At 40.0% G+C, this 72,089-nt stretch overlaps 1 protein-coding gene across 2 annotated transcripts; it reads left to right on the top strand.

Moving 5' to 3' along the window:
* Nucleotides 1-29,116: 29,116 nt before the first annotated feature.
* Nucleotides 29,117-58,799, top strand: Btbd3 (BTB domain containing 3). Of its 2 annotated transcripts, none has more exons than XM_045156475.1 (5): nt 29,117-29,228; nt 50,401-50,686; nt 51,169-51,259; nt 51,803-51,921; nt 54,886-58,799. In XM_045156475.1, the coding sequence occupies exons 2-5, from the start codon at nt 50,544-50,546 to the stop codon at nt 55,916-55,918; spliced, it is 1,386 nt and encodes a 461-aa protein (XP_045012410.1). In that variant the 5' UTR covers nt 29,117-29,228; nt 50,401-50,543; the 3' UTR covers nt 55,919-58,799. The 2 variants fall into 2 exon arrangements, with proteins under 2 accessions (XP_045012410.1, XP_045012409.1); XM_045156474.1 differs by lacking the exon at nt 29,117-29,228 and adding an exon at nt 37,284-37,563.
* The last annotated feature ends 13,290 nt before the right edge of the window (nt 58,800-72,089 follow it).

Consider the following 72,089-nt stretch of genomic DNA (forward strand, 5'->3'; position numbering starts at 1 on the left):
GTTCTACTAATTTCTCATTCATCTCTTCATCCCTGCCATTTTTTTTAATATATTTTTTAAATTTTTTATTTATTTATTTGAGAGCGTCAGACACAGAGAGAAAGACAGAGGGAGAGAGAGAGAATGGGCGCGCCAGGGCTTCCAGCCTCTGCAAACGAACTCCAGACGCGTGCGCCCCCTTGTGCATCTGGCTAACGTGGGACCTGGGGAACCGAGCCTCGAACCAGGGTCCTTAGGCTTCACAGGCAAGCGCTTAACCGCTAAGCCGTCTCTCCAGCCCATCCTTGCCATTTTTGACCTAAGAATTTTTCTCTAACTTGCCATCAGTGGGTGCCTTTGTCTAGACATCTCACCACTTACATGTGTTCTCTAAATTTCAAGTCAGTTAGCCTGCAGAAATGTGATGCAAACTTTTTTAAAATATGAAGTTAATTTGAAAGCTAAAAAAATCATAGGTTGGCCATAATGTACAGAAATGTGCCTGCATTTCAATTAGCACTTCCAGTTCAGGGCTATATACCAGGTTTATTTAGGCAGGTACTGACTGACCGGGTGTAATCCCAGTTACCATTTGGGATAATTTTGGTCTCAGTTATGCTGTGCTCCTCTTGGGTCCCTCTTTGGTGCACTGTGGGTTCAAATAGGCTTGTTGGGTCGCTGGGCCACTGCTCTGTTTGCAGGAGCTGGGCACTGGTAGTGGGGGAGGGGAGGCTATTGATGGTGGCTCTACTTCTCTCTCTGGACCCCGTGATCCTCTACCTCATGATCTGCTCCTCCGTTGTTCACTGCCCATTCTCCCTTCACAGTTCCTGAGTTTGTGAAGAGCTCCAGTGTGAGTGGGAAACCCCCTCACCTGGCTTTGCCTGTGGCTCAAGCCCACCCTGGCTGCTGTGGCCCAGGGGACCTGGTGCTGCTGCTGCTGGAGCTGCTTCTGCCTGAGGGTGTGGACTCTGGATGCTCTGGATCTCTCCTACTTCTCTGCTGCCATTTTAATTTCTTATACACCTCACTTTTTAGTAAAAATGTGTATTTTGCTGTTTTTCTTTTGGGGGGGGCTTTTTCTCCCCTAGGCTGCTTTGGTGTGGGTCCTACTCCACCATCCTAACTGGAAGTCTCCTCCCTGCATTTCAGTATGTCACAGAGTTATCAAGATGGAAAGCCTCCAGAAAATGGAGGGAAATGTGAACACTTTAGGTTGGGTGTGTTCCTCCCTCCATGATTAGCGTGTTGTGCTCAATATACCGTGTACCTCAGCATAGTCACTACCTACAGAGAAGGATGCTGTGCAAAGTCTTTGCTCATTATCTTCTCTAGGCCTAGCCTTGCTTTTGTGTACTAGGTAGTTAGGATAACCCATCAGGGAAACTCACCTCCAAATTTGATGGCTTAAAACAAAAAGCAACTACTATAAGAACTGGCAATTTAGTTAGTCTAAGCTAGGCAGATCTTCAGTTCTGCTACATGGTTGTTTCTTAGCTATCTATAATGCTTTGGCTGGGGTGACTGAGCTGGCCGATCTCTGCTCTAGGTGTTCTCCTTTGTCTCTCTTGCCTCTGGGGTAATAGGGGTAATAGTCTAGCTGAGCTTTCCATGGTAATGTTAAAGGAAAGAGGACAAGTGTGAGAGAGCCCAGCCTTACAGGAACTTTTCATGCATCAGGAAATACTCTTTCATACCCATTGACAAAAACAAGTCCTGTGACTGGTGCCAGAGTTGAAATGGGAAGCACAGGGAAGAACCTATCTGTCGGGCACTTCCAGGCACAGGCTGGAGCCTTCTGGAGAGGGGCCTGAGCTGCCAGGCATGGCTAAGGGCCCCCAGGCCACAGGAGGCCACTACCTCTCCAAGCCCAGCACACCTGAATTTAAGCTTTGCCCATAGTCCTGTGACCTTTGGCCAGTTGCCTAGGAAACTTTTTATCACCCAGCACCTTCACAGCCCATCACCCTGAGACCCTAGATCACCTGACTCCCCCACCCCACCATTGCCTATGTACTGAAATGAATGTCCCCATATGCTAATTAGGCACCAGGAATGAACCTGGTACATCCAATCCCTTTAGGACCCTTCCCCCTGCCCTCAGATGCTTATAAACCCATTTCCCTGACAATAAACTGAGAGAGCTGTTCAACTATCTCCTGGGGGTGATTCTTTCCTCACATGCTCACCCACCCAGGTTGCCGGGGTGACTTTGGGTGACTGCAGTTTCTGGGAGCAAGGACACAGGAACCCACACCTGGCTGGAGGCTCGGAGGCAAGGGTGAAGAGCAGGGCTATTTGTTCACACTATCATGCCAGTTCATCTTACACAAGTCACCTAATCTTTCTAAGCCTCCATTCTGTTGTCAATAATTAGGGAATGATTATAACCAAGGAGGCACTTCCAATTTTTTTAATGATTTAAATTATGAGAAATAGATTATAAAACATTAGTGCTTCCAAAGTGTTGAAGAGATACATACATGAGATGACATTATTTGTAATTTTATTCTTATTATATTTACATGGCTGGCTCTATGAGAAGTGTGAGCTGGATTTTCAGTACCTCTGGCATCACAAGTGGTTTCCTTGAACTAGACCTCCCAGAAACTTCCATTAAAGTAGAGCACCCATTTTTAAGAAGCATACAATGAACGAATGAGGTTGTCAAGGAAATGGTTAGATAATCCTTATTCTTTTGTGCAGTAAACCAAGCTGAACTAATAACTGTTCAAGTTTTCTATCAGTTATTACAAAGTTTTAGAAATGTATATTAGAAACACCTAGTCCAGAGGTTAAAAAAAATTACATCTAAGATGAACTTTTGATATATCAGAATGAAAATATATTGGTAACTGAAGTGGACTCTACAGAGCCTTCAGAGGAGATGTTCTGAATCTAGAAGGGATGGGTAAAGTTGCTTGGTCCCTCAGGTGTGTGGGAAGGGACCATTCTAGACTGAAGCTTGTATAAACAAAATGTCTGAGAGATGCATATTTAGACATTGCTTATTAGTGTAGGAATATATAATAGATTCATAACTATGAGAAAAAAAGAAGTTATGCAGGGGGCGGGGGAAGGTGTTGCAGTCAGGTTTGCATTGCTGGCACAAAACACCCAACCAAGAGCAGCCTGTGAGGAAAAATAAAGTTTATATTAGCTTACAGACTTGAGGGGAAGCTCCATTATGGCAGGGAAAACAATGGCATGAGCAAGGGTGGACATCACCTCCTGGCCAACATCAGGTGGACAACAGCAACAGGAGAGTGTGCCAAATACTGGCAAAGGGACCCATAAGCGTGCCCCCAACAATACACTGTCTCCAGGAGGTGTTAATTCCCAAATCTCCATCAGCTGGGAACCTACCATTCAGGACACACCTAAGTTTATGGGGGACACCTGAATGAAACCAACACAGAAGGGGAGTACAAGGTTTTAACTAGGTGACATGTTCAGTTTTGTGTGTTATAATGAGGAGTAGAGACTGGAATTGGTAATGGTCATGGATGGCAAGACAATAGGATGATATTGCAAAAGTTGAGGTGACAGATGCCCTGTCATTTTCTTGAGCTCTATTGTAGGAGAGCTTATGAGAAAAGGGTGGACATGACAGACCTTCACTAGTACTAATGTGATTTTGTGATCAACTTGATAGATAAAAGAGGTTTCTCCATCCATATTACAAGCATGAGAAAGATCTCTGGGTTTTTCATTATATGCATCAATCATCAGATTAGTGCTTGCTGAGAGTGTACTTTGTACAGACCAAGGCACTAGTCTCTATAGAGTATCTATTAAGATGTTGATATACAGGCCACTGACAATTAGTAAACAAATATCAACAGTAAGTTTAAAAGTTAACAATAAAGGTTGTATCAAGGAACACACAAAGAATTATAAGATGATTGAGAAAAGTATCACCAAAACTTTCTCATCAGAAATTAATAACCTTTCTCACTAGGTGTCTGGAAGAAATCATTCTAAGCCTAGATTGTTCTTACCTCTATTCATTGCCATAATAGACTCTATTTTCTTAGTGGGATGCAGGAAAATGTCATTTTTATTTGCTCTCTACTCTTTGTGAAATAATAAGACACAAAACAAGAGTTCTTCTAATGTTTTCTCACAAAAATGCCTGAGAATTCACAATAGCACCACAAGGTGAAAATTGAGCATCCAAGACATGAGTGTATGGGACACACTTCAAATTCAAACCAAAATATTCTACTTCTGGCTCAAAAAAATTCATGATCACATCAATGTGCCAAATATACTTGGTCCGACTTGAAAAGTCTGCATAATCCAAATAGTCCCAAGATGGTTCAAAAAGTTCGTCTGTCTAGAATCTTGTGAGATCCAAGGCAACCTCTTAGCTGTGAACCATAGACTATGAAAAAGAAAGTTTCATACTTTCAATATACAAGTGGCACAGAGACAACATTCCCACTCCAAATGGAAAATACAGGAGGACAGAAAAGAAAGACTGGACTAAAGTGAGCCCAAAACTATCATGGAGAATGTTAAATGCTGTAGTGTTGTGTTAATAATTCAGAGCATGTGATAGCACCATGGGCTTAAGCATTATTGCACTCATGGCCCTGGAATTTGCAGCAATATGGCCTCTTTCTTGGGTTGGCTCTATTCGGTGCCTATAGCTTCTCCTGGCAGACATTCCATACTCCTGGAATCTCCAAAATCCTGGGATCTCCACTACCACATAGGCTTCACTATCTCTGATCCACACATCTGTCCTGTAGGGAATACAGTCCTTCTTCACATTGCCTGGCATGAACATTTTTTTCAACCTTGGTAAAAGTCTCTGGGAGTCAGTAGTTCTTGAATTCTGATGTGGGCAAAATCAGCAGTACCAGGTATGCAAAGGAAAGTTCTGCTGACAGCTACAGAGGTAGCCACACCCTCTTTTACAATAGTCTCTTAATTTCCTGAGTGGCTGAACCCAGAAAAGTACTCCCTTATGTGGCCATTTTGTAGAAGGATACACCACTGACTCTGTCATCTTAGACACTGTATTTTACAGTTGAAACCTTTCAAAACATTACATTTTTACTCCCTGAAGCCTTCAATGAGTGGAGACTTACCCTCATTTCACCTTTTTTCTAGTCCCAGTAAAAGTCATCTGATTCTATTTAATAACACTATCCTCTTCAACAACTAGTTATTTTATCCCCAGGAGTCTTGCTTGAAACCTTAAATATGCATATTTTCCTTTTCTTACCAAACTTCATGTTTTAAAAATTCTTCTATTTTCTTCTTTTCTGGTCTCTTACTATTCATATGGCTAAAGCAGACAGGAATAGCCATGCCATAGCCTGCATCCTCCGCTGTCTTGAAATTTCCTTCATTACGCAAGTTGCTTCATTACTTTTGAATTCAGTCTCATTCAGTATTTCTGGACATGGACAGACTATCACCAGATTTGTTACCAGAATATAATAAGAATGGCCTCTAGTCCAATCACTAACAGAGTTCTTATTCTTGTTTGAAAAATCTGTGAGCACACACTTTATTGTTTGAGCGTTCTGGACTTCCAAATGCTCACCAGAGTCCTTGCTGAGGTCTGCTTACTGTGTCCTCTACAATAAATTAGTCTGACTTTCTAAAAATCTCCCACATTCCTTCTATAAATCAGTCCCAAAGACTAAAGCAAGACATAAAGAAAATTACAGCAATGATAATACTCTTCATTCCAGTTTTCTGTACTAGTTACATATCTTGACAGATGCTTTTTGGATAGAAAGCAGTAAGGACCATAAGTTTATTGCTCATCTGAAACATGTATTTTCAGCATTTAGTCAGAGTTAAGTTCATTTGGAAGCAAATGCTTTACAATTAGCATTGGAGAATATAATCTTTCTCAGAGAATGCTGATATTTGTCTACAAATCTTGATTGTGAATTGAAGTAGATTACTTACAGCCCTTTTCCTCAGAGAAAGTGAACTGGCGTTTGAGTGGCTTAAAGGACCGAATTTCATGGTTGTAAAGAAGATTTTGCTGATTGAGTCCACTAAGCATTTCTGTTAGAACCATGGAAAATTCAGTGAAAATCTCTGCAACCTTTAAGTCCTGAATTGACTCAGAATGTTTCAATATTAGGTCATCTGTTTGGGCAGGTAGTTAGAAAGAATTTATTAGAACAATGTTAAAGGGAAAAAGTTCATTTCCTGAAGTAAAATCTCAAAAGATAATGGTACACACATTTGCTGCCCCTTCGAAGTATAAATGATACATCATTCAGATTACATCAGGAGTTTTCATTTCTTTCCTATAGTAATATAACTTTTTTATGGAAATTCAAGATTTGTTTTCTGCAATAATGACTATGTAGGCAATACCAAGAGAATGAAGAAGGTGAACTGAACCCTGTGAAATTTGCCCTTTTGCAAAGGAAATCTTTATTTTTCTGTGGTAGTAACACCTTTCTATAGTTGCCATCTGGGGCAGAAAACTTCTGAAGACTTCAGAAAAATTAAAATTTTGAAAAATTCTGGTACTAAAATTTTCTCAGTTCTAAAAAAGTATACCATGCTAGCCAAATCTCATGAATAGCCAAATACTATTTCATAACAAAACAAGGTTATTGCTAATCTATGAAGTTATTATGGTAAAGCTGGGATGCTTAACTCTGATTTTGAAATAAAATTAATTTATTGATTTTTTAAAAACTCATTTTAACTTGGGTTATGTTTTTTTCTCCCCTTTGTTCATTTTCAGTTATGTTATGTTTATATTGTTAATATGAAGCCATTCTTTAATCAATATCTGCTAGTACCCATTTTGCTTTCTGAGAAATTCAATTTTGGAAGCACAATAAGTACACAAAAATATTCAAGTAGTTTATTATGAACATCTAAACAACTATGGCCAAGTAGTTCAGTTATAAGAACAATAAATAGAACCTAAAACATACATTCTCTTCTAGTGAACACTCTATTCTCTATTCTGTAAAGATGGACATAACATATCTTTTTCTTAAGTTGTTCTGTGTGTATGTGTGTGTGTCATGAGTTTAGCAAACATGCATATGATGTATGTACATGTATGTGCATATATGCTGCCCTGTGTGTACATATTTAGCACACTAAGACAATGCTGTGTGTCCTGCTGTATTGTTCTTCCATCTTATTTTCTTGTAGCAGAGTCTTGCACTAAACTCAGAGCTCTCCATTTTGCAGTTATATTGACTGACCAGCAAACCCCAGCTATCATGTCTCTGCTCACCTCAGCATTGGGGTTACTGGCATGTCTCAGCTGTTTATGAGGGTGCTGGCGATTGAATTCAGGTCCTTATGCTTGTGTACAAGCATTCTTATCCATTGACCCATCTCTCCAGGTCCTGACAATAATATTTATTCCTGCAAAACAATGTCGCTAAACCAGATGTTTTTTAATTTTATGCTTCATAATGAATAAATTTGCAACGTTCTCCTATTTACTGCCCCAATACAAGTTCAGCAATTTAATAGAAAATGCAAAAATTACAGATCAGGTTTGCAAGGGGAAGGAAGATTAAAAATACACACTTAAATATTTTTATTTGTGAGGATAGAGAGATTGAGAGAGAAAGAGAGAGAGAGAGAAGACCAGAGCCTCTTGCTGCTGCAAATGAACTCCCTATGCACCACTTTGTGAATCTGGTTTTACATGGGCATTGGTGAATCAAACCTAGACTCACAGGCTTTGCAAGGAAGCTCTTTTCACTGCTGAACTATCTCCAAGCCCCAAACACACTTTTATTTTTTATTTTTTATTTTTGAGGTATGGTTTTGCTCTAGACCAGGCTGACTTGGAATTCATTATGTAGTCATAGTCTTAGGGTGGCCACAATCGTACAGTGATCCTCCTACCTCTGCCTCCCAAGTGCTGGGATCAAAGGCATGTGCCACCACACCCAACTCCAAACACATATTTTTGATGTGGCTTCTGAGCACTGAATTCTCATTTATTGCAGTTACATATTATGGCCAGTAGTATTATCAAGTTTAGAAATGTACATACTTATGGTTTATGATTCCACAAGTCAATTTCTAGGCATCTCACTGCAGCTATGTTCATAAGAGTAAAGCAAAAACAACTGAAATGTTTACTAAGGAGAAATTAGTCATATGAATGTTAGAATACCTAGTCATGGATCTTCCCCTCACTAACTGCAAGGTGATGACATGAAAGTAATGTATCATGCATGAATCAAAAAGTAGTATTCAAAATATTTTATTATGGTTCAATTTGTGTTAAAGTGTGTAGATTGAGATTAAATAAACATGACATAAAAGTGTAAAACTGAGACAATAACAGGAAGAAAGAAGATATCAAGTATATGCAGATAAGATGTGAGTCTGAAAATGACCTTGAAGCTATTTATTCTTATGTAAATGATTTTGATGTAAATCAATAAATTTAATTAGATTTGGGTAGCTTGAGGATTATTTAGCTTAAAAGGTTTTCAAATATTTTTACTTCTGTCCTAAAATTTGTTTAGATTTGGATGAGTAAATTTGACTTTTAAGAAAATATAATCTTTTCTTCTTATCATTGGTTGATATATTTCTACATTTATATTTGTCCATTCTATGCTTGTCAGTGCTATGTTTCAGTGTTTTAAAGAAAATACATTATATATCATGTTTATTTATACCTAGATTATTTTTCACATTAATAATATGAATGGAGATATCCTCTTACTCAGATTTTAAAGCAGGAAACCACTGATTTTCTATTTATAATCATATTATTTCTGACAACACTAAGTTCTCTTTTCTATAAGACACACAAATTTATAACTAAGACAGGCACACATATTTATGTGTACATATTTATGTACACTTTTCTATATGTATGGTATACTTAATTCAAATGTCAAATTAAATGTCCAGTCAAACCAATATGATGTGATAAAAATATGGTTCCTTAACAGCTGACATCTGTGTCTTTGTTGAAGAGTTAGAAAAATAGTATCTCTGCGTTTTAGTTGTCTCAATTTAAAAATGGGAATATTGATACTTATTCTTTCAATTTATATGGTTGAGTTAAAAATTATCAAGTGAGGTAATGGGCATGAACAATAGAAGCTATAGGAATGTTTGTTCTTGGAGGAGCAAAAGCAAATGTGGTTTCCACTTTAATCTTTAAATGATTTTGCACTATTAAGAAATAGCTCCTTTTGAAACTGATAGTAATTGCGTTTTGGATCAATTTTTTTAAAGCAGGTTTGTCAGTTATATAGTACTTTTTAATGCACCCAGATTGTTGCTTTTTTTTTTTTTTTCAGAAAACATCAAATTACATGACAACTTGTACATGGTGCATTCAATTTCTCACACCTAGAATGCATGAAAAGCAAAAGGTCTACATAGAATGCAGGAACTCAAATTTAATGGCATCAAATGATACATAATTTGATTTGTTCAACCACATTTCCCCAAAATTAATCACTGAGTGTCAATATCTTTTCATCCTTCATGGCTCACTATGTCAAAAGAAAACTGCCTTTTTGCCATAGCATTACTAATCAGTAATATTTGGTTCTTTCGATTTAGCATTTTAATCCAGAGATCAGCATCTGGAAACATTTTAAAAGGTCAGACTGCTACACCCTTATTCAATTTAGTAAAATTTCAAAAACATAATGAGCTTCCTTTCTGACCCTCCTAATATGCTTCGAACCACCTTTAGAAATCAATGGAAACTTTGTTACAGTAGAAAGAGAGAGTAGAGATTAGGAGAAGAACTTGGGCTGCATAATTTGCAACATACATTTATTCCACTGATGTTTCCCTAGGTCAGTATGATCACCTCAGAACTTTGGGAATGGCTAATTATTTGTAGGGTAAAAGATTATAAGATATTCAGTAGTGTGCTAGTCAAGTTTGCATCCTTATAATACATGACTGAAATGATCAACATAGTAAGAGAAAAGGTTTATTTGGGGCTTATAGTTTAAAAGTCCTAATGCATGGAGGCCATTGCTCTGTGTGTGAGGAAGCACATTATAGTGCAAGCATGTGGCATCTCTCTCACTCACAGCAGGAAGAAAAGGAAGTGAGGAGATGGCTGTGATCCCATTGTTTCATTCAAGGGCATATTCCAAATGACCTGAAGACATCATACTAGGCCCCACCTCCCAAAGTTTCACTTCTGACCAGTAGTGCTACTTCAGAGATGAAGAATTTAGTACATGGACATTTTGGGACATCAAAGATCCAAACTATAGCCAGTAGCTTTCCTGGTTCCTGAGCACCTGATGCCAGGAGCACTTCTACCTCATGTGTGACACCCACATGAAAAATCTCTCTCACAACTTCCAGATAAGATGGTAGCATAGGTACCACACCAAAGCAGGCTAGGGGGTAAAAATCCAAAAAAAAAAAAAAAAAAAAAAAAAAACACCCAGCAAAATACACACTTTTACTAAAAAGTGAGGTGTATAGGAAATAGAAAGAGAAGTGGAGAAGTAGGAGAGATCCAAGGCATCCAGAGACCCTGTGGGCCAGCAGAAGCTGCTCCTGCAGGGTGTGTGCCAGCCAGCTACCAGGCTCGGCTTCAGCCACAGGAAAAGCCATGTGAGAGGATTTTCCACTCACACCAGAGCACTCCACAAACTCAAGAAACATGAAGGGAGAACGGCAGCAAACAACAGAGGAACAGATCACAAGGTAAACTACAGCAGCATCGGCTCCCTCCCCTTCCCCACCACCAGTGCCCAACCCTCGGAACAGTGCAGTGGTCCAGGGATCCAGCCACGACTACTTGAACTGGCAGAGCACCAAAGAGGGTCCCAATCAAGAGTACACCTGAGACCAAAATTATCCCAAAAGGTAACTGGGATTACACCAGGTCACTATCTGACTAATAAACCAGGTATATATGCCTGAACCAGAAGTTCTAATTGCACCTTCCATATCAGGATAAATTATATGTTAAATTGGATGGATGGTCAAATTTGTCATTCTTAAATAAGCTATATTTGAGGCTTGTTATTTGTTGCTTCTTGAATTATAGTGGCTTTGTTTACTTTTCTATTATACATTAGGAAAGGGTCTCACCTGGTCACAAGCTGACTTGGAACCCTGTACAGACCATAAATCTTCACCACGTTGTTGTCAGGATAAAGGGAGTAGGTGAGGCACCATGTAGCCTAAGGGACAGACAGAGGATCTGGTTGTCATAATACCTACTATTGGGTAAATACTCTGTACTGTTTATCACTGTAAGTATACATTGTTTAGTTAAATTTTAGAATCTGCCTGTATTTTGCTCCACTTAACCTACTTGAATACTCTCATAGCAGGCACAACCAACACCTAGAGTCAGTTTTGTAGATACTCTGAGAGTCTTCAGAGCCACACATAGAGCCTTAAGCTCCTACCCTGAAGATATGTAACATCAGATTGATTGAAACAGCTCATAATACACAGCTAACTGGAAAATCCAATCATTAAATAATCCAAGATGCAAAAATATATACATTACAACACAAGAAACACTAAAAATCAAGACAATAAAAATCCACCAAAAAGTATTAATGCATCAGAAATGACCTCCAATGAGAATGAGTTAGAGGAAATGCCTGAGAAACATTTCAAAAGAATGATGATAAATATGTTCAAAGAACTCAAAGAAGAAATCAAAGGAAGCAAAGAAGACACAGGATGCCAATTTAATGAAATAAAGAGGTCAATAATAGACATAAATAAGAAAATAGAAATAATAAAGAAAACTCAGTCAGAATTACTAGCAATGAAGAACACAGTTAATGAAATTAAAAACTCTGTAGAAAATCTCACCAGTAGAATGGATGAAGGAGAGGACAGAATATCTAAGCTAGAAGACCAGGTGGCAGATCTAATACAGTCCAACAAACAGAAAGACAAACTTATAGAAAAATATGAGTGGGAATTTCAAGATATTTGGGACACTATAAAAAGATCAAATATAAGAATTCAGGGCATAGTAGAAGGAGAAGAAGTTGACTCCAAAGGCATAGTAGGCGTCTTCAACAAAATGATAGAAGAAAATTTCACCCAAACTGGGAAAGAGGTGCTAAGGCAGATACAGGAAGCCTTTAGAACCCCAGCCAGACAAAACCTGGAAAGAACCTCTTCTCACCATATTATAATCAAACTTCCAAACACACACACCAAAGAAAAAATATTGAAAGCAGTTAGAGAGAAAAATCAAATTACCTACAAAGGCAAGCCTATCAGGATTACAGCAGATTACTCAACACAAACTTTAAAAGCCAGAAGGGCGTGGAGTGATGTATTTCAAGATGCAAAAGATAACAACTGTCAACCAAGGTTACTTTATCCTGCAAAGCTATCCATTCAAATAGACAGAGAAATAGGGACATTCCATGACAAAAGCAGGCTAAAGGACTATTTGAAGACAAAACCAGCTTTACAGAAAATACTTGAAAGAATCCTCCATGCTGAGGAAAAAGAAAAGCACACATATAAGGAACTGGGAAAAAACAAACAATACTCAAACACCAGTTAACACTAGTGAGCAAAGGTAAAACCAGAAGAACTACAAAAAAAAAAAAATGACAAAAATGAATACACACCTTTCAATAACATCTCTTAATATCAACGGCCTCAATGCTCCTACCAAAAGACACAGGTTTGCAGAGTGGGTTAAAAAGTAGGATCCTTCAATTTCTTGCCTTCAAGAAACCCACCTTTCTACAAAGGATGGGCACTATCTTAGGGTGAAAGGTTGGAAAACAGTGTTTCAAGCAAATGGACCTAGAAAACAAGCAGGGGTTGCTATCCTAATATCTGACAAGGTAGATTTCAGTCCAACATTAGTTAAGAAAGATAAGGAAGGCCACTTTATATTGATTAAAGGCACCCTCCAACAGGAGGACATTACAATCCTAAACATATATGCACCTAACATGGAGGCCCCCAAATTCATCAACCAAATGCTATTGGAACTAAGGTCACAGATAACACCAAACACAGTGGTAGTGGGTGAATTCAACACCCCACTCTCATCGATTGACAGGTCATCCCGGGAAAAAAATAAACAAAGAGGCATCTGGAATAAATAAGGTTATAGAAGGAATGGACCTAACAGATATATACAGGACATCTCATCCAAATGCTACAGAGTATACATTCCTTTCAGCAGCACATGGAACTTTCTCTAAAATAGACCATATATTAGGACACAAAGCAAATCTTAACAAATACAGGAAAATTGAAACAATTCCTTTAATTCTATCTGACTACAATGGGATCAAACTGCAAATCAATAGCAAGAAAGGCCATAGAGCATACACAAAATAATGGAAATTAAACAACACATTACTAAATGATGAATGGGTCAATGAAGAAATCAAGAGGGAAATCAAAAAATTTATAGAGTCAAATGATAATGAGAAAACAACATACCAAAATCTCTGGGACACAATGAAGGCAGTCATAGGAGGTAAATTTATAGATTTAAGTGCCTATATTAAGAAATTAGAAAGGTCACAAGTAAATGACCTAATGCTCACGTTAAAGCTTTGGAAAAAGAAGAACAAGGCAAACCAAACACAGCAGATGGGAAGAAATAATAAAGTTAGGGGCAGAAATTAATGAAATAGAAACTAAAAAAAAAAAAAAAAAATCCAAAGAATCAATGAAACAAAGAGTTGGTTCTTTGAAAGGATAAACAAGATTGATAAAGCCTTAGCAAGTCTGACCAAAAGAAAGAGAGAAGAGACAAAAATTAATAAAATTAGAGATTAAAAAGGTAACATCCCAAAAGAAGCCAGAAAAAATTAAAAAATCATAGGGACATACTATGAAAGAATATATTCCACAAAGTATGAAAATCTGAAAGAAATGGATGATTTACTTGATTTATATGACCTACCTAAATTAAATCAACATGAGATTTATTACTTAAATAGACCTATATCAAGCATGCCGATCCAAACAGTTATCAAAAATCTCCCAACTAAAAAGAGCCCAGGCCCAGATGGATTCACTGCTGAATTTTACCAAATCTTCAGGGAAGAGCTAACACCATTGCTTCTTAAGGTTTTCCATAAAATAGAAACAGAAGGAATCCTACCGAACTCCTTCTATGAAGCAAGCATCACCCTGATACCAAAACCAGGCAAAGATAGAACAAAAAAAGAAAATCACAGATCAATCTCCCTCATGAACATACATGCAAATATTCTCAAGAAAATATTGGCAAATAATACAAGAATATATGAGAATGATCATTCACCCTGACCAAGTAGGCTTTATCCCAGATATGCAGGGATGGTTCAATATACAAAAATCTATAAATGTAATACATTATATAAATGGATTGAAGGACAAAAATCACATGATCATCTCATTAGATGCAGAGAAAGCTTTTGACAAAATCCAACATCCCTTCATAATAAAAGACCTACAGAGAGTGGGGATGGAAGGAACATATCTCAATATAATAAAGGCTATTTATGACAAGCCTACAGCCAACATATTATTAAATAGGGAAAAACTGGAAGCTATCCCCCTAAAATCAGGTATAATCAAGGGTGTCCACTGTCCACACTTTTATTTAATATAGTGCTGGAAGTCATAGCCATAGCAATAAGGCAAGAGACACACATAAAAAGGGATACAAATTGGAAAGGAAGAGATCAAGTTATCATTATTTGCAGATGACATGATTCTATATATAAAGGACCCTAAAGACTCTACTAGCAAACTGTTAGAGCTGATAAAAACCTACATCCTGTAGCAGAATACAAAATAAATACACAGAAATCCTTCCTATATGCTAACAAAAAACACACAGAGGGTGAAATCAGAGAATAACTCCCATTCACAATTGCATCAAAGAAAATACAGTACCTTGGAAGAAATGAAACCAAGGCAGTAAAGGATCTCTACAATGAAATCTTTAAAACACTCAAGAGAGAAATTGCCGAAGACACTAGGAAGTGGAAAAACATCCCTTGTTCCTGGATTGGAAGAATCAATATTGTGAAAATGGCAATCTTACCAAAAGAAATCTACACATTTAATGCAATCCCCATCAAAATTCCAAAGGCATTCTTCACAGAAATAGAAAAAACAATCCAAAATTTCATTTGAAGTCACAAAAAAACTCAAATGTCTAAAATACTACTAAGCAACAAAAAGAAGGCTGGTGGTATCACCATACCTGATTTTATCCTATACTACAGAGCCATAGTAACAAAAAAAGCATGGTACTGGCACAAAAGCAGACATAAAGATAAATGGAACAGAATAGAGGTCCCAGATGTAAGTCCAGGTAGCTATAGCCACCTGATATTCGATAAAAATACCCAAAATACTCATTGGAGAAAAGACAGCCTCTTCAGCAAATGGTGTTGGGAAAACTGGATATGTATCTGTAGAAGGATGAAAATAGATTCTTTGCTCTCTCCATGCACAAGAATTAGGTCCGAATGGATTAAAGACCTTAACATCCAACTGGAAAACTGAAATTGCTAGAGGAAAAAGTAGGGGAAACCCTTCAACATATTGGTCTTGGCAATAACTTTCTGAATACAAGTCCAGTTGCTCAGGCAATAAAACCACAGATTAACCACAAGGACCTTATGAAATTACAAAGATTTAGTACTGTAAAGGACACTGTGAATAAAGCAGAATGGTCAAAAATCTTTGCCAGCTATATATCTGATTGAGGATTAATATCTAGGATATACAAAGAATTCAAAAGTTAAATAATAAGAAATCAAACAAGTCAATTAAAAAAATGGGCTATGGAGCTAAATAGAAAGCTCTCAAAAGAGGAAATATAGATGATGTAAAGCATCTAAAAAAATGTTCTACATCCCTAGTCATCAGGGAACTGCAGATTAAAACTACATTGAGATTCCATCTCATTCCTGTCAGATTGGCTACCATCATGAAAACAAATGATCATAAATGCTGGTGGGGATGTGGAAAAAGAGGTAGCCTTCTACACTGTTGGAAGGAATGCAATCTGGTCCAGCCATTGTGGAAATCAGTGTGGAGGTTCCTAAAACAGCTAAAGATTGATCTACCATATGACCCAGCTATAGCACTCCTATGCATATATCCTAAGGACTCATCCCATTTCCTTAGAAGTATGTGCTCAACCATATTTATTACTGCTCAATTTATAATACCTGGGAAATGGAACCAGCCTAGATGTTCCTCAATTGATGAGTGGATAATGAAGATATGGCACATTCATACAATGGAGTTCTACTCAATGGTAAAGAAAAATGAAGTTATGAAATTTGTATAAAATGGATGCATCTGGCAGGGATTATACTAAGTGAGGTAACTCATGCCCAGGAAGCCAAGCACCACATGTTCTCTCTCATGTGTGGATCCTAGCTACAGATGATTGGGCTTTTGTGTGAGAAGGAAAAAACTCAGTATCAGAGGTCAGAAAGCTAAAAAAGATATAAAGGGAAGAGAAAGAAAGGGAGGAGGGTACTTAATAGGTTGGTATTGTATATATGTATGTAGAAGAATAGATTAATGTGGGTGAAAAGGCCCAAAGTGAGGTCAGGGGAGGAGATTGAGTAAAGGAAAGGTGGAGGGAGAGCTAATCAAAATCTAAGAGGAGATAAATATATCATATGGAATCCTCCAGTTTTGGACAATGGAACCCTCAAGAGCCATAGATGGTTGCTATAAAATTTTCAGTTCCAGGGATGGGATACCTTCCAGTGAGTTGTTGGCCAGGAAGGTCCTTGGTGCCCCCAAAACATTATAGGCCATTGCCAAGGCCCTTGGTTTCCTACCAAGAATAGATGGTAAGACCCTATTGCTGAAGACTCCACCTACTTGGGCTGCAAGGCCACTGAGAAATCCTGCTAGAACTCAGTTGATAACCTCCTCCATGTAGACTAGCTGACAGAAAGCTGGAAGAAGCCATTTTACATGCAGTTCAATGGGAGAAAGAGATACCAACAGTGAAGATACTCACTGTTGACACTGTTAACAGTGGACACTGCAAACCTTATAATTGGCCAGCCAGGCCATATGAGCCAATGGGTGCAATAGTGTCATGTCTGTCATGGTGGAAACCAACTGCCCTCTAATTGCACTGGAGGCCCACTCCAAGGTAGGGAATGCATCTCTGATATTGATAACTTAAAACAGGGGTAATCATTAGCCCTAGGGGTGTAACATCTGCTGATGTCTGGATAAGTGTATATACTATGCTTATCAAACTGCCCAGTAAGCACTTCTCTTAATATCCATACCCTTATATTAATGCTACTCTCACTTTGGGTAGAGAATCTTCCCTTTTCAGATGGCAGTGACCTTGGGACCCCTCAGAAGGTATCATAGTGCTGGAAAGGAGTGACTGGAGTACTAAGTAACATCTCGATCACACCTTCCAATGCTCAGGGTCTAATGCGGAAGAGGTGGCAGAAAGAATGTGAGAGCCAAAGGAAGGGTAGGACTCCTTACAACGTGCTCCCTCCAGACATAAAGGCCTTGATATCCATGACCTCATAGTGCCTGACACTACCAAACCAAGACCATCATAAGATGAGGGAACAGTCATGACATCAAAATAAGAGAGACTTATTGAGATGTGGAGGAGATATGATGGAGAATGGAATTTCAAAGGGGAAAAGGGGGAGAGGGAGGGTATTATCATGGGATATTTTTTATAATCATGGAAAATGTTTTTAAAAATTGAGAAAAAATTAAATTAAATTAAATTAAAAAAAATCTCTCTCATCATAGCCAAATATAAACTTAGGGTAGGAGGAAGGTGATGTTTGGTGTACCTTTTCCTCTAGAGAAGAACCATTGCCCCATACAAATCTCTGCAGGAGCCTTTATCTTCAGGTTTCTTTTGAGACATCTACACCTTCATAGAATCATCTCTAACCTTTCTGGAAATACTTAGGATGTAAAGTTCCTTGCTTAAAGTCTATGTCTGTAGTGGGGTATTTTGCCTTGCTGCCCCAAGGCATGATGGGGTCCTATCTAGTGAGCTTATTTGTTGGAGGGCTGAAGGTGCTGAATTTACAGAGAAACAGGGGAAGTAGCAGAAGACAACCTTGGGTAAGAATGAACACCGTGTTCAGATGTGTCTAGGAAGGACTTCAACATGCTTCCGTGTCTCCATGTGCCTGGTACATCCTGGTGTCGCTCAAGTGAAAACACTAGACTTCCAATCACTAGAGAATGAGCTTCCTTAACTTTTCTTCTTGCCAGAGAACCACATTTGTCACATTCAGCTCATCAGAGGAACTGAATGTTTGTTTAGTTTTCTTGCTTTCTTTTCTTTTCTTTCTTTCTACTTCTTCTTTTCTTTTCTTCTTCTTTTTTTAAAAAAATAACCCACAGTCTTTGCTGGATGGGAACTGGTGCCCAAGGATTCCATCTCTACTGTGGCATGATGAGCTGGAGTTGATGGGAGTGACCCCACCTTCCTTGGACATTCACATCAGAGTATCCCTGCTGCATGTTCTACAGTGGTTCACATTGTCCACAGGGTGCTGCCCACAGTGGTAACTTGGCTGCCTCCCCTTCATTGTTTCACTTCCTGCTTTAACCACCAGTGCTTCCTTGGACCACTGCCAAGTAAACCACTTTCACTTGAAGTATATTTCAGAATTTGCTTTGAGGAAAACCAATGCAAGCAAATCTGCTGATATGTAATAGTTTGCTATCGCCTTGGGTCCCTGTATTCTACACACCTGTGGCAGTATCCTTGGGATGCTTGGAATCCACAGAGCTTCTTTTAGTCCAAGTTATTATCTGACCAAGAAGAATAGCTTCTGCAGATAAACAAAAGCTTTACTCTCCTTTATTCTGAGAATTTACACAGCAGTAAACCTTTTAAAAGCAAGCAGAATAACATAAGTAGGTGAGACTTTTCTAGTCTACTTTTTCTCACTTATTCATGTAAGCGCAAAATGTTGCACAGCAATCCAAGGTTCTATGAACTATAATTTACTGGCATAAGGTTATAATCCAGCAGCAAATAATTCACAGTGCTTATTTAAAGGGAAAAAGAAAAAAAAATATTCTACAGGATTCTGGAACACCACAGGTACAGACAAGTAACCCTAGAGAAGGCGACATACTTACTTTCTTTCTTTCTGAACCCATAGCTTAGTCATACTGCTAATAAGTAAAATGCAATGCCTTTACTGGAATGCAGTGCTTAGGTTGAACACTCTACATATTAACCTTACCGGATATTTTTCTCAAAAGTTAACCCACAAAGATTTTATATAATGAATCAAGGTATTAATTATGAAGGCATGCACTGAAAAACACCCATGTGAACTATGAACGTCTGAATGGATGAAAGGGTAGAAATAGTACTCTCAGTGTTATATGCATATGAACACTTAGCTAATCTTTATTGATATTATGTCTAGAACTTTGACACAAAAATACTTCACTTGAAACCTGTTTGGAACTCAAAATAATGCCTAAAATCTTTCCAACCCATGGTATCTGTTCCCTGTTTGTTGAGTTGATTATGTTCTTTTTGATTATTTATCTGCATAGTCAAGTCTCAAAAAGGTTTTAAAGGTGTAAAAATGAATGAATTATAGAAAATAATCCTTTTAGAAAGAGGCTTAAGGGAAGGCTAGAGAGGGCAGGTAGAGCAAATGTGATATGAAAGTAGAAGGGGGAATACTGTGGGTGGGATGATATTAAGTAGGGGAAGCAGGGAGATGGGAGAGAGGAGCAGGTGGAGGTGAGGAATCAACCTGAACTATGATATGAAAATGCCATGAGGAGACAGGTTATATTTTATGTAAATTTAAACACAAAATGAGGGGCTGGGAGGTCACTCTAGTAGGTAGAGCTCATGCTTAGGGTTTTCAAAGACCTGGGTTTGATCCCCAGACCACATAAAACTCAGCATGGTGGCACATACCTATCATCACAGCTCTTAGGAAGTATAGGCAGGAGGATCCGAAGTTCATGATCATCCTTGGATATAAAGAGAAGTCAACTTCTATTATAAGAGATCCTGTCTTATAAAAGAAAGTCTGGTAAAAAGGTTCAGTGGGGAAAATGACTGCTATGCAAACATGTGGACTAGACTTCAGATCACTAGTACTCATGTAAAAAGCCAGGCATGGTGATATGGGCCTATAATTTCAATGCCTAGGAAAAAAAGACAGGGAATCCTATCCCACTGGCTATGTAGCCTAGGTGAATAGATGAGTTCTAGGTTCAGCGAAAGCTCTTGTCTCAAGGTGTGAGTTTGACAGCAACTGAGGAGGACAGCAGACCTTGTTCTCTGGCCTTCATACATATGTGCATGTGCTCTCACACACACATGAATATATATATATACATATGCATGCTCACCACAAACACAGAAGCATTCAAACTAATAAATAAATGAAAATAGTAAATAATTAATAAATAATTATTAAATAAATAATATCAAGAGATAATCATAAAACTTAAAAGGAAAAATCCAGTTTACAGAAGAGATTTGCCATTTCAATAATGAACAAAATTGCAGTGTGAGAGCAATGTAAATGAATAAACCCTGATAGAACAAGTTGAAGGCTTTGGGAGGTTCTCCCACCCTCAGTCTGACCTTGCCCATAGTATTTCCTTTGGCTACTGAGACAGTGGTAATTTCACACAAAGAGGTGAAGATGTCCCTGCATGTTCTTGCCCCACATAACCTCTCACTGTCGGCAGGCTAGCCCAGCTTTGTTCTCAGTCCATTAATGAGCTTCCGTAGAAATGATCTGGAGCCAAGCTCAGCTCTCATTTGAGGCTAACTTTGCAACCTCAGCCTCCTGGCAAACCCATTGATCTAAAATTAGTTGCTTGAGAGAATTCAAGAGAGTTTAGCGAGGCCCTTCACAGAAGCAGAACCACCCTGCAGACAAGACGTAAAGAACATAATCAAAATTGAGAAAAGAATTAAAATGTTACCATGATGTCATAAAATTCCTTAGCAGTAGGATAAATATGACATGGACCATAGTCATCTAGGTCATTTTGACCTAGCACAGCCTGTTTCTATGGAGTCCTTGACTTCATCGTGATAATAAATAAATAGAGAAAGTCTCTCCCTTTTTATTGCATTTTGAACCTGGAATGTGTAACATAAGCGACTGAACATCCTGTGCTGATCTTTATGGCCAATTTGACCATAAATTTTCTTTTTTATTTAAAAAAAATTGAGAACATTAGGATGTGATATTAAAAGCACATATTCTGAGCAACTAGAATTCCTATGTTCTCTCCAATGGCATGCAACATTTTAGCCTGAATTAACTTTTTGTTATTACACTTGGTATGTCTCAACTTGCCTATTGATTTAAAACCACCAAATCTTGGAGTGGTTTGTTACATTCAATCCATGTTAGCTATCCGTGGTATATGACAAACAGATAATCTCTAATTGCTGGAGTGCAAGCAAGATGTACCATATTTATAATGAATGTAGGCCAGTGTATATGACATATATAGGATTTTGGATTTATGACTTAATACACTGAATTAATGTAACCATACTAGAAAGATTTCAAGACTGCCTATCCTCCCTCCCTCTCTTCTCTCCTTCCTTTTTCTTCCTTTCCTCCTATCCCCTCCCCTCTTTTCCCCCTGTTCACCTTCTCCCCATCTCTCTGTCTTTTGAAGTAGGGCCTACTAAGTTATCAAGTGTGGCTTAGGGCGCCCCACTCCTAGACTTCCTCATGGTTGCTTGAGTATTGTGATAATAGGTTTGGGCCACATGCCTAACTTAAAAATGTTGTTTTTTGTTTATTTGCTTGTTGTTTTGTTGTGGTTTTTAGGGTAGGACCTTGCTCTAGCCCAGGCTGACCTGAAATTCACTATGTAGTCTCAGGGTGGCCTTGAACTCAAGGTGATACTCTTACCTCTGCCTCCTAAGTGCTGGGATTAAAGGTGTGTGCTACCACACCCAGCTCTAAAAATGTGTTTTAAATAGGAGATTTGCTAAACAAATTTATAGCAAAAATTTCAAGGAACCATGGGGATCACTTGGAAACTCAAAATTACATGGATTGTTTTTGAAATAAAGATACCAAAGGCTCAGCAGATGTAGAATAAAGTCTTCTCAGAGCAGAAACTCCTGGGAATGTACTGTCATGAATCTTTTTCCAGAATAGTTTTATCACCATTAATCAAAAGACAAAACAAGAGGGGATGAGATGGCTTAGCAGTTAAGGTGCTTATGGACAAAGCCAAAGGACCCAGCTTCAATTCCCCAGGACCCATTTAAGCCAGATGCACAAGGTGGCACATGCATCTGGAATACGTTTGCAGTGGCTGGAGGCCCTGGTGCTTCCATTCTCTTTCTCTGTCTGCCTCTTTCCCCCTCTCACTCCCTCTCTCTGTCAAAAATAAATAAATAAATAAATTTTAAATAGATGGAAAAATCCATTTTCACCCATAAGAACAAACAATATTACATACTTGTATCTCCTATTGGCTACTCAGAGTGACACATGCTTATTATCCCAGCTACTTAAGAGACTTGAGACAGAAGTGTCACTTGAGCACAGGGTTGGAGTCCATTCTGGGCAATAGTGAACTAATTAATTAATAAAATATTTAAAAAGATAAATGTCATGGTTTCTTCCCTCAGTTATACTGGAAACTCTCTTGTTCTTTTAGTAAATTTTTTTTTTCTGCCTGCTCATCTTGTTGTATATAAACTCCTAATTTGAGGCAGTCATTCCTTTGTGTATGCATATATGAGTACTTGTATTTTTTTCCATTACTCTTCAAATTTCAGTTTATCTCAAATGTTCCAAATACTGAACCTAAGAGGAAAGAGGACCCAGTGGCTCAAAAGTGATCAGTAGTTTACAACAAATACTAACCTAGAGTCATCCTTGTTACATTTGAAATAATCACTCAATTAACCAAAGCATCAGAATCACATTAGCAATTATTAACTTTATTAAACGGTATCAGGTCCAGAGGGTGTGCTGTGGAAATCTCTTCTTCTTCAGAAGTTAGGGACACCCAAGTAGATGCACATCAGCCAAGCAGCAGATGAAACCAAAGAGGAATTGGGGAGATGAGCAAGACTGGGAAAATTGCATAGTGGATAATCTTCTTACTCTGAAAGCATGAAAATCTGAGTTCAATTTCTAATACTCATATGAACATGCCATGTGTGGCAATGTATATCTATAATCTCAGCACTGGAGAGGTGATCACAGGATGTTCCCTGGAGCTCATTGGCTAGCCGTTCTAGCCTCTTTGGTAGGCAAAAGGCCACTGAAAGATCACATTGACATCACAAAGGAGTGGGCAGTGTTTCTGAGACCTCAGGTTGTCCTCTGACCTCCACACACACATGCACGTATGTATACAACCCTCCACACACACCCAAACATCAATATACATGTGTGTGTAACATGCATGTATGCACACACGCAAACAACAGCAGCAAAAAGTTTCATGTTTCTCAGGTGAGTCCGATGAGAATCGAAGACTTCCTGGCATCTGTGTTTCACAATATGTTACACACAAGTCACATATGATCTGGATGTATTTGAAATAATGCTAATTAAAATTAAGATGAACTACACATGAGCTGTTAAAAAATCTACAAGATTTTGAAGGTATGGAATGCATTTTCTTTCGTTTTCTTTTGTTTTGAGGCAGGATCTCACTCTAGAACAGGCTGACCTGGAATTCACTATGTTGTCTGAGGGTGGACTCAAACTCATGGCCATCCTCTTACCTCTGCCTCCTGAGTGCTGGGATTAAAGGTGTGCACCACCACGCCGGGCTGAAGTATGAAACATATAGTATGAAACAAGCAAAATATATCAGTAAAGGGGCTGGAGAGATGGCTTAGCAGTTAAGCTCTTGCCTGTGAAGCCTAAGGACCCCGGTTCGAGGCTCGATTCCCCAGGACCCACGTTAGCCAGATGCACAAGGGGGTGCATGCATCTGGAAATCGTCTGCAGTGGCTAGAAGCCCTAGCGCACCCATTCTCTCTCTCTCTCTGCCTCTTTCTCTGTCTGTCACTCTCAAATAAATAAAAATAAGCCAAAAAATTTTTAAAAAAAGAAAAAATATATATATCAGTAAAATATTTTATTTTGGCCTGGTATGGTAGTCATGTCTGAGATCCAACACTTGGAAGGTTGAGGGAGGAGGATAGCTACGACTAAGCCTGCCTGGGCTACTAGGCCAGCACACTAAACTTTAAATGTGACCAGAAAATAAATATTTTAATGTTTACAAGATTCTACAAAACTAGCTCAATGAAGTATGTGTTTATAGTAAAAAAAAAAATAGTATATCACTTCTTGTGTTAGGTTCATTAAAAAAAACCTGTAACCCAATAGAATTTCATGTATTTTTATCATTATATATGTGAAATAATTTATTAGAATTTTATTTTTTATGAGTACACTCAGCTTAATATTTTAAATGCTGCACTGATATAAAGTTTATGTAGGATTAGAGATGCAGGTATAATTAAAATGTGCAAAAGTCATCTTAGTGATTTGTTTGTTTGAGACAGAGTCTTGCTTTATGTAGCAGGTCCCCTTAACTTTCCATACTCCTGTTTTAGCATCCTGGATATTAAGATTATAGACCTGTGCCACCAAGCTTAGTGCCATTCTGTTAAAAATATTATGTTCTGTCCCATTTTGTCAGTGGAATAAAATGTTAAAGGAAGAGGGCTTATAATCAGTTATAAATATTATGTTTGCTGGTCATTTTGCTAAATTTTAGTCTTTTCCTGATCAAATATTCTAGCAGTAAGGAGGGACTACAATGCCATTGTCTGCTAAGTAAAAGGACATCACTCTACTGTGATATGGGTCTGGATGACTTCTTTTCAACAGTATTCATAAAAAGAGGTGGCAGAAGAATGTAAGAGCCAAAGGAAGGGTAGTACTCCTTACAACATGCTCCTCCAGACACAAAATGGCCTGGATATCCATTACCTCACAGTGCCTGACACTACCTATATAAGACCATCATAAGAGGAGGAAAAGATGATGATATCAAAGTAAAAGCGAGATTGATTGAGTGGGGCAGGAGACATGATGGAGAGTGGAGGTTCAAAGGGGAAAGTAGGGGGAGAGGGGGAATTACCATGGGATATTGTTTATAATCATGGAAGTTATTAATTATATAAAAATAAAAATTAAAAAAAATGTAAAAAAGAAAGAAAAACTAAGGAGAGAACAGGACTGAATGTGAATCATGTAGGGCTAATTTAATTTCAAAACATTTAGAGTCAGTACATTGGTTAAATTTGTATGGCACTATTCCAAGGTGTGTAATCCTTTAAAAACTTTGGCCCAGGATGTATTTGAACTTATTTCATGTCTCTAATTATTACTATTATTATATATAAGATGAAATTTTTTTGTTCATGGCTTGAGGCCATTCCCTCTAATTTTATTGAAATTCTTGGCTTTCTAGTACAGATTAACCAAGATTAATTTATTTCCCAGTTGCTCTGGCAAAATTTATAAAGTGGAAATAATAACAAGTTCTCATAATAAAATATCTTGAAGCTTACTAAAATGCTGTGCACTTTCCCATGCCATTTTTTTTTTAATCCTGATGTTGGAGTATTTCATAATGGGATATTTTATTTGTAGCCAAAGAGGAAAGGATATTACCTCAGAACAAAACTGGTCACCAAACTGGTCACCTGTTTAAATTTTCCGACTCACTGACCTGTTACAAGCCTAAGCCCTATCTTTTGTTTATGTTCATGATAGTTTTTATGTATTTCTGTTATAAATTTCCATTCATGTCAGGAGAATTCATCTTACTCATTCTAAACTTAAAATTTTCCCCTAAACAAGAAGATAAAAGAAATGTGAGGTTTTAGTTCTGAGTGAGTTGTGCCTCTCCTGACTCACCCTCTCTTCCAGTGTTTACCCTAGAAGCTCTGAAGTAAAAAGTCAGTGGAACGACAATGTTATTTATTCAATATGTATTAAGTTTGCATGAGACCTGTTTAAAAGACCCTGATGAACTTCACTGGACTTCATTTCACCAAACCAAAATACAAAGTTGGGACCATAGTGAGGTGAGCCATCATTAGGAAAGTGAGCCTCCAGCACTAACCACCTGATTAGTTGCAATTGGCCAAGTCATTCCTTTCCTCTAAGGCATCTGCCACATTCTGGTTAATTTACAGTCAGAGTCATTCTTTTTCTTAGACCATTTGACAAATTCCCTGAGGTCAGAGACATTGCCTAATATAACAAATTGTAATATTTGCAGAATAAATGGTATGTTTTAACCATTTTTGCATATTCCCCATAGCTACTGGCTTCCTCCAAAGGGCTTCAATAAAAATATTGATATTAATTGAGTGCTATATTATTTGACAGCTCCATGAGATTGGCAATGATTTCAGAAGTGAGCTCTTCTGAGGTTTCTACTTCCTGGTAGCAAGTAATGTGAAATGAACTTGAATGGAAATTGTAATAAAATGTTTTGATGTCATTTGGATCTCTGCATGTTTCATATTTTAGTATATACCTTAGATATACTTTTAAATAATGGTTGTTAGGACATTTTTAAAGATGTGTCAGAGCTAAGGACACCAAATTTCCTTTTACCTCTTACATTGCTTTATTTTTATATTTATTAACCAATGGACTGAGACAGTGCTTGCAACATGCAACTATCCACTGTCTCTTTTTTTGGATTTGATGTTCATCCACAAGTAAAAACAGTTGCCATTTATTCAGATCCTATTATGTACCAGACTTTTTATGAAATTTCCTTTAATTTTTAACTTAACCAGCTAAGATTCTAATGATCTATTTTTCAGATAAGAATTAATTCAAATAATATTTTTCATAAGCTTCCAAAGTGTATTAGCTAAAGTTGTTCAAAGAAACTGTACGATAAATTTTATATATACATATAAATTGCACATATATGGCAAAGCACAAAATTTCAATTGGCTTTTATTAGTGATTAATTAACTGAACAGAACTGAAAAGTATCAGTCTATGAAGTAAGAAAGTGCTCCTGTGAGTTAAACAGAGCAGATCATTTTTGCTGGCAGAAAAATGTACAAAGAATAAACTAATAGGCAGCTGATTATTTCAGATTACTTTCCATACAGGAGTGGGACACGATCTTGTTGGATTAATATGATTTGGCTATTATTTCTCACTTCTATCCTAATTTTTCAAGAGGCTAGATCTTATAAGTAAAACAACAATCACATTTTTATTTGGTGGAGTGGAACTTTAGTGTGGATGAGTCCATTTTGGACTTCCTTTTGTTTTAATACATACACATCTGTGTCCTAGATGCATATACACAATATATCCACAAAGAACGTGAGGAAGAGGAGACAAGACACACACACACACAGAGAGAAAGAGAGAGAGAGAGAGAGAGAGAGAGAGAGAGAGAGAGAAAGGGAGGGAGGGAGGGAGGGAGAGAGAGAAAGAGAGGGAGACAGGGAGAGAGAAAGAGAAAGAGAAAGAGAAATAGAGAGAGGTTATTTTAAAGAATGTCAGCATGGAGTCTTAGTCAACCTGGAGTCCCAGGGAAGAGTCACCTAATTCTGGCTGCTGGCAGAATTCTTGTTGCTTGGGGGAAGCCAGGTTTTTTCTGTTAAGACTTTCAGCTGATGAAAAGTGGACAAGACCCACAGAGTGCAGAGATTAATGTGCTTTACTCAAAGGTATTGATGTCAATGTTAATGTCATCCAAAACACACCTTCACTGAACCATCTGGAATAACTTCAAGTCACCCATAAAACTAACTGTTACACAGGTAAATATTATGATCCCATGCTATAGATGGGCATGGTAATGCTCAGAGAAGTGATTTGGCACTAACTGGCAGTTTATTATGGGACACCTGCACTCTATCAAAGAGGTTTTGTTTTCTAAAGCCCAGGTGTCCTCACTAAATATATTGTCTTTCAAGTTAATGGGTTTTAATTGTGCAGAAATAGACATGAGTGCCAACATCACACTAAAAGAAGTATTTAGTGAAAGTGGCTGTATATTTTATAGGTCTCACTGGTGAACATTTATGAAAGATGATGGTCCAGTGTAATGAGGAGGGTGCCTGTCACAATAAACATTTATTTCAAACAAGCAGGGAACATTGTCTTTCATAAGCTAGTATCAGTTATCTTTCACAATATCTGGCTATGGCTCCATCCTGTCCGTTCTTGATGTCAGCAGTTGAATTTAAGACTACTATTTCTTACCCAAAATATAAGCTCTGGTTCTTCAAGCATCTGCGTCTAACCAGTCCAACAAAGGAGCCCTGGTTCCCATTTTAAGAACTTCTCGGTTACCGATCAAATAAAACTGAAGGCTTGGGCTATTAAAGATTATTTCCAGATGAGTTTCAACTACCCTTCCAGCCACCATTTTAACCCTTCACTGTGAACAATAGTCAGGTTAGACTTGCTGCTAGGACCCTTCATAGGATCAGTCTTGGGATTGCTTTGTAACTTTGTTATTTAGGCCTTTGTTTACACGTTTCTCAGCAGGTGAGCTGCTGTCTGCTGATGCCAGTTCAGCCTATCCTTCCATTTCTCAAAGAACTTTTATGATCCAGCCAGCAGCCACTCCCCTTCCCCAGCTGGAATGGAATTAAGAGGCTGGAGAGATGGCTGGAGTTCCTATGAAGTGGCTAGAGGTCATGGCGCACCCATTCTCATTCTCTGTGTGTCTGATAAGTAAATAAATTTTAAAAACGTATTTTTAAAGAATGCAATTAAGGTTCACAGTTTTAGATACCGGATGATTGCTCGCTCATCTTCGTACTGTTCTTATGAGTCCAAAAAGCGGGATGAAAACGGTACCTGAAAAGGAGCCCCCAAAGTCAAATGCAACATGTCTGTCACTCCTGGAGGTTGCCCTGTAGCCTGCAAATACAGGTTCTCAATAAATGCTCGATACATGAAGTGCTGGGAAAATGAGAGGAGGAAACTGCAACTGATGTGGGACTAAAAGGTGAAGATGCCTCCTAGTGAGGGAATCACGGCTCCAGAACCCTAGCCCACTACCCACTGGCCCTAGGAAAGTTCAAGCACTGCGCATGCTCCATATCCAGTGCGGCCTCCGGGCGCGCCGCCCCGCCCCTCCCGGCGCTCGGGCGCGCGCGGTCTCCGGGAGCGTGCCCTGCGTGCGGGTGCCCGCCTAGCCCGCGGGGCGCCGGATCCCTGAGTGCCCGGCTGGGGCCGGTGGAGCGGGCACCGGTCGGCGGTGGTGAGCGGCGGCGGCGTGGGAGACGACGAGGAGCGCGGGCGGTGAGTGCGGGTGCGGCGGGCGGGCTGGAGCCTCCGCGCGTGCGCAGCGTCGGGCGGCCGGGCCGGGTCGAGCGCCCGGAGGCTGGCCGGGGTGGCGGAGCCCTGCGGGGTGGGACGTGGCCCACGGGCGGGAGGCCGGCCTCGGGCGGGGAGGTGCCGCGGCTCCGGGGGACTCCCGGGCTTGGCTGTGCAGGCGCCGGCCGGCCGGCGCGCGGGCGTCCCGGGAGGGTTGGGGTGCTCCGGGCAGGGTGCCGCGGGGCCGGGCCGCACGCAGCCGCGGGAACCGGGCGTGGGACGAAGCGAGTCCGCCCCGGGCCGACGGCCGCTCGGGCGGGCGCCGTGGACCACACCGCCGGGCTGGGGAGGGCGCGGAGGGGGCGCGCCCGGGCGGGCGCCTGGCCGGAGGCGGTGGCGGCCGCGCCCCTCTCCACGCCCCGGAGGCACGCGGCGGCGTGCGCCTGCAAACTTGCCCCAACTAACTTTATGCAGGCGTCGACTGCGGGGTAGCGGGAGCAGGTCCGATCACCAGGGACTCGGGGGGCACGGGCACCCCAGGTCTGCCCAGCCGGGGTCCCCGCAGGGCCACAGCGGCCCGGGAGTGGTGGGTTATCGTGGGGGTCGTTTTCCTGCGGATGCTGCCGCGCGTCCTCTGACTTCGGAGTAGCTTTCGTAGCTCATTTGCTCTCAGAATTTCAGACGATGAAGTTTGTGAGGATGATTTGCTTTCCTAGGGAAGAAAGACCTGGACTGCCTGATCTTTTTTTGTCTCAAAGAAAGTATTGTTAGGGCGTGCCCACCATTTCTATGGGTCAAGCCTTGCACTGTCTTGGGTGTGCTTACCGAAAACTAGCTGATTCTATTACTTAAGAAAAAAAAAAAAATCAAAGGAGATTATTGTGTTGTGTTTTGTCCTATTTGAAATTTTCCCAGCCACCGCTGCAAATTCTCCAGAACAGTAGTTCCCCATTAACTCTCACAGGACACACGTTGCGGAGTTTTAAACCTCACCGTGCCCAGTTTGCACCCAAGACCAGTCATGGTATATGCGTATTTGTTGAGCATCTCTGGGGAATTCGTACCTGCTGCAGAGTTCACAGACCATTGGTTTTATACAAGAAAACCAAGACTTAAGTTTTCCAAAATACATTCAGTTCATAATTGTTGGGATGAAACTCTAGTTCATTATTCCGGGTCAGGAGCACACAAAGGGTTGTTTATTTCCCAGTGGGAGGGAAGGAAACGTCTTTAAGAGCTCAAACTTTGGCTGAACTATGACTCTAATACCCAGAACATTGGTGGTTTGATTTTCTGTTGGCGTTTCTAACGCGTTGTCTTTGACCTTTGATCGCAACCACGGGCTAAGCCCTTTTAAAACTTTCCCTTCATTCCTCTCAGCCCTCTCTAGGTCCTCCTTTTTGCCGTACCCCAGCCTCTGGGGGAATATCCCTTAAGCTTCAGGTGGAGTATCTAAAGGGTTACCACGGGTTCCCATAGCAACGAGTCCTCCCAGGGAAGTGGGCGGGTTCTCCTGCCATTTGGTTTCTAAATAATAACTCTTCCCTTATGGAAGATTTTGAATCACCCTTTTCAGTTCTTTGGCCTCGTTGCATGTAAGGGCGAGCTCATTCAAGTTCCAGTTTTTCTTCCCAAGATAATTACAGAGTTATATACTAATGCATGGAGGGATACTGGTTGCAAGTACATTTTTTTCCCCCAGAGTGCTTGCTCATGTGTCCCCAGTCCTTCTCGTGAGTCATCTGTCCCCAATTAATTTGTTGACTAAAGTTCCAAACTGAGTTTGATTCAGTTTTGTTCCTAATTTTCTTTGCACACACAATCTTAGAATTGTATGCTGCATTTTTCTAAAGTCCTAAAACAGTTTCTGTTTAAGCAATTTTTAAGTAAGTATGCTGCAACCATGCAAAACAGTGAGTTTTTGATAATTTGTGGACCAAAAAGTGCTATCAGCTGTTTCAGTGGCTTTGTTCCTCGAAGGTGCTCCCAGATTCTTTACAAAAAGTTAAACCCTTGTAACTTTACCCTTTAAATAACAAAGGAAAGCCTCCAGTCTAAGCATTCACGCACTTTTTCTTTTTCCAAACACATATCCAAAGATCATTCATTCTTTTATGCTTAGAAGACTTCTGTAGCCATGTGATTCCATTTACTTTGGATGAGACTTTAGGACTGTTCTGAATAAAGTAGATTGGAAATTTGTTGTCTGGTTCAGGCTTTGTAAAATACATATTTTATTTATTTGAGAGGGAGAAAGAGGGAGGGATGGAGGGAGGGAGAGAGAGAGAAAGAGAATAGACATACCAGGACCTCTAGCCACTGGAAATAAATTCCAGAGGCATGTGCCCCTTTGTACATCTGGTTTACCTGGGTCCTGGAGAATCGAAACAGGATCCTTTAGCTTTGTGGGCAAATGCCTTAACCACTAAGCAATCTCTCCAGCCCCTGGTTTAGGCTATTGTTTGTATTTTAAGTCCTTCAAACTTACTGTATAAGTAGTCTGAGTTCAGCCAATTCTAATACACCATTAGAGTTCTGGAGATTCTGAAGTTTAGTGATTTTTCTCTTATCAGTATCTCTTGTCTCTGGATACTACTGTTAATCTGCTATCAAGCAAATTCTGCAGGGTGGCTGTTAGCATTTACTGTAGGGAGGAGGTGATGGTAGACAGTTTCTTTAATGGACCCTGTTGTTCCAGCAGTAACTCTGTAGTGCTAAGATCGTTTTCTTACCTAATGGAAAAGACCCCTTTCCATCACACATCAAGAAATCACCATGAAGACTTCTTGAGATAGTGCCTCTCAGCCTGATTATCCAGTGACATAAATCTTGAAATGAGCATTAATGTGCAGTCAATGATAGGTCCTTTTTAAAGATTGGTTGCAGCTGTAGCTGAGAATTTCTATTATTTCCAGGATTTTTAGCATTTTAACGTACAAAGGACTTACCCTTATTGTAGACATTTGGGAATTACTGAAACAAATATTAAGAAAAAAAAACTCAAGAGTCATATCCCCTAGTGGATATCAGTCCACTCTCAGTGGATTGATTTAGTTGTGGGCTCTTTTTGTTTGTCTGTATAAACTAACTTTGAAGCAAAGTTGGCCTTTACATTTAAATATAAATATATATATATATATTTTACTTATTAGAGAGAGAAAGAGTGAAAGACACCAGAGCCTCTAGCCACTGCAGACAAACTCCAGACACATGCACCACCGTGTGCATCTGGATTATGTGGATACTGGGAAATTGAACTTAGGTCCTTAGGTTTCACAGACAAGTGCCTTAACTGCTAAGCCATCTCTCCAGCCCTGTGTTTACATTTTTGATTTTGAGACAGTCTCACTGTTTAGCTCAAGTTGACTGGGAATGCACCATGTTGTCTAGGAACTCATAGAGAGCCTCCTGAGTGCTGAGATTATGTAAAAAGTTTGCTCATGAATCCTTGGAAAATAGATTTCTTTTGTATGGACACATTATATGTTGGTACCATCATTTCCCTCCTCCCTGTCCTCTCTCTACTGAGGGCCCATCTCAGTGAGGTTGCTGAAATTCTCCATGAAGTTGTGAGTTTTGCATTGTAAAAGCAGAAGTCAGTCATTGGGGGAGGGGAAGAATGCCTCTGGGTGTACCCTCCTCGGCCTGTGGTTCTTACAATCTTTCCACCTCCTCTTCCACAAAATTCCCTGAGCCATGTTGGGTGTATTTTAAGTCTATTCACTGTTACACTTTCTGGAGCTTCTGGATTTCTGCTTCGGTATATGTTGAATACCCTCAGCGTCTGTCACCTTCAACTCTGGTGCCGATTGTCAGGCTCACCATGGAGTCTGCACTTTCTTCATCTTGATGATGTACGTATGCTCATATAATTGGCTAGTTTTCTATGATTTATTTCCATTTTAAAAATTACATCTTCATTGGCTGAGAACATGGTATTAAATTCTCAGGTTGCAAAGCCTTGATTGGCCAGTTGCTGGATGACCTTAATTACCTAATTCTTTAATCTCCTTTCTTGGGATCAGGTTAACTGCCTGTCTGATCAAGTCTTAGGGAGATGGAATGAACTAACTAGAGTAAGGCCAGCAGGGCTTGCAAAGGATGGCAGGCACAGTCAGACCAGTGGAGCTGAGATGGCAAATTGTGGCTGGAAGTGCCTGTGATTGGGTGGATTGACCTCTGTAGAATCCTAACAGCAAGTGTTAAGATTTGGCTGAAGGAAACAAAATTCCTTTCCAGTCTGATTAAAAAGGTCTGAATGACCATTTATGTCCCTCAATAGAAACAAAAGGCACTCTACAGATGGTCTTTGCCAAAGAAACAAAGGTCAACAGGACCAGGCATTTTTAGTTCTGTGGTCTCACCTGCAGAATTGTCAAAATAAGATAGCAGACTTAACATACACATCCAATTCCATTCTTTCCATAACTCTACCAGAGCAACAGTAGGAGATTTTTGTAGGTGACACAAAGACCCATAAACTTAAAAGAGCAGCAGAGAAAACTGTAGCAGGATCATCAAAGTAGAAAGAAGATGGTGTCAACTGTCTTAGCCAAAATGAGAGTTAACGATAGGCCTCTGCAGCCATGAAAGGTCACCGGGCCCCAGGATTCTACAGAAGTCAATTCACCCAATCTTGATGCTTTTGTAATTTGTTCATTGAATTGACTATTGCTGTGTTAAGTGGGCTGTTGGCTTGCCTATTTTATTGCTGGCTCTTCCTCTAAGAGCTTGAAGCGTACTGTCTTGGGCTTCCTACATATGTCACTTGTGTCTACTTCTTTCTTATATACCTTTTATCAGGGCAGATTACACTAGAGGTAGTGTTCTGTAATATTGGGAAATTCTTCCTGGAACATTATTAAATAGTAATGGTGTTGGTATACAAACCTGTATCATTTCATAACAGGTAAAAGTGTAACCCCGTATTGACTTTTATCATAGCTCTACATCAGAACAAAAGGAATGTATCCTTTTATTTAACCAATTTATCTAACTTTAGTTTTGTAAAGGATGGCAAATGGATATGAATGAATGGCCCCTGGCATCCATATCTATAGTCATCAATGGTTTGAAATGAATAACTCAGAATCCCAAATAATATCAGCTTGGATCAAACCCTTCCCTGTGAAAAGTTCTTTAGAAAAGTTAGATTTATGGGAAGGATGAAACATAATGTATTCAGTGCATAATTATAATCACATTTTCCTGTTTGAGTCAATCACCACAGCTTTTTTGTTTTTGTTTTATTTATTTATTTTGAGGTAGGGTCTCAGCCTGGCTTCGATTTCATAGTCATCTGTCTAGCTCTGCCCCTAAAGTGCTGGGATTAAAGGGGTGCCCTACCACAACCAGGTCTTTTTTGAAAGAAAAGTATTCTAAGTTGCTAATTTCAAACCTTAACTGTTGAAAATATTTGATGTAATTGGTCATCCCCTCTTTAATGATTCATTTTCTGCACTAGATTTTTGAGTTCACCGCATACACTAGCTATTTCTCTCCCATAACTTTGGCCTGTTGTTTTTCTCCTTTCAGTTTTTTTTTTTTTTAATGTATACTGGTTGTTTTTTTTTTTTAAACTCTCGAATGGGCCAAGGTTCAGTTCCTGCCTCATGCAGATGGTCACAAGACTTAATTTAATAGTTTGTAGAACTCCCAGATGTATATTGCTCAAGTGCTTTAACTGTGTTACCCTAAACTTAAAAGATAATCTCAACAGGACCTGAATTGAACGTCTGTTTTTTGTCTGTAAATGTGTTCCACCCAAAGCTCAACACATATCCCAGGTTATTTCTTCTGAAATGACTAGAATCACGTTGTCTTCTTCCTTATTCTGCATCTGGGGCTATCAGCCAGTCCCACTGTGTTCCTTTCAGAAATGTGTCCAGAGTTGAGCCTTCAGAATAAATCAGTAATTTAACTACTTCCCCCACTTCTGCCATAAACATCTTTGTCTCAGTCACTATCGGCTCTTGACTGGACTGCTTCCATGGCTTCCTGAGATGAGATAGTCTTTCTTCTTCAGCTTTTCATTTTCAGCATAAGAGTGAAGTCAAGCATCTCTGTCTTGTCTCCCTTCTCTCTCTCTCTCTTCTCTCTCCTCTCCTTTTCTGGTGGTATCTGGGGCTTATTCCCAAGGACTTCACACATGCCTGGCAAGTATTCCACCATCCTCTAATCCCAAAGTGATCTTTGTAAACTATAAGTTAGCATTTGCATCAAACCCTACAGTGACCTTGCACAACACTCAGAGAAAAGGCCAGATTCTTATGATTCACAAAGCCTGACATGGTCCTGTTTCCAGTAACTCGGACCTTTTCTCCCATATCTCTTTGAATTGCCACTTTCTCTGCATCTACTTTTGTATTTAGAAATCTCTGGATAGAGAAGGGCTTAGTATACAGAGATTTAAAGTGTAATAGCAGCTGAAGGCCAGTTAGTCTAGCACTATGTGAGTCAGTGCTGGACAAGCAAAACTGTGTTATGTACCTTTATTAGTGGAAAATGGAGGGCAATGCTGAGGTTAATACAGTGCAGTTACATATGCAGTGCATGTCTAAGAATTATCTATATTCTTAGAAACGTATAAATACATAAAGTTCTCAATAGGGGATATAGTGGGAAGCTATTAAAAATGGTGAGAAGTGCCTCCTTGTGCTGAGGATACAGACAGGCTCAGGGTCCGCGGAGTTGCTGGCAGCTGTTGCTAGCTCTTATAAAGTGCACCTCAGCCCCTCCCCATGCCCTGACTTTGTAGACAAGGGTGTCTGGCATTGTGCTCCCTGAATTGTGCTCCCTCCCTTCCTGTGGTTCCCTTATTTTCCCTCTTTGGTGCTGTGCAAATAAGACTGATAAATGCTTGAACCTGGAGGTGGTTGAGTGGACTGGCATATTAATGTGGCCAGCAGTGGAGGGAGAATACATATATGTGGTCATGACTGGTCTGGGACAGACATTCCTACCACTTCCCCAGATGACTTCAGCACAAATATAATAAATACTGTGTAGCTTCTTTATTTGAATTTGATTTCTAGTTTGTTTCCTTAAATTCAGAGTATTTCTGTGAAATCAGCTCATGCTTACCCTCAGGTTTGGTTGCTTAAGCAAGTATTTTCTCTTCCCATTGCCATGAGCACCTCTCACAGTCCTTTGGTTAGCAGATGGTTCTGGCAGGTCATTAGAATCACCCAAGCAGGGTGTACTTGGCCATAAGAAGGGTGATTTCTTTAAAGTTAATTGCCATATGGAATCTAAAATCACATACCATTGAACTTTTTGTACTTCTATTATACTAACCATCTGTTGGATGCTCTGGTACCTTGGATCTTTTACGAATGTACTATTTTGCTAATCTTTGTCTCTTTTTAAAGCCAGTGCTTGTTTCTGCACTGTAATTAATTGTTATTAGAAAACAGTAATTCACTGCACTAGGCAAGTCTTTTAGATGTTGCCACTTTTTATCATATGATATAAAAAAATTATCTTGATGTCATACCACTACACTCATCACAACAGCAGTTAACATTGGGAAGCTGTCAGGCTCATGCTATCCTAATCAAGGTTTCCAAAATTCTAATTTTTGTTTGGAGACTTGCATCTCATCATGAGCAGTAAATACTGTCAGTTTTCCTTGAAATGACAGGCTCACTTCATGTTGAGAAACTATCTGCCAGATAGCTAACTGAATAAGAACATTGCTGTTCTCTTGAGGAGCAATGGTTTGATTTGCACAGGTTACACAAATGCTCTCTCTCTAGGCAGCCATTCTATTTCATTTTCATCAGAAATGCCTCATGCAGGTTTGTTATTTTCCATGACACAGAATATTAAAAAGGTATGTACTCAAGGGTTGAATTTTAATAAAATCAACAACTTTTGTTGTTCTATCTTCCAGAAATTGCCCATGAAACAGTTCATTGATTATCACAAAGAAATGCCTGGCAGCTAATCTGCACTGACCCAGGTTGTGTCCTCACTTGCCTGGGTTCCCATCATCCCTCAGCAGAAATGGGAAAAGTGGAGTGACTTGATGTGCTGTCTGTCCTTCAGTATGTCTGCTCTCCAAGACTCAGGCTCCACTGAGCTGACCTTCAGCTGGCTATGCAGAAATTGTGAAAAGAAACTCCCAGACGCAGGCTATGGAGCAGTTCTTTCATTTTGGAGCTCCTGGAGCTTTTAGTTACGCATGGCTAATACCAGATGTTACAGGAATCCTGTCACTTGGCCTACTTCAAATACTTCCTTAAGCAGTACTATTCAGACGTGCCTAAAATGCTTGATACTTCTAAATCAAACAGGCTCACACCACCTTCCAAAAGAGGTAAAACCAAGAGAATTATATTGCAAAATATAAGCAGTTTTAAAATTCTACTAAAATAAAATTTTTATTATGATTTTAAGACAAGTTGTTTATCTTTTCAACCAAGCTAATAGTTGTTTCACACCATTGCTGGTGGTAAGAATTTTGTTTCATAAACCTAGCAGCCTAACAAGAGCCTGTCCAGTCATGGCCGAAGTATTCAGTGGTGCCTCCTGTCCCATTTGCCCTCTATCCACTGTTGGAAGGAGACTCAGACAGGAGTTCCAAATCTTTCTTTTTCTTTTCTCTTTTTTTCTTTTGTTTTCTTTTCTCTCCTCAACCTTCTCTTCCTAACTGATTGCTCTTAACATAGGACACTGACTTCAGCAGTGTACTGTTCTCCTTGTGTTTTGGTCTGCAGTCATCTGAATGAGACATTACCCATCCTACCAATGTGCTTGTTTGCTTGTTTAGTGACCGCCCTAGCCACACAAGCCCATTTTATTACTTTGTTTGAAGACTGGGTGTGTCTAATGTAGTGGAAATTCATCCATTCAGGGTTAAGTACAGATGAAACACATTTCAGAGCCACATAAAAAGTCTTTTTAATTATCCATTTTTGGGGGGTTATTCATATGACTGCTTTCCTCCTTTCATGTGAATCACTGAGAATTTATCATCTTTTCCAGCTCATTAAATCACTAAAATTCTCTACTGGTGCTATAAATAAATATGCCAGGCCAAAAATTGAGGTTGGTTGATAAAAGCAGCTTTGTCCCGGTAAGTGATCCTAGTCCTGGTTAACCCCACACTTCCCTGTGAGCACCTATGTTGCATTAAGCTGTAGACTTCACATGACGCAGAACCTTACTTTGAGCACATGTAGAGGCTTGCTTTAAGTTGCGCTTTAGTGTTTTCAGTTGTATTAGCTATGCAGTGAATGTTGTATCATAAGCTACATTTGTGCTAGGACACGTTCGGGAGAGCCTCAGGACACATTTAATAACAGCTGTGTAGGTTCTTTGCCACAGCACCCAGTTACAGCTTGCAACAGGGACGACGGAAAACTTTGTAGACTGTAGTTTTAGACTAGATCCTGTGATCATTTGTACTCCAGATACAATTCAGAATGCTAATGGGATTTGAAAGTGTTAGCCTTGAACCTTCCTTTATGTAACCAACTAATACCAGGTGTGCAGGTATGGCTTGTAGAGATGTGAGATGCATCACTTGGTGAAAAGCCTCTCCACAGGTGACATAAGGCAAGGCAGGATGCAAAGTACTCCCATGATCCATGATCCATAGATCTGCAAGTGGCCAGAAACCTCCCTGCTGAGGTATCTGTCCTATGGAGTGTATTGTGAAGGACATGGAAAGCTTTTGATAGTTATGTTTAGAGGAAAGAAAGGACTGTGAGGATGACAGGAAAACAATGGAGCAATGTGAGGAATAAAGAGGACCAAAGACCCAATAGTGAGGGGGCCAGAATAAAGTCATAGACATCCAAAATGCACTGCAAGCATGTGGCTTCCCTTTGAGAAAAGAGAATTTCTTCTGTTCTTCCTGAATAGCTAGCTGTATGGTGTGCACTGGGCATGCAGGAGAGTCCACCCTCTTTAGGATTAGCATCCCAACAGGGGAGTGAAGATCTGGCCAGGTGCCACTTAGCAAACATTGCCTTTTGTTTCCATTGTTGATGTTATTTTAAGTTTTACTTGAGGGTATTACTCAGGGCAAACATTGATGTCAACCAGGTCTCCACTAGGTCCATCGCACCATGTCTTAGTTGTACATTTGGATCTGTTTCTAGATGCTGTCCCTTAGTCTTGTTCCGGTTGTCACCATTGCTGTGGACCTCCTACGCAGCTGTTACCTGTGCAGAAATGGCAGTTTCTCCTTTTGTTAGTAAGAATAATTAAGGATGTGATATTGAGTTGCCCCTCCCAGGATATACTTAGACTTTAGTGCTTTCTGCTGCTCCTTGCAAGTATAGTCTGCAGATAGCCTGTAGTTATGTGATGATGATTAGAGAAACCCAGACGTAAGAACAGGTTTCCTGAATAGTCCTGACTTTAAAAGTGAGATATATTTTAGAATCATGTTATGAACACTTACACATTCTATCTTAAACTTCTGGGTAGTTCAAGAGCTGTATTGTTTACCTAGCTTTTGTACTTATAGCTTCCAGAGGAGAAAAATACTACTGTAAATTGTAAATAGCTAATACCTAACTGTTGAATACAGATCTGTTACTGTCGGCAATGGCATCTCAGAGGAACAAGTAAAGTTCATTTGCTATTTAAAAAAAAAAAAAAAAAAACTAGCTTACATACACTATCTCTTAATTATAAAAAATAAAGGCTTTGTCTATTGTTAGAATTTAACTTGTTTTAAATACATTATTTTCCTAGTTCTGACCTACAAAATCACGTTAAGGATAGAAACTCCTCAGCATCTTTTCCTGTTGCAGTAGCATTGGAGGTGGAAAAAAAAGGAGAATGTTATCATTGCCCAGTTGTTTCCTGGGACACATGGAGTCTGGATACTGCCAGATGTTGACGCAGCAGTGTACCCTTCTATCATGTTGACACTTAAAAGTAACGTAAACCAGTTTTGAATTTGGAGCTAAATCAGGTTTCACTTTGATTTTTGCCAGAAGTTGGTTTCTCTAATAACCTGACACAGGCTAAATCTGCATGAAACTTTTGTTAGGCTATAGTGCTAATAACTTTAGTAATGCCTGCATATTTTTTATTTCATTTGGAGACATCTGTTCCAGAGAAGGTGTGCTAAAATTTAATGTTAGCCAGGCATGATAGTGTGAGTCTGTGATCTTAGCACTCAGGAGACTGAGGCAGGAGGATTGCCATGAATTTGAGGCCAGTTTGAACTTTGTAGCATGAAATTGTCTCAAAAAATAAAATTAAATTAAATAAAAAAGAAAAAGTGGATGAAAAGAAAGGAAACTGAATGTAGATGTGGCTTATTATTTCAGAGGTACTTGTGTATTTTCCCTAGTAGAATCTCAGAGGCCAACCACTTAGCTATACATAATGTGTCATTTGCCTAAAATTATGATATTTTATTTTAACCATGTTCATTATAAAAATGAAGGAGACATTTCATTAAATACTAATTAACTGATACCATGTGGATGTGTGTATAACAGTGGTTAAAATATAAAATTGTAACTCTTGTTTTTTATGTGGTTTTGCTAAAAATATAAAACATATTTTGAAAAGGTCTTGCTGTCCTTGCCTCAAAACATTCAAAATAATAAGGTAGTTCCTGTCATTTTGGTGTTTTGGTGTGGTGGAAGATGGGTAAATAGAAGGATCAGAAAACAGCATTTGTTTCTAAAAACTCTTGAATAGCACACATTTAGGTAACTTGTATATGGGAATCTTGCTTTTTAAAGGTTTTTCACGAAGGGTTATGTGTGCTGGGAAACTTAGGCCACAGCAGATTTGAAACCTCACTAATAATAGGGACTACCATAAAATATCTGGTGGTTTGGGAATCGAATAATCTGGCTTCTTTGTTCACATCCCATGTGCTCACTGGAAGAGGGTGGCTTTCCTAGCCCAAGTAGAGCAGGATGTTAAGTAGGTCAGTGACCTGGGCTTTGGACATCATGTCTGCTCTGATCATGGATGTTCTTGGAGATTATCCTCCTAATACCAGGAGGGAAATAAGCCAAAGGAAACAGCCATCTTTGGGATTTTTTTTTTTTTTTGACTGAAAAACATTATTTTTTTCCTCTGTCATCTAAAGCAGACAGGTGACCTGGAGAACACCACAGGAGTGACTGGATGGGGTTGTTCCAAGTTGGCCATTCCCAGTAGGATTAAAGCCTCTGCTGGGTCAGAACCGTCTCCTTCAGAGTTTGAGCAAGTCCGTTTTGCTTTGCATACATTGTTTAAAAGTAATTAATAAGAGTTCCATTCATAGATGTGTATTATATATCATATATTAGACACAGAGAAAAAGACATGTGGGTTATCATAATGATTTTTGGACTGAGGAGATATCTTATTGGGTAAAGTGCTTGCCATGCACCAGCACCCACTTAAAACCCTGACATGATGTGAATGTAATCCCAGCACTGGGGAAGTAGAGGATCCCTGGGCTCATTGGCTAGGCAGTCTCGTTTAATTGGTGAGCTCTGTAAGTTCAATATGAGATACTGCCTTATTAAATGAGGTATAGAGAGTACTAAGAAAGACACCTGGCCTTGACCTCTGGCCGCAACACAGGCACATACTGTACACATGAATACCACACACACAGGCCAAAAAATAATAATGTTGCTCACGTTTAGACTGATATTTTATTTTCAAACATTTATTTTATTTATTTATTTGAGAGAAAGAGGCAGATAGCGAATAAGAGAGAGAGAGAGAATAGGTGTGCCGGGGCCTCTAGCCACTGCAACAAACTCCAGATGCATGTGCCACCTGTGCATCTGGCTTACAAGGATCCTGGGGAATTGAATCTGGATCCTTTTGCTTTGCAGGCAAGTGCCTTAACCACTAAGCAGTCTCCCCAGCCCTAAATTGATATTTTAATGTAGATTCTATTTATTGGAAAGTACACAGTGTCATCTAACGACATACTTTGCTTCTAGTTTATATTTTACATGACATTGTTATAAACTCATCTTAGATTAACAAGTGTCTTTAGCAGATACTACCCAGATTTAACAGGCTTCTACTAGTTACTTTTATGTAGAAATATAACTGTGTACTGTGGGTAAATATTAGAAATAGATATGTTAATGCTGGAAATTTGACCGGGCTGGCAGTGAAAGTTCTCATTCTGAGATTTCATCTAGATTTTCTATATCTGTGGTTGTCATAGCAGCAGTCTCAATGGAGAATTGTGATTATATACTTTATCAAATGACTACATGATGAAAGCTCAATTATTCTAATGCAGCCCAGCCAGAATGCTAAGCCATCATCCGGCCTAGTTAAGGGAATAATTAACCAACCTAAAGAAGAGGTTCCTTTCTCTTTACTACATTATATACATTTTGCTTTATTTTACTGGATTGCAAGGTACCATTAGTTGTAAGACATGCTATTATTTTATGTAGAACTAAAAGGAAAAAGGCCTAAAGGTTATGATCATTATATACTATCAATTTCAGTGATATTACACTCTATGGGTATTTATGGGAAAACTTAATAAAACATGACACACATAGCAAGTTTTAGTTTGATAGTGGTCATAATTATAATGTTAAATTATAATGGAAACTATATTAAATGAACATTTCCACCCAATATGTCAGTTGTTTAATCCTAGAGACATAGAGAATAAATTTACTACAAAAATCATTAAGAGTACATAAAACTTAACAGCTGATTAACTTATCTTAACTTTTTTTTTTTTTTTTTTTTTTTTTTGAGGTAGGGTTGCATTCCAGCCCAGACTGACTTGGAATTCCCTATGTAGTCTCAGGGTGGCCTCGAACTCACAGCAATCCTCCTACCTCTGCCTCCTGAGTGGTGGGGTAAAAGGCATATACCCGCATGCCTGGGTAGCTATCCTACCTTTACAGAAGAATATTCATTTAAATAGCAACCTCTAAAGTATCTCATAATAAACTTAAGTACTTCATTTCAAGGTAATTTCATTTAATATATAAAATAATTTGTGATGTAGTTGTTTAGTATTCTAAATAAAGTGTACACTGAGATGGTATGTTTTAAAGGCTGTAATTATCAAATATGTTAAGTGCCATATAGAATTTTCAAAATAATTGTTTCTGCCTTGTAAAAATTGGTACATTCTAACTTTGGGTGCCCCCACTCACCATCTTTCAAGGTTAACTGGAGATCTTTGTGGACAAAAGGAGGTGACTGACCACAGGCCTCATCTTTCTAGCCAGGTCTGTAACCTTCGAACTAATAACTTGTCTTAGTTATACCCTTAGAGCTAAAATTCAGACTGAATTATCACTAGGGGAGGAAAAATTATGTTGGCTAGTGTAGACATTATCAGGTGGCTAGATAACTGTTTTCAGCTTTGGTAGGTAAAGCAGAAAATGAGCTCACAGGGAAGGGGGTATGAAGTCACAGCAGACATCTGACCTGGGCCCTGGGTGCTGAGTGGGCAGGAATGCTATGGATTTGGATGTGGGTTAGGACAAACTCCAGTGCTCAGCACAGGAACTTTATTATTCTCCTGGAAAATAGGCACAAGACCTTGTGTGGCATGCAGGTAGTGGTAGAGCCTGGAAAGGAGGTAACACTGGTGGTGCTAGAACAAGCCTGGAAAGGAGGTGGCATGTCAGCACCTGTGTACTTATGTGACATGCAGATGGTGCTTAGGGCAAGCCTGGAAAGGAGGTGGTGTGTCAGCAGGTACTGCTGTGCTTGGAAGAGTGCAAGAACTGGAAACCAGGTTCAATCTCACATATTTCTGTTTTCAGTTGATTATATTACACAGGCTGCCTCATGCTTGGTTACAGTTGGTCTAATTGTTATGGCTTACCATGTTAGAGTCTTTTTGACATATATCAAAGTTCTTTCACAAACATGTAATTTTGCTTTCACAGTAAACCTGAGAGGAGCAAGCTGTATGTAATTACTCCATTTGGCAGATGAGGAAGGTGAGGTGAGGCTCACAGATGGCAACTAACTAACCGCATGGTCGCTTGTACCTTTGCTTTCCTCCATGATGATCTCAGAACCATTTTTGTTTGTTTGTTTGTTTTTGGAAATATTAGCTCCTTCTTCAGTCTTCTGCTCAGCTCACTGGCAGTGCTTTTGCACTTTCTTGTAATGAGTCACAAACGAGTCCAGACAAGGAGTCTAGAGTTAGAGCAAGAGAAACCAGACTTGCCTGCATGGTGGTTGTGGACATGGAGCTTCGTGTTAGCCAGGAAGAGCTGGTTTTCTCACTTTCATTTACTCAAAGAACCTTCTGCTGTTCTGGTGATCATTCTTCCTGTTTGAGAGATCCCTCTGATTTCCTTTAAGATAGTGTCTTTGGCATTTTTTCCTGAAATGCCCCTGAAGGGATATGGACTGTAGATGTGTTTGGGATGATTACAGTGGTGATAAATGGAGTAAGTAGGACAAACTGTCTGTGTTGCCGAACTTCACTCTGGACTTTGCTCCACAAGTCCCTTATACTTCTGACATGCAAGTGCCTTAGGTGTAAGACAGGAGCTACTTTACATGATTTCAAGAGTCTCTTTGAGTCCACACACTCAGCACATCTCCATACTGAATATATAAACTTATACTTAAAGTAGGAGGGCTGGCAACCCTCCAGTGGAGAAAATGATGGTCTTGGGGAATCTTAAGAACTTGACATTTTTCTCATTAATTGAGAATTCAGTGAAACAGATAATGGCAATTATATAATTAGTGTAAACCCACAATTATTAGCTAACCTTCTGATCCTGGTCCCTACTCTACTATTATGTGACCAGCACCTAATATATGACATGATCTGCTAAGTGTGTTTTGGAAATACTTTCATCAAAGATTGATGGACATCTTGACCTGCTTAGCTTCTTAAGATAATTAACTTTGTATCAAAACAGCTTGGAAATTCAAGAGGTTTAAGGATAGTTGAGAAGACACTAGTTAAAAATAAATTTTAGATTATCTTTGAGCCTAATAGATAAAATATGTCTGGGCTTCAGAATGAATACATGAAAAAAAAATTTTAAGGTATGCACCACCACACCCTGCAGATATTTCTTTCTTTGTTTATTTGAGAGGGACCATGTACCACCTTGTGCATCTGGCTTTATGTCGGAACTGGGGTATCGAACTTGGGTTCTTAGGTTTTGCAGGCAAACACCTTAACCACTAAGTCATCTTTCCAGCCCTGATTTTTTTTCTCAATTATTATTAACTTTTTCCATGATTATAAAAAACCCTCCCTCCCACTTTCCCCTTTGAAATTCCATTCTCTATCATATCCCCTCCCCATCTCAATCAGTCTCTCTTATTTTGATGTCATGGTCTTTTCCTCCTCTTATGATGGTCTTGTGTAGGTGGTGTCAGGCACTATGAGGTCATGGATATCTAGGCCATTTTATGTCTGGAGGGACCACTTTGTAAGGAGTCCTACCCTTCCTTTGGCTCTTACATTCTTTCCGCCGTCTCTTCCGCATTAGACCCTGAGCCTTGGTAGGTGTGATCGAGATGTTAGTACTCCAGTCACTTCTTTTTTTTGTTGTTTTCTTTTTGTTTTTTTTTTTTTGTTTGTTTTTATTTATTTATTTGAGAGTGACAGAGAGAGAGAGAATGGGTATGTCAGGGCTTCCACCCCCTGCAAACGAACTCCAGACACGTGTGACCCCTTGTGCATCTGGCTAACGTGGGTCCTGGGGAATCAAGCTTTGAACCGGGGTCCTTAGGCTTCGCAGGCAAGCGCTTAACCACTAAGCCATCTCTCCAGCCCTCCAGTCACTTCTTTCCAGCACTATGATACCTTCTGAGCCATCCCAAAGTCATTGCCATCTGAAAAGAGAAGATTCTCTACCCAAAGTGAGGGTAGTGTTAATAAAAGGGTATAAATATTAAGAGAAGCTCTTACTGGGCAGTTTGATAAGCATAGTATATACATTTTTCCAGACATCAGCAGATGTTACACCCCTAGGGCTCTGTTTTAAGTTTTCAGTATCAGGGATGTATTCCCTCACATAGAGTGGGCCTCCAGTCCAATTGGAGGGCAATTGGTTTCCATCATGACAGACGTGCCACTATTGCACTCGTTGCCAGCCCTGATTTTTAAAACTGCTATATTTGAATCAGGGTGACAAAGAAAGCATAAATTATATTTAATGTAGTAATGTAAACTAGAAACAAAAACAGAACAAAGCGATACAAAAATTTGTATATTAGTATTAGACTTTTCATGACTTTTTATTGTTTTAGGCCATGAAAGGGGAAGGTGAAAGTGCATCTTATTATTATTATTATTATTATTATTATTATTACCAGATATATAAATGCACACTATCAAATTCCAAATTCATGGAATTTAAGGGATTTCATGAGCACTCTATTAGTGGGAACTTGCCTTCCTTTTCTTCTGATAGTCCCTAGTACAAGTTCTCTAGGGGGGGGGAGAATAAGCCCTCTGAATGTTAAACCTACAAAGCTGTCTAGATCAGTGTTTCTATATTTTCTTTCTTTCTTTTTTTAATATTTTATTTACTTGAGAGAAAAAGAGGAAGGAAGGAAAGAAGGGAGGCAGGGAAAGACAGAGAGAAAATATGCGCATGTCAGGTCCTCTAGCTACTGTGAACAAGCTCCACATGCATGCACCACCTTAGGCATCTGGCTTTACTTGGGTACTGGAGAATCAAACCCAAGTCCATAGGCTTGGCAAGCAAGCACCAAACAGCTGAGACATCTCACCAGGCCATACATCAGTGTGCTCAAGAGAAACAAATGGATATACTGAGACCAGCATTAAAGCAAAAAGAAAATAGCAGAGAACTCTGCTTTGTGCACTCTGAGTTTTATGCATGTGTTCTGAGTCAATATAAAATGCATGTCTAAGTACTCTGAGCATGAAATTGAAGGAATACATTAATTTACTGTAAGTGAACCAACCTTTTCAGTATTTTGCTAAGGAAACTGAGTCTCTAATGGCTGACTTCAAATCCACCTCCCCGGTTTTATTGAAATAGCCAGCCAGAGTGAACTTTGGGGCTGATGTGGTGTGCTACATTGTTAGGTGGGCTTGTGATAGAAAGGAGGGCTAGGTTATTTTGAAGTACTGTGTGGTTTTGTCTGTTTTACACCTGTCTTTTTTGAATCTTATTTTGCCACTAAAATCATCTCTGTCATTCTTTATAAAATTTGGGCTTGAGTTTGTTTTCCAAAGAATAAACAAGTGCCTTGAGTCTTCTCATTTGGACAATTGCTCATCTGCATCTTAGAATTTTAACATTAATCAGAACAGAAGAATTTCAGAACAAGTAGAGAGATTCAGTTTTATGTCCAAACCAGATTTTTTATTTTGAATTGGAGAGTTGAATGCAGCATGTGGCAGCAGGTGTTGAGCTTGAATATTTGGGAAGACACTCTGGTCTTCAGTTATCTCTGTGGAGTTTTCTCAAGCATGAGTACCATATAAATGATGTGAAGGTTCTTGTTAAAGTGTAGGTTCTGCTCCAGAATCTGGCCCTTGGGGCATGTTGCTGCCGACCCTGGGACTACCTATCTACTGTGATGGCAGGCAGATAGCTCTCCATAGCAGAGTGTTCCCAGTTTCTTGATTTTAGACTCCATGCCCCTGCCTCCTATCACCAGAGTGACTGAAAGAGACCCTCTGCAGTACCCTAACCAAAGCGGGTTTAGCACTGTGTCACTTAACCTTGCATCTTCTAGCTTTTCTATGCAACTTCACTTTCCAAATCTTAAATTTCAGAAAGAACATTCTCTAAAATAGTATGTAATTTTCATTCTCAAACTATTACATGCATTTGTTCCTTCAGTTTAGTGAGGTAAGATCCACAGTTTGGGAAGCTTTCTTTGTGATATGTTGACCTCTTTGCCAAGTGAATAAAAACCACCAAGCTGTTTACATTCTTCTTTTATTTATTTTCCTTTTTTATTCCACTTTCAGTTGCCAACTAATAATGACTGCCTCAAAGCAGTTGATTTCCCTTTCCATTTTAATTGATTAGCTCTGACCCAAGCCAGATAGATACTAGGTTTGTTAGAAGCATGTGTGAGATTAATTTCACTCAGAAAGGCCTGTGTCGTGTAGGGGTTTTAAGTAGTGACAGCATCTAGAAGTTCAGTATCAGAGGAGAAAGAGCCACTTGATTTAACATTCTGAATCAGAGCTCTGGTACGAACTACTCAGTGCCTTTTTCTAGGTCCTTTTGCAACTAATTTCTATGTCTCTAACTTTGTGGTTGAGTGTTTGAAGGTGATGCATAGGGTATGGATGTATAATGCCTTAGCCTTGCAGTTAATAATAGAATTAACTGTAATAAGCAGCACTGGGATCCATCTAAAAGGGACAGGTAAACCGTTGGTAAAGACTGCCTCTCCTACATAGTATGTTTTGTTGACCTCTGCAAATGGAGGGAGCAAAAATGACAATACAGTGGAAACTCCTTATATCAGTTTTGTGGTCCAGGCTGCTAGAGATTTACAGACTGATTTCTGGTACATTATAATGCATCGTTCTCATTTGCTGATCCCTCTCCTTGTCAAGCAATCATACTGCAGATGAGTACTGTGCTTAAGCAGGGCTCTTGTCCTAAAGGGCATACTGGACAGAGGGGCAATAAGTAGTTGCTGCAGAGCAATCCAGATAGAAAGAAGTGAGATTCGATCTTCTGTTAGTCCTTCTTTATGAGTAAGTGTGTGGAGAAGACAGCAGGTGTTTTTTGTTTTCACTGGAAATTATTGGGATTCACATCTACGAAAACCATATCAGAGTTTTGTTCTGTTCCAAAGCAGAGAGAACCTGTTTGCATTTTAATTAGGTAGAAGCAGGGGTTTATCATTTTAAATAGCCTTATCATTTCTTCTGTGTTAGAAGTTGTGGATGATTTTATTCAAAATTATAACAAGATTAAATTTAGTCTTACATTTAAGTTGGATTTTGAGATCCTGAACAGGGCCCCCATCTGACATATTTTTAGTGAATTACAGAGTTAAACACTGATTATCAGATTTGCCTCATTTGAATGTTATTTTTACATCTAGGATCTGCCTTATGCCTCGGTGCACCTAGGCGTACTGGTTTAATCTGCCCTAATTAGCAGTGTTTTGTGGTCTGGGACATCCAGAGATCATTACAGAGCTAGAAAGCACTGGGATTATGGTGAAGTGAATGCATGGCTTTAGCACTCTGAGGCTTTTTTGTACCAAACTATATCTTACCTTCAAAGAGACTGAAAAAAAGAGGAAGTTAAACAACATCCCCCCCCCAGCTGTTAAATATGTTTATTATGGTTGTTTTGCTTTTGTTGATCTCTTGGTTTATAGACTAGAGGATTTTGTTTGAAATAGTTGAAAGTCAATGCTGCTAAGAGAAAGATTTTTGTCAGGAAGAAAGAGTAGATGTATCTGTTCCTACTCTGTGTTAATTGGTGCTACTTATGTAGCCAAGGAAATGAGAATAGTCCTATGTCAAAAAGAAATTTGAAATTTGTATGAATGACTCCTCCTTTCCTGTTTTTAAATCTATTTAATGTGTTGTTTATCTTATTTAAATATGCAGTAGACAAGAGAGAATGCAACTGCTGTTCCTTTAATATCAGAACTATGCGCGTTACAATAGGTGTCACTGTTTTGCTTGGTCCAATCCTGATTGGTGACTTCAGCTATTGGCTCGGAGCGCTGGCTGTCTGACTCCATCTGCAGGGCTGTAATACCTACTCTTTCTCTCCTCTTCTCCGATCCATTCACCACACAACTTCAGCCGCTGAACAGACTCACTGGGCTCGGCACATCTTGCTAAGCTAATTCAGAAAACAAGTGCTATAGCCCTGTGCCTGTCGTCTTTGCTCAGCCTAGCCGGTGCAGGTGATCTAAAAAACAGTTCTTTTATGAGCAAATAAGAGAAGCAGGAATCATGATGGGGATGTGTTTAACAGACCCAGTCCTGGATAAAACTTAAAGCCAGTTTTTATTCAACATAGTGAAAAGGTCACCTTGCCTGGCTGAGAAACGAAGCAAAAGAAGCGAAATATCAGCTTGTTGGTTTCTGTTAATGTCTTAGCTCTGGCTAACCTCTTTTTTTTTTGATGTTCGTGCCAATTTGGGATATCTAGCTCTAAAGAGAAACATACTGTACTCATGGTAGATGACAAGGAAAAGAACATGAAATGTCTTACCTTCTTCTTGATGCTTCCAGAGACAGTAAAGAACAGATCCAAAAAAAGCTCTAAGAAAGCAGATACCACCAGCACCAGCAGCAGCAGCAGCAGCAGCAACAGCAGCAAGTTGCCCCCAGTTTGTTATGAAATAATTACCTTGAAGACTAAAAAGAAGAAGAAGATGGCTGCTGATATATTTCCCCGTAAGAAGGCAGCCACCTCAAACAGCACCAGTGTCCAGCAGTACCACCAGCAGAACCTGAGCAACAATAATCTCATCCCAGCTCCCAACTGGCAGGGGCTTTACCCCACCATCAGAGAAAGGTAGGTACTCAGATGGCATATTTACCTTGAAAGTTTTCCTGTGTTGGAGTTTCTTCTTTTGCACAACCTGAAATGTATTTTGACACACATCTCTATGTTTCCTCTTCCCAGAAGCTTTGCTCGAAGTGGAAATGCGCCTTGTATCTTTTCCAAAACAGTACAGCTGTTTTCCTCCTAGATAAAAATATTTTTGCAGGCTGTAATAGTTAAGAAACAGGGCTGTGTCTGTGGAGTATAGAAGATATAAATTTTTTATTTGTGTTTAGCCTGTAAAAGTTTGTGTAACTTTTTAAAACTTGAGTTACTTTCTATATATCTGCAATGATTTCCAGCACAGTTGCTTTGTTGGATCTTTATTTGTTGTTTTGCCGTGAAGTACTGAACTGTTGCCCTTGCTTTGAATCCTTGTAGCTTTTGCATGTTGGGGAGAGGGATATTAAGACTGTGGTTGCTGTGAATTAATGAATTGCCTCTGTTTGTAGAAATGCGGTGATGTTCAATAATGATTTGATGGCAGATGTACATTTTGTGGTTGGGCCACCAGGTGGGACTCAGCGGTTGCCAGGACACAAAGTAAGCAACAGCTGCATTACCCGTTTAGTCCTGAGGTTTACAAAGAGGGACCCTCTCAGACATCCTGGAACTTGGTATGGGCAGCTTGCCGATGGCAGGCAGTGTATGTTTCACCCGATGACAGAGAAAGCGTGCCCTTTCCAAAGGGCTTTGGCCACGCTTAATTTTTTCTTTGTTTCTACTCTGTCTATCACACAAAACTATGCTTTCCTCACTCTCCAGCTATAGGAAGTTGATGTAACGGGTTTAGAAAGCCATCTGCTTACCCTTCTCATAGAAATCGTGGAGATAAGCTTATTATTTTATTTATTTTGCATTGGGGGGCCTGTGCATTAATCTGAAAGCTTTGAGATAATTAATGTAGACTTCAGCCTGAACATTTATGTTCCCTGGCAAGATACACAGTACCTTGGCTTCTTCTGAGAAGCAAGTTTAGGTACTTTACAGCCACTAACCCTGATTGCTAGGAGTTGTTTTTCTGGATTGATTTGCTGAAAACACTTTCCACTTAGTGCACGAAATAAGATTTTCCTTTCTCCACAGTATGTCCTAGCTGTTGGGAGCTCTGTGTTCCATGCAATGTTTTATGGAGAACTTGCTGAGGACAAAGATGAAATCCGTATACCAGATGTTGAACCTGCTGCTTTTCTCGCCATGCTGAAGTAAGCAGTATTTGTACGTTTGCAGAGTTTGTTTATGCCTGTTTGTGGTCTGTTGGCTTCTGAGTTAATGTAAATTCTGCAAAACAGAAAAGCAGATTCTGAAGAAAGGGGGTGCTACTTACCTTTGAAACATTTGTGGAGAAAAATACTCACATTTCACATTTCAGTATGCAAGCATTTGCAGTTGTACCTTGGCATAGGATTTGGGTGCAAGTGATCATAGAGTGATTTGACTTTTAATGACACTATTAAAAATAACTTTCTAATATAGACATTATTTAATAGAGCATGCCCTTTAAAAGCAGTGTTTACTAAAAAGTTACTAAAGAAGTACATTTTATTCCACAGTTGTAGAGTTCTAGCACCAAAGTGATTAGTGATTAGTAAGCTTTCTAAGAGTTGTTATCTCCTCACAGAAATGTGGAACTTGTTGACAGACTAATATTTGTGCACACATGTAGCATGCAAATTTGGATGATGATTCTCCAGATAAAAAAGCATTTGCTTTGGTGTTAAAGAAGTTTTTGAAGGAACTGAATAGATTCCTGTAGTTTCATGTTGATTTTTTTTTTTTTTTTAGAAAATCTTAAATTGGTAATATAGATGTAAGTTACGTATGTATTAACTTGTTTTTAAACCTCATAGGTCTTTTGCTGACTCTACTATATGTTAGTCAGGTGTATAGAATTATCTTATTTAACAAGTATTGATACCATATCATTAATGTCCAGTTACTGTGAATCATATAAATAAGGTTTTCATTGAACCTTTATTTTTTTTTGGCAAAGTAATATATAACTCACATATTGTCGCCTGCCACTCTAGGGATTTCAGTTCAGAATTGGACAGTATTCCCCAAATAGTTAAAGTACTGGTATTCATTATCTACTGCCTGCTTTAAGATAATCTGTAGTTAGTTCTAAAGGTTATAAGTGGTTAATTCTTAATCATTTTATGGTTTTGAAATCTCACTGAACTGGAGCTTTAATAGTGAGAGGCGGGGGATTGACAGGTGAGCATGTGAAGTACCATGACTGACACTACTCTAGTAGTGTCCTTGCTGGCAGGAAGTCACCTTGCTGTATGTGACAGTGTTGTACATTGTCGAGTAGAGTGCATGCTCATGCATGCGTGTTTGAGTGCACATGTGCTTGTGTGAAGTCAGCTTGCTACATGTGAAAGTGGTTTCTATTGCGTGCAGCACCATGCGTGCGTGTGTGCATGTGTGCATGCAAGAAGTCAGCTTGTCCTATGTGGCAGTGTTGTCTGTTGTTGAGGAAGTGCAGTTCAGGCTATTCGTCTCACTGCAATCAAATATAGTGTGTCCTCTTGACACTTGCACAGTCAGGATTTGTGAGCAAGACTGGCAGAGGGTTAGATCTCACCCAACTTATTTGAGTCATCATTTATCCAGTAACTTTTCTCATTTAATAGGGTGCCTGTAGCATATATTAATACAGGCTATGAAACCATTAGTGCAACCCACAAATGTAAACTGGTAAGAATAGAAATGCAGGTCACTTTGGTCCCTCCCTCTTGCACTGCGAGTAGCTGTAGTGCTGAAAAGCCATGACTCCTTTCCTGAGACTTCTAACAACAGAGCTCCAAATAATGGCATGTTCCTGGATATGTACCCTGGCCCTGGTCTTTGGTCAAGACATACCTGAGCTGTAGGTATGTTGTCAAGTGGGCTTGCCATGGTGGCTCATCTGGCCTGTCAGAGAAGAACAGTATTTCCTGAGAGCAGCGAGGCATTCCATTTGTGACTGTGTGCACTTTTCTCTCAATGTCCTGGTATGTAGTTTCTGATAAAAGTCATTCTTTTTATTGGGCGTGGTGGCACACACACTAAGGAGGCAGAGGTAGGAGGATCACTGTGAGTTCAAGGCTGCCCTGAGACTACATAATGAATTCTAGGTCAACCTGGGCTACAGTAAGATCCTACCTCAACAATCAAAATGTAAAGAAAGGAATAAACAGGCATTCTTGATTTCTTAAACTAGGTATGTTTTAGTAGCAGGAAATAAAATCACAAGAAAAACTTCAGCTAAAGTACTATGTTTTAGCAAGAAAAATTTTAAAGTTAAATATCAGTATTCATTTACATAGTTCTCACTGACTTTTTCTTATATCATTCATGTAATGTGAGAGAACAGGTGAGTTTGACGTTTACATACTATTTTGGGACCCTTCACCATTCCCCAAACACTAAGAAGTGTTTCCTTTCCTGAGATAGGCACGGCCCACAGAAGCATAAAAATGATGTACCTTCAGCTTTCTGCTTTACTTTTAAGTAATGCTGATGGAAATAATGTATTTTTTAATCCAGAAAGTGAAAAGAATATGTGGGAAGAATAAAAAGAATAGAAGTTTAGAGTTAAAACAGGTAAAAGGTCTGTTGGATTCTGAGTTAACTAGAAGACAGTATTGAAGCCTATATTTAACAACATATTGAATTGAAAGTACTTCACTTATTAATACCAGGTTTTAGTTTGCTTTTCAAAAATCAGGAGTTAGATTGTAAAATATTTTTGTGTTCATATGATGAATATACTGAAAAAGTTATAGAGAAACTATATATTTTGTTCCTAGTACATTGGAAGTAGGAATTCTTTGAGTTAATATACTATATATAATAGAATATTTGCTGGTTTTTGTAACCTGTCTCTTGATGTGTGGTCTTCTGTCAGATAGTTACTGTATCTTCTATTTTGTTAAGAATATACTGGATTCATCCTTATAAGCCAAAGGATAGAATGATACTACAAAGTTAATGCTGTTAGTTAGTTATGTAAACTTACAAACTAATAAGACTGTATTTCAGATGTGGTTTTAACCATGGTTTTTGTAATAACTGTCACATAGATGATATTCTTGGATAAACTTGAAAATAGTAGCTTCTTTACTGACTGGACATACCCATTTTGTGAAAACTCCACTTACATGTTGCATGCTTCCTTCCAGATACATCTATTGTGATGAAATTGACTTAGCTGCTGACACAGTGCTGGCCACCTTGTATGCTGCCAAAAAGTACATAGTCCCTCACCTGGCCAGAGCCTGTGTGAATTTCTTGGAGACCAGCCTGAGTGCCAAGAACGCCTGTGTGCTGCTCTCCCAGAGCTGCCTATTTGAGGAGCCAGACCTGACACAGAGATGCTGGGAGGTGATCGATGCCCAGGCCGAGCTAGCGCTCAAGTCTGAGGGATTCTGCGACATTGACTTCCAGACACTAGAAAGTATCCTTCGCAGGGAAACTCTGAATGCCAAAGAAATTGTAGTTTTTGAAGCAGCCCTCAACTGGGCTGAAGTAGAATGCCAGCGACAAGATCTGGCCTTGAGTATTGAAAACAAACGCAAGGTCCTAGGAAAGGCCCTTTACTTGATCCGCATCCCTACCATGGCCCTGGATGACTTTGCAAATGGTGCTGCGCAGTCAGGAGTATTGACTCTCAATGAGACCAACGACATCTTCCTTTGGTACACTGCATCCAAAAAGCCTGAACTGCAGTTTGTGAGCAAAGCCCGCAAGGGCCTTGTGCCCCAGCGCTGTCACCGTTTTCAGTCTTGTGCCTATCGGAGCAACCAGTGGCGCTACCGGGGTCGCTGTGACAGCATCCAGTTCGCAGTGGATAAAAGGGTATTCATTGCTGGCTTCGGGCTTTACGGCTCCAGCTGTGGCTCAGCAGAGTACAGCGCCAAGATTGAACTCAAGCGTCAGGGTGTTGTACTGGGGCAGAACCTGAGCAAGTACTTCTCAGATGGATCCAGTAGTACCTTCCCTGTGTGGTTTGAGTACCCAGTGCAGATTGAGCCAGACACCTTCTACACGGCCAGCGTGATACTGGACGGCAATGAACTCAGCTACTTTGGGCAAGAAGGCATGACGGAAGTTCAGTGTGGCAAAGTGACTGTCCAGTTTCAGTGCTCTTCAGATAGCACAAATGGCACTGGGGTACAGGGAGGGCAGATCCCTGAACTTATATTCTATGCTTGAACCTTTCTTCCTTCCCCAAGCACTGAGGGGTGTCCATCCACCTCCTCCTTGCCCGATGCTTAGCTCATCTGCACACATGTGATCATCGCAGGTAATTTGTAATGAATGAAGCAGTAGGCAGTTTCTAATTTCAACCTTTTAATTATGTACAGGCAAAAATTCAGCATTCCGCTTTTAACAATCTGCTTAGAAGAGCCACGTTCTTACTGCGCCTTTGTGGTTTTGAAATCGGTCTGTGCAGCTGGGGAGCCCTCCACTCCTCCCAGTGTTCCACTGACCTCAGTTTTGTACCTCTGAAGAAGATTTTGTATCACCTTAAATTTCCTTTTGGATTTCGTTTGATAAATGGAAACCTGAAATCTAAATGACATCCAATTATTTTTAAACAGAACCCCCCCTCCCCTCATAAAAGAAAAACAGGGAAACATCATTGTACAATTTCTAGAGAAAGGAGTCATGTTTGGCTCTTCATTCCTTCTAAACTAGTTGTTTTGGGCTTTGCTCTTTTATTCTAAGTTCATATACTTGTTACATATTGAACAATTCACAGTGTCTATGTAAAATAGGAAAGTAAGGGATTGGATGCGTGTTCAGGCCATGACCTCTGCTACAAAACATATTGATATTCTTTTAGTTTAGAATTCAGGACATAATGCAGACACCACCTTCAGATGTGAGGGAATTACAGACTTACTGTTAATACAGAAAAGTTCCAAGCCTTGTGCTAAATTTACATAGAAGAGTTTAAGAAGGAAGCCTAAAAATGTCCTGTATGGCAGGTAGCACAACCAATGGCCGTAAAAAGGAAGCTTTAAAATGTCCTATAAAACAGGTAGCCCAACAACGACAGTAGATAACATAGTTTGAAAAGCTACCGTTTCTTGCCAGGAAGCTTTGGCTTCCCCACAATTAGCTTATTGCTTCAGTTGAACTGTGTATAGGATTCCTGACCCTGCTCTCAACAGTAAGAGGACCAAACAGATCTGTAGAGGAAACAGTTGTGTAGCACTACATGTTAATGTGTAAAATACTTTTTATTTCTTTTCAATGTGAAGCATTCATCACCTTATTTGTGGATTTTAGTCTGTGCTGTTCCTGGACTGCTAGAACCTGGTCTCTGGCCACCCTAAAGTGCCTGTCTGTGCCTGCAGGCTTTAAGAGTGGTCAGAGCGACACACCTGGTTACACCTAGTCACTGCATCCACATCACGTGCAGCTCTTACTGTCCATAATACAGTGAGCAGAGGGGGAAATCCTCATCCAAAACTTCTCTTTCGTTGATGGCTTATGTTGGCTTTGTGCCTATGACCCTGGCATTGTCCATTGTGGTCACTCCGGCTGAAGTATCCATGTGTTTCTGGGCAACTTTTCTGCTCAGTGTGATCCTGAGATGGCTCCCCGCCACCCAGAGTGTGGTCCCCGGCCGCCTCCTTCTCCTGCTTCAGAAGCCTCAGGCTGGCTTGTCTGGAGCAGGGGTTAGTCTGGGGTGTGTGTGCCTGTGCTACATGCACATGCAGCTGTGTTTGCCGACTCAGGAACTGCCTCCTCCCTGCCTGGCTAGTGACAGGTGGGACAGGAATAGTCCCCCTGCTGGTTCCAGCAAGGCCCCAGGAGTGACTGCCCTTGCTCTCTGTGCTTCTGGGCCACTTCTTCCTCTGCAGACATGGGCTTGCTGCCTTAAGCCAGCTTCCCTGGTAGAGGAGAACACTGGATTATGGGAAATGTTTTAATTATTTTGCCATTAGCTATCTGTTAGAGTAGGTGACTGAAAGCTGTCATTGGTGACTTGATGAGTACTCCCAAGACAGTTTTCCAGCATTATCTAACAGTTATTTTCCTAGGAGGGAGATTATGGTTTTGGTAAAGCATCAGTGAAGTAAAGGTACATTTTCAGTTTAAAAATACTGCTATAAAGGTTTTTATTTTTAAATTATGGTTAAACATTTCTGTAACTCACAGCTACCATATAGATGGTAGGCCTGACCAGAAGGCACTTGTTTTTAAGCCTGAAGAGAAGTTACTTAGTTTAGTACTGATTTTTGTCCTGTCAGATAGTGGAGCTGGGTATGATAGCCTTAGAGGGGCAGCATCCCTTCCCTACTCACTGCCAGTGCGCTTATGACTGAGCTGCCCTCACAGCTAGCCAATGGCCAGACGAAAGCCCGACATCCTGGTCACTGGGTAGAAGAACTTAATTTTATGTTAATTATTATCATGTTTTTGTTTGTTTGTTTGTTTTAAAAGACACATCATTTGATTAGTCTGTGCCAAGTACTATGAGTAAAATTGGAAACTTGTGAGTAGGGTAAGAGATTTTTATGAAACTATTCTTTCTTCATTTTCAGCAAAATGGAATGAAAGTGAATGCACTTGCTTTGTTTTCTTTGGTGATTTTGAGTCTTGTAGCTTTTGAAAGTAGAAACTTATTCTGACAAGGCAGGCAGCTCTAGTGCATAAACAACTTCATTAAGCAGAATGTGCTGTAGACGCTTTTCCCACCTCACCTGGCAGTACTTGTCATTGTTCATACCGGGAATAAGGGGAACTAGGCTAGCAGTTCTAATGTAACATTCTTTAATCATATCTTAAAATACTATTTAAGTAAATGGTCTAATTTCTACATAATTATTGCACTGAACTGTCTTTTTCATTTTTTAAGGTGTTTAAATAAGCTCAGCTAATTCAAGACACTGGCCGCTTGTGTACCAGTGTGCTTGGCATTAGCAGTGTGCAGCATTATTTATGAAGGAAAGTATATAAATATGAAGTACCTCATGTTGAATGTTATTGTACTGTATTTTTAATGTAACAGTGCAGATCTTGTTAGACAAATGAATGTGTATAATCATGTTAAATGCAAATAAAATAAAACTGGTTCATAGGTTTGTTTTCTTGGCATTTTTGTTATTCCCATGAATAGTAAATATTCATTCCAGTATTTTTGGTGCCATTGCTTTTTACACATACAGTTTCACAGGAGCAAACACAATATTTGATTCCTAAAGAAGGAAACATTTGAGGCAAAAGCATAAGACAACAATGAGTATGTTGACCATTTGCATTATTTAAGGCCTGACTAGTTATTGAGAGGGAGTGAATGAACATGTTTATATACCTGTTATGAAATGTGTGGTTGGCTGGTATTCCCAGTCTCTACTCACTCAAATGTCTGGCTTTCTTATGACAAGAGGGGTTACATTTTACAGCTTCTGGTAGACCTGTGCTGCAGCTTCCTGCTGTGTCATAGTAACTTGGGTCTAGGAGTAAAAAAGAAGCTGCTAAATGAGAATTTTAAATGATTGTTATATATTCCCTTAACTTTCCATTATATTTTTCTTTGTCATGTACATGTGAAACATTGATACCCACATATTCATACATAATTATGCACATGTACATTTTTATTAACATATTTTGTATGTATATATCATGTGTTGGTACCCTTTTCCCTTGTCCTTGACCCTATTCTGCTGGGGACCCTCCTCCTTGGGATTGCAGGTATTTTCCATGGGGTTGTAGCCCATATGTTGTGGGAGCAGCAGTCAGTTTGTCGGGGAGGCAGTGCCTCTGGGTATGATGTCTCAGTCTATGGCTCTTAAATTATTTCTTCCCCCTCTTCTGCAAAATTCTCTGAGCCATGGTGAGTATATTTTAACTCTTCTTATCCCACTTAAACTAAGTAGACTTCACTCTCTGTTAGAGAATCTTTTTCTTTTTCAGAAGGTAGTGAGACCTGAGAAGATAAACTACCCCTCATACTTCAGCCAGCTCACAGCTGAAACCACAGAGCAATTGGAGAGATGAACTTCCTTGATGAACATGACAGCTCCAGGGTGGAGATAGACCCTGAGGAGATACTGAAGATGTACTTTTGTTTTGTTTTGTTTGTTTTTGTTTTGTTTTGTTTTGTTTTTCAAAGTATTGTCTCCCTCTAGCCCAGGCTGACCTGGAATTCACTATGTAGTCTCAAGGTAGCCTCAAACTCGTAGTGATCCTCTTACCTCTGCCTCCCTAGTGTTGGGATTAAAGGCATGAATCACCAGGCCCAGTTTATATGTATCTTTTTTCTCTACATCGCTCTAATGCTCTTGTATTAGAATTTATTGTGAACCCTTATATATTTGAATAGCTCCTTCATATCCTTGATTTCTTTTTGCTGTGTACCTACTTAAAATTTTTTTGGGGGGATTATTCCAAGGTGTAAGAAAATGAACACCCCATCCTCATCAGCTTTTAATCAGTTACAGTATGAATTGCAAAGATCTTTATTCTACCAGAGTCTAGCCCATTATCTACTGTCTGTTTAAACTTAATCCACATGTTTGTTTCCATTATCCCAAGACATTTGGGAATGTACCTCTTCTACCATTGAGACTCAAGGTTAAGTTCTCACTGAAATTACATCTTCCCTCTTGACTGTCTGGCTTGCCTGTGAAGTCTGTGAAGACCAGGGACTTAGAAGAAAACTGGAAAGTAGAAACAAAATGGTTAGAAAACCAGGACCCTAACAAGCAAATAGTAGCTGAAAAATTGGTATGTTCGAGCAGGGTTTTGAGTACCTTTGAGGAGTTTCAGTAGAAAATAAGCATGGTTTTTGGATTTCTAATTAATATACTTTTTCAATTTCTCTTTTGAGCCATTTTCATTTACTGACCAGCTATTTCTTGTGCTCTATTTTACCCTCTACGTTTCCAAATATGTATTCTGTATATTCTAACAACTATTGCTGGAGAAATTTGTCAAAGAGAGAATCTACTCATTTATTTCTTCCACCACCTGGCAGTGGGAAAAACATTTGTCAGTCAGGAATTTCCCAGCATTGCTTATGGCAGGCAGGATAGAAGGAGCCGTGAGGAAGAGATGGGTACCACCGCTGTGTCATGGCAGGAAGCAGTGTAACACTCCGACATCTGTCCATGGCTTTCCAAGAAATATTTGAGAACCACCTTTTCCTCATTTGGCTCTGTTGCCCTTTCTAAACTTTTCTGAAGGGGTGGATTGTGAATTCCATCTCTGCATCCTGTGGCCTTATTATTATCTATTTGGCTATATTAGTGTCCAGTGGAAAGATTTTTACTTGCAAACACTACTACAAATTTTTGATTTCTAAAACATCCCTAAGCTCAAGGAAGGTAGGTAAAACAACTTTTCATATCTGTGCTTTAAGTCTGTATCATAGGACATAATTGTTACCCTTAAGACTGCTGGCACTTGCTAACTTGTTCTCTTATTTCCCTGTAGGCTGATGAGAAAATAAAGTAGGGAAGTTAAAAGTTGCTTCAAGGATGATGTCCTTTTTCATTTAAGGTGACAACTATATAAAAGTTAAGGCATGTGTTTTGTTTTTATTACTTTGTTGAACAATTTTATAATGTAATGACTTATCTTTTATGTCCATTGTTTCATTGCTGCTTTCGTAGAATGGAATAATGCCAGAGGGAAATAAAAATCATAAGAGTGCCCTTGTTAATTTTGAACATGGAATACTATAATAAATCTGAGAGTAGCATATTGCATGAAGAATGTTTTGTGAGAAGCTAGAAAATTCTGAGATAATATTTTGATAATGTCACAATTTTCACTGGGGCTATGCAGTTCACATTTTCCTTCCTAAAGTACTGTGCTCAAAAATATAGTCAAAAGAAAGATAATGACTATTTACGGAAGATCAAATGATCTTCCAAAGCTTGAAGCGAGTCCCACTTTCAGCTGTACTGTAGAATACTTGAAAACTGAGACATTCTATGCATCTTATGGAAATCTCATTTTAGTGCTTGTCTTAAATCACTTCAGTATCCCTTATTGCAGAGATGAAACAATGCACTGAACCTTAGCCAATTCAAAATTAAAACTTGTAGATATTCACTCCTAAGGAAAAATTGCATTCTAAGAATATATTGGAGGCATTAATGGGCCAGAGAATAGTTATAGTGTGTCTAGCTTCCCACAAGTCAGAGGGCTTAATGAGTCATTCAAAGGATTAACCCACCTTTCATTTACTCATTGATCTTTTTATTGATGTTTTGCTTCATCTTAGGCAGTCAGAACTTCAGTGTCAGCTTAAAGTTTGTGGTGCAGGCAGCATAGGACTGCTCTACTGTGTGTTGCAGAAGAATTAGATGCTGGGACCTAATATAGTAGGTCTGGTCATGGATACAATGCTGCTGCTCCAGACTCCAGATCACCAGGTAAGGTAGACGGAAGGAGACTAGGGGAGGGGGCCTTACGGGTACAAATAAGATCAAAGTATAGGGTAGAAGAGGAATGCTGGGACTTGCAGCCATTAGAAAGAGGCATGCAGCTTCAGATGGAAGAGGAAAGACTACTTGAGTTGGGCATTGAAAGTCAGTTTAAAATTATCTAGATGAAGGTGGTAAATTAGCAAGTTGTACTAGAAAGCTGGGAAATTCTGGGAGAAATAGTGAGCTAGAATGGGACAGCCCAAGGTGGTTCCAGTAAAGGTCCAGTTAAATGAACTTGTCAGGTTTGGAAAAGGGTGCTGAACCAGCAGTTGCAGGAAACAACACTCCATGTATTAGACTAAGTTAGATGAGATAACCATTTGGTGTTTTAGAACCTCAAGGGTAGATGGGATCCAGCTGGAGGCCAGAGGAAGTTCCACCTCAGAATATGCAAAGAAATGGGCAGGGGATGGCAAAAAGAATGAAGATTCTAGAAGTGTGGAATGTATAATGTGTGGTAAGATTTTGTACTGTCCACTTTTAGAGTCTTGGTGAAAATGGTGTGAAACCTCTTGCATTACATTGATACTTATGGACCAGGAATGGAACCAGTTTTGTCTGAACCCACACAGTTGTTTTATAGATGCCCATTTAGCATCCCTCTTATGTTCTTATAGGAAGACGGTAAAGAGTAGACACAGTGTGGTGCAAAGCTTGGAGTAGAGCTGTCATCTAAATTTAATCCTTGGGTCAGGCTACATGTGACCTTGAGCAAGTCACCCACCTCTCAGAGGGAACATCCCGTCTCTCAAGAAGGAAGGTGATGAGAAGAATGCCTTCCTCACAGAGTTACGTTGTGACAACTAAATTGCCTTCTTAAAGCACTTATAACAGTACTTGGGGAACAGAAACTGCCTTTCTGCCATCTGGGTATTAAGTGAAACAAAATACAACAGGTCACTAACTGAACCCATGAACTTTCCTCATCTGTGTGTCTGTGCTCTTCATTTACACAGGCCATACTGTCAATGCAGACAATTGGAAAAAGTCTTGATGCTGTTATTTCATGTCCTTATGTTCAAAGGCTACCCAGATGCAGATGCAAAGGCCTGTACTGAGGGATCATATGTTAACCAGATTTCTAAGACGTATTTTAATTATGTCATATTAATGATTTATTGTGTAGATGGTTCTCACACCTCAGATACCTACTCTGCTAGGATTCTGCAGAATATTTGAACAGCTGGAGGAGTCTGCATAAAAAAGTTCTTGAGGGTCAGGGAGATGGCTCAATGATTAAAGGTGCTTGCTTGCAAAGCCTGATGGCTGGGTTTGATTCCTCAGTAACCATGTGAAGCCAGACACACAAAGTGGCACATGTTTATCTAATTTGCAGTGGCAGGAGGCCCTGGTATGCCTTTCTCTCTCTCTCTCTCTCTCTCTCTCTCTCTCTCTCTCTCTCTCTCTCACACACACACACACACACACACACGAGAATAAAGAATTCTTGAGAAACTGGGCAAAAGGAGGCCATTTTGCAAGTTAAAAAAATATTAATTTTAGTTTAACCTTTTGTTTTTGTGGTCAGTAGCCTTAGGTGATTTTTGATAGAACTCCAAATATTTTGCAGTTAAAACCAGCATTAGCATGAAAATTATTTTTTTTGTGTGTTAGAAGCAGCTCTGACCTTTACTGTGAGTGATATGAATGTTACAGGAGTGTTTGATGAATTATGTTTATTCAAATAAACACAGGTGTGTATGAAACACTGGTGCTTGTGGCTCTGGCACCTCACATTTCACCTGTGTCTTCTCCAGGAATGGTCCCCCTCTCTTCTGCCTCACTAGTCTTCCAGCCATTGAAGGCACACCATTTCCAAGGGTGCTGACATCTGGAAATTAGTTTCTGATTCTGTCCCCTCTGCTATTTTACCGAAGAAATTCTTAGGACCATCATTCCCCCTAGATTTGAATTAAGGAGGTTGGGGTAGCAGTGCATGGATGTGGTGCCAAGCAGGTCATCAGGATTCTAAAATTCCTGAAAGGATGAGAGCTCCTGTGGTTAGGGTTAGCCTACCTGTGCTGGGACAGCTCTGCTGTAATTGCTCCTCATCTGGCAAAGTAGCCTGCGTATTCTTGTGTCTCAATATGATGTATAATAGGAGGAAACCTGCAACATGCCTGTCTCTCAAGCCTTGAGCTCAGAGCCTATAAGCCATCATTTTCACAGCTTTTCAGTGCTTGCTGAGGTGAATGTGGGGAATTAGATATCCCCTCTTTACTGAGGATTTCAAAGTCTAAAGACAGGGCCGGGAATCCAGAGCAGGGCGTTAAAGGATAATGGGTGTACTCAGTGGGACACATGGTTTAACCTAGATCTTGGAGGAGCCTATCAAAGAACATTACTCTTTTTGACCTGGAATCTTATACTCAATGCCATTTTCAGTTATCCACAGTTAATCTACTTGCACCAAATGCATTAGTAAGCATAGAATTGAGAGGGGAGAAGAGTCTGCCATACTTGGTGTCACTTCCCCAAATACCCATGCAGTGGATTGATTTCCTCTGTCATGTGACTAGCTGACTCCTAAGCAGCCCTTCCAGGTTCCTGCCCTCCAGGCTAGCTTTCCATCACATGCTTCCCCCCACCATAGCCTGCACTCCCTCAGACCGGGCCTTGCTTTACCTGGATTTAGTAAACATCTCCTTAGATACCTTATTTTTATTTGGTCAATTACAGTCTTATTTCTGTTCTCAAATGTGACCCTATCAGACTTCTTTTTTAAAAAAATATTTTATTTTTATTTGAGAGAGAGAGTGAAAAAAAAAAAAAAAAAGGGTATGCCAGGGCCGCCAGCCAAACTCTAGATGCATGCGTTACTATGTGCTGCTGGCCTACATGGGTTCTGGGAAGTTGAACCTGGTTCCTTTGGTAAGCACCTTAACTGTTAAGCCATCTCTCCAGCTCCTATCAGACTTCTTGTTCAGTGTTACTCAGGAAACCAGGCCCTAGCAAAGTAAAAGAAAATTGTGGACACAAATAGGCTGGAGCTTTGCTTTTCTGTTTGTCCTTAATGACCCCTTTGAACCTTAGCTAGTCCCCAAGTCTCTTTCAGGTAAAGGAAGATGGGGGAAACTGAGTGCTGGCTCAGAGTCAGAAGGAATGGAATTGTGCCTCAGATTAACAGCCTAGGCAGCCCTGGAAGCCAGAGGGAACTTGGAAAGAGGGTTGAGTAAGGGGAGGGAGAAGGGTTGGTTCTCAGATTAGCAAGAAACCTCACATAACTTTTCACCAGGAGCTTCTCCTTTATTTCTTGATCTTCTCAGGACAGCTTGCCGCGAGATAGACCTATGCTGTCCTATCTGGGAGTCTCAGCAGAGGCATTTAGAATAAGTTCTCCTGCCAGGAGCTTAGGCCCATCACCCACACACTACTTACTCCTAAGGCCTGTTTGGCAAAGACTTGCTTAACTTGGCCATTCATTTTGTGACATGTCACCGAGTTTTGTCAAAATGACGTTTCTTACGTATACTGTCTAGTACTGCTGTGTCCTGGTGCTATCTTCATGTCAGTGCTCTGTTCTCTGGTCTTGGGGAGAGTACAGAAGCCCTGGTCCTGCTTGTGAACCTTTCCCTGATAGAGAAACCGTGCATCCCGATACCCTGGCTGCTTCCTTCCTATCCTTTCTCCACAGGACAAAGTTCATATTGCTGGAATGTCTCTGACTCTCCAATCCTTACTGCCTAGTTGTAGCAAAGTTCCGTAAACTGGCTTATGAACAACATTTACTTCTCACTGTTCTGAAAGCTTTGTGGTCCATTACTGAGACACTGGCAAATTTAGTTTGAGAAAGCGTCACTGTTTCAGAAACACCTGGATGTGTCTTCACAGGGCGGATGGGAGAAGTGTCTCTCAGGCTCGTTTATAAGAGCACCAATCCCATTTATGATGTCTCCACTTTCATTCACCTCCAGGCCCCACCTCCTAACACATTCCATGGAAAGCTAAGATTTCAAAATAGGAGTTTGGAAGGAACACAGATGTTCAAATCATGGCACTTACTAAAGAAGCATTTTGAATATCCAGTCAGAAAATTAATTTTTGAAAGAATTACTAAATTATTCCACTGCTTCCACAACTTGGAGATTCATTTACCACACATGTTGATCAAAAACCAAGAGAACTTGAGTTTAGACCTTTCATTTCCTTTCCCTCCTTCCCTTTCTCTGTCCCTACCTCCTTTATTTCTTTCATACTGGGGATTGAACCTAGTGTTTCACAAAGACTAGGTAAGCAGTCTACCCTCTAAGCTGTATTCCCAGCCCTATTACTTAAATAAATGACAAAATAGGACAATTGTGATATAGTTCACTTGCTAGTACGCCCAGTCACTCCTTATACAGTCTGTGGCTAGAGATGTAGTTTAGGTTGGTGGTAACGTCCAGTGTTAATGGAAGCCATTGGTAGGGTGGCTTTCCAGTGAAACAACCATCCCAGCTACAGCTGAGGGTCCCTGGGACCAAGCCTCTTCCCAGCTAAAGACTGTTCAAACTTCCCACCTCCCTTTCCACCCCTCTGCGGCTGCAGAATAGAGCATATCTCCAATAAAGTCAATGCTTCAAGTAACTGCAGCTTTAGGTTTTTGTGTTTTCTTTTTTTGGTATGTGTGTATAATATTTATGGTGTATGTAGCATATGCAGATGTGCATGTCGTATACATGCATGTGGAGGCCAGGGGTCATAATGGGTGCCCTCCGCTATGGCTCTGCCATCTTATTTCCTGAGACAACCACTGAAGGAACCTGGAGCTCACAGCATGGTTCAGTTAGAAGGCATGGCCTAGCAGGGAGTCCCAGCCAAACTCCTGTCTCCACCCCTCCCCCACATGCAGCTTTGTGCATGGGGGCTGGAAATTGGACTCAAGCCTTCATGCTTTTGCAGCAAGAGCTCTTACCTACCCAAGTCTTCTCCCTAGCTATATGCTGTATCTATTTCTAATAGTTTCCAATGTACAGCTTTACCATACATGTAAGAAAAGTCTGTGCTTTTTTTTTGATTGTTTGCTTTTTATATTTATGCTAGGTCTTCTTACCATTTTTTAATATCTCATTTATGGATATAGAGTGATCTGAACTGTGCTCCATAATTGAAAAGAAATACCTATGTTTTCGAGTAAGCTAGAGCCAACTAGGTTAGATCTATGAATCCAAATTGTTCATATATGCTACTCTCCTTGGCCTCTGACCCAAGAAAGGTCCAGAAATTAGCAGCGATGTCACCACAAAATAAGTCAGGAAGGGAATAAGGGTGGCAGAGAAAGAGAGGAGACCATCCACACGAGCGAGGCACGTCATGTTCTCTGAGCTTGCAAAGCCTGTGGGGTGTGTGGCATGGTGACTGCCAGAGGTAGTGGAGGTGGCTCTGTTTGGTCTTAACAGTGCTGCCCAGATCCTGTAAGGAACTTTGGTGGTTTTCCAGAACCTTTTGACACAATTGAATGAATGACTTGACATCATCTTTTTCTTGGGGCTTTCAGCTTCTAGGCCTCCAGATAGAGTACACAGTTCAGGTACACAAGGCCATACCTGTGAGGTCTACACAGAGCACAGCCCTGAGGCCCTGCAGCAGCTGAAAAGATGTATGTGTGGGCTGTGTTCCTCACTAGGCAGAGTGTGGCCCTGTTCCTAACAGCCTCATTCATAACTGGAAGCCAGAAGATGATGTGAGGGTTCCTTACAGCTCTGCTCCAGGCTAGGTGAAGTCAGCCTTTTGCATGGAGCCAGAGGACCTCTTGGCTCACCCCATCCTTCATTTCTTCTTTTCATGCTTCAGTGACTTGAATTTGGAATGGATGCCCCTTTGCCTGCCTCTCCTTCAACCTATTTCCATCAGCTGAGATTGAACATCAGAGCAACTTTCTTTTGCATGAAGCCATTAACATGTATGGCTAAATGGCTGCTTCACAACAGGTGGGAGAGTAGGAAGGACCAGGTTTGATGAGCTTATGGATGCCATGTTGGCAGAGTGTTGGGGATGGCGGTCAAAGGGCAGTGTCAGTAGAACCCTGACAAGTGCCACCTTAGAGCCTAAATAAATAGAAAGGGCTTATTGTTCATCTTTGTCATGTGATTGCCTCTGCTTCCTTGGGGGTCTTGCAGTCCCTTCATCTATCACAGTGTCCCATTAGAAAATGTGGCACTGTGTGCAGCCAAAACACAATTGTTCCTTGGTCCTTATCAGAGCAGTAGCTGTTCAATACCATGCCTGATTGGGAACAGCTCTCAGAATAATTTGGCTTTTCTTGTTAAGGAAAGCTTCTAACTACTTACTACTGTCTGGTTATATTGTGCTAACCCAAAAAGGCTTTGTAAAATTGATGTCACTCCTCCCCTCCCCCGCCCTGCATTTCTTTCCCCAAGCACTTTCAGTGATAACAATGGAAACATTTGGGCAACAATCAGCAGAGGAGAATAGCCCAGAATGAATGCTAGGAGACCTTTGATGTCCATCAGGAAAACAGTTTTCCATCATTCTGGATGATACAAAGAAGCATGAATCCCACTCAGGTAGCAAGGGAAGGGAAGAAGAACAAAGAAATGCAAACCCAAACCCAGAAAAGCACAAATTGCCTTCAGTCAAGAGGAAGATTTAACTTAAAGCCAATGTAATATGACCACCTAATAAAGCCAGAAGAAGAAAATGTTTGTAATCATTGAACTACAGGAAGAGGCAATGGGTTTTATTGTACAATCTGTTTCTGTATGCTTGGAAATTCCTAAAATAAAATTATTTAAACTATGCCAGAGCCAATACAAAGCAGGGCATGCCTGGCAGGAATAACACCTTAAATTTAATCTGTAATTCTACCCGCTTCTAAAACTGTAAGATAAAACCACATTTGAAAGTATACCTGACTTGCTGTAGACTCTCCTGAACCAAAGGGGTGTCACGATTGCCAGTCCAGCTCTGTAGCAAGGACTAGATTTTCACAAACACTGTGACTCCTGAAACTTGTAACTAACATTATATATCCTCTTAAATGTAGGGATGGATATTTATGCTCAGCTGGTTGAATGAGGACTCCTAGTTCATAAAATTTCTAATTAAGTAGTGAAGCCTTCTAAATTCTTGGTCTTTGTTAATCATATCTAGGAGAGGCTTAGAAGTTTAGATCATGACTTCATTAGGGCATTCTCACAGTTCCCCTGGTGGTAACATAATCTAATTTTAGCAGATTTTAATTGCAAGAGCAGCAAGAGTTTATGTACATGGGAGATGAGGCTCAGATAATCTGGCTTCTAGATGTGGCACTACCATCCCTTCTGCCACAGATTCTGTAATCATGCCTGATCCTAGCAGTTAAGAGGACCCAGGGCAATCTCTATGCCTGGGAACATGGTTAAGAAGCTATAATCTTAGAAGTGCTAAAGTGTGCAAGAGGTGAAAAGCTGACTACGGGGTGGGACATTTCAGTAGTGCAACCACCCATGCTCCAGATGTGGTCCTAGTAAGGTTCCTTATTTACAGCTGGACTTGATGGAATTGTTTATTTGATCTTTCAGTTCTCCCAATTAGGATGCTTGTTTTCTATATCCCTAGGAAAGTGATGCAAAGCACACGCATGCGTGCACACACACACACACATACACACACACACGAGAATGGACACTATGATTTAGTCTTTAGGATTCAGCAAAGGCATTAGGTTCTAGAAAGGTAACTAGCACTCCATGAGATACTTCCTCTCTCCAGTTGCCTCCTTGAAATAATAAGCTTGGAATGGTTTGCCAGACTGAAAACCAGCCCCAAACTGCTTCTAATGATCATCCCCGCTGAGTATGGTTATGGGGAGATGGGTGTCACAGCCACAGCTTGAGATCAAGAGCCTGAGTCAGACCTCACCAGTTCTGCCCTAGCACCCAAGCTCTAGTTACAGACCATGATGTGGAGATCCAGACCAAGGTAGTTGCAAAGCCCTCGACAGACATGCACAGAAGGAAGGAGCTGTGTATTAGAGAAGAATTTCTAATTTAAAATAATCCTTCACACTAAAAGGCCCATAACAAGTAGTCCAATTTTAAGAAAGACAATTTGAAAAAAATCACTTTGGAGATTCACTCCTGGAAGATCTGTGTATTAGTGATTACTATTGCAAAAATCAAAGTTCACTTAGGCAACTAATTTTATCAAAGATCTGAGGCTAGAGAAATGGCTCAGCAGTAAAGACATTTGTTTGTAAAGCCTGACTGCCTGAGTCTAACTCCCCAGTAACCACACAAAGCCAGACACACAAAGTGATACATGCATCTGGAGTTTTTAGGCAATGCCAGGAGGCCCTGTCATGCCCATTCTTTCCCTCCTCCTCCCTCCCTCCCTCTTTCTCTCATAAATAAAAATATCTGAAAAGTTTCAGACAAAGGCTCTCATTATTATTGAGATGTAGCTACTTAATATATATACATTTACTTGCACTGGAGAAGAATATGTATCATAATTACAGTTCAGTCATTTAAGTCATCTAGTAGATCTGCAGAGTAGAGCAGTTGAAAACATTATAAAAAGTTCCATGGGGTCAAAAGGGAAAAATAAAAAGTAAGGAAAATCACTGGTTAGATCCATGAGCTAGAGTGGTAGAAGAGAGAAGTGTGAGGCCAAGCAAGAGCTCCAGCTTGGGGTATTATCATACCTGACTACAGTAGGGAAGTATATTTCCCTAAGAGACCAAGGGGTTTGTGTGCATGAGCGTGCACACACACAGAGAGAGAATCTGAGAAGTGTTCCTTTCAGACAGCAAGAGAGATGACATCACAGCTGAAGGAAAGATTTGCTTGTGGACCCCACAAGACCATCAGGAGTGGAAGTGCAGTTATCCATGGGAGCATCAGAAGAGCTGCCTAAGAAAGGTCTACACAGACATAGCAATGGGAACCACGTGGCAAGAATGGTGTAATTGACAGAGAAGTTATGATGAACATAGAAGACCAGACTAGCCATTGTCGAGTCTGGTGACTCCTGGAGAGATACAGGAAAGGGATGGGCTCAAGCCTGTGAATCCTGCCATCTGGCTATGGTAGGCAATGAATTGACTCCAGAACAAGTTGTTGAAGCAGCATTCCCTGAGAGCTAAATGCTACTGAGGTCTTGAGAACATTCAGGGAGGACGAGATTGATGTAGAGGGAAACACAGTCCTTAGAACGCTGTACTTGTAATTTTATTTATTTTTTTTAAAATTTATTTATTTGAGAGCAACAGACACAGAGAGAAAGACAGAGGGAGAGAGAGAGAATGGGCGCGCCAGGGCCTCCAGCCTCTGCAAACGAACTCCAAACGTGTGCGCCCCCTTGTGCATCTGGCTAACGTGGGACCTGGGGAACCGAGCCTCGAACCGGGGTCCTTAGGCTTCACAGGCAAGCACTTAACCGCTAAGCCATCTCTCCAGCCCTGTACTTGTAATTTTATATCTACTAAGTCATTTTGGCAGCCACCCTCTAAGAGGGCCTTTAGAGATGATCCTGATGTGATAGGACACAAATCACTCTGTGATTTCCTACACATTGAATGTGATGACTTGTGAATTCAGTAGGATATCACACAAATAATAGTGTGTGAGTTTAGCTACAGTGATAAAAGACATATAACTCTTGAGTTGCAGGTTTTATTTTAGTCATTCACACTTACGGAAAGCCAGAAAGCCATCCTCACTCAAGAACTATGGTGGTTTCCCAGTGGAGAGCAGAAAATGAGGTCGGGTGGAGAGAGAGCTTGCTGGATAGGTGCTTGCCTGCAAAGCCAAAGGACTCAGGTTTGATTCCCCAGTACCCACATAAAGCCGTATATACAGTGGGGCATGCATGCATCTGGAGTGCATTTTCAGTGGCTGCAGGCCCTGCTGTGCTCATGCTCTCTCTCTTTCCTTTTCTCCCTCTCTTTCTCACACTCAAATAAATAAGATATATAAAAATTAGGACATACAGGATGGTCCTTCTCA

Source organism: Jaculus jaculus, chromosome 8 (assembly GCF_020740685.1).
Source record: "Jaculus jaculus isolate mJacJac1 chromosome 8, mJacJac1.mat.Y.cur, whole genome shotgun sequence".
Classification (NCBI taxonomy): Eukaryota; Metazoa; Chordata; class Mammalia; order Rodentia; family Dipodidae; genus Jaculus; species Jaculus jaculus.

Excerpts from the sequence above, each read along its gene's own strand:
- Btbd3 (XM_045156474.1), top strand. The coding sequence starts at position 37,443 with ATGTTACAGGAATCCTGTCACTTGGCCTACTTCAAATACTTCCTTAAG. Across the intron at positions 37,564-50,400 it reads CACACCACCTTCCAAAAGAG|AGACAGTAAAGAACAGATCC; the intron begins GTAAAACCAAGA and ends TGATGCTTCCAG. Across the intron at positions 50,687-51,168 it reads TACCCCACCATCAGAGAAAG|AAATGCGGTGATGTTCAATA; the intron begins GTAGGTACTCAG and ends CTCTGTTTGTAG.